Source organism: Gastrolobium bilobum, unplaced genomic scaffold (assembly GCF_033153095.1).
Source record: "Gastrolobium bilobum isolate Gb01-03AN ecotype WA unplaced genomic scaffold, APGP_CSIRO_Gbil_v1 utg15090, whole genome shotgun sequence".
NCBI classification, from domain to species: domain Eukaryota; kingdom Viridiplantae; phylum Streptophyta; class Magnoliopsida; order Fabales; family Fabaceae; genus Gastrolobium; species Gastrolobium bilobum.
In genome coordinates, this window is record NW_026898506.1 from 138,269 (window position 1) to 210,357 (window position 72,089).

The window sequence follows — 72,089 nt, forward strand, 5'->3', positions numbered from 1 at the left end:
TTTAAGCAAGAATAATAAATAAAATGCCTAACGGAGTGAAAAAGTATTTTGAGATCCTTCCAACACATTTATTTACGCAATCAATATTTTAGATTCAAATCAAAGAATATTCAGATTCCTCCAATTAAAATTCCTTACATCCACTTTACTCTAATTTTCTTCTTTTTACCCAAAATCACCTTCCACTTTCCCAAGAAAATAAAAAGTTTTTCTCTTCTATTTTCTCTTTACTTCTTCTTCCCTCGCAATTTCACAATGACTTTGCGCTTCAACAATTGAATGTTCTAACTCTTTCTTTGCCTATTCCTTCTATGGTTCTTTATCAAGTTGTCGTTGACCTTCGCTTAGGTCAGATCCCTCTCATTTAGTCTTTGCATTTTCTTGCATGAATCACGTTCATAATGTGTTTGATTTATATGTGTAGAACTCTGGTTCAGGCTATGGAGGAAGATTCTGGTGGATATACCGATCTTGGCAACAACAAAGTGAGCATTTGTCACCTCCTTTTGTGTTGTTCTTTGTCCTTTTTTTATTCAGTTGGATTCATTGAATTATTGAGAAAACTGAATCAAATACTTAGTTATTGTGTTTTTGTAAGTCGTGTTATTAGTACTTTTTGTGAAGAAATTGTATTGAATTATTTAATTGAATAAACCCCTGAAAAATTAACTTAAGCTATTGTTGTAGTTATGTTAGCCCAAGCGCTTTACTTTATTAGGGTACACATCATTGTGGCCTTATCAACTCCTTGATCTTTCCTCATTTGATGAGGTCTAAATTGAATCTCTTAAAGATGTACACATCATTGTGTCATATTGAAAGCCATATTATACATAAATATGTATATACCTAACACCTTCAATTCCTTTATAATATAAACAATTAGAAACCTATAACTTAAACACACACACACACACACACACACACACACACACATATAAGTCATTCATTCAAAGAAAGTCATATATATGTAAAGATCAAAATCAATTAAAGAAGCAAACATAAAGACAATGCATCCATGTTAAGTAAAATGCAAAGTCAGTTTTTAATATCTATATATAAACCAACTGCTCCTACACGCAAAAGATTACAAAACATCAAGATTACAAAACATCGACTAGTTGCATAAATAAATTATACAGTAAACAAATATATATCATGAAACCCTTTATAATTAGTCTTTGGTTCTCTAGTGCTTAAGTGTGCCCTTTTGAATGCTTAAGTGCTCAAATTATTTGATTTTTCTTAGGTATCATAAAACTTAGGTGTGTAGTTTGCATGCCTAGTCATCCTAGGCAGGAAACTTTTGGAAAATTTGCATGCGTAAACATTTGGTTATATACACTAGAGAGCTCAAGCCCACAAAATGCAAGAAATGTTGGATTCTTGTAGAACTAGCGATTTACAACCACATATATCAACAAATATACAATACTAGAGAAATTATAATACAAAACTAAAGATAGAACCATCAATATTCAAGATCTGTCTTAAGATTGTGTTAACTAAAGAGTGGTGGAAATGTATGCAAATCAAATCCCAACTCGATATTACAAATATAGATATTGTAACGGTAAATTAAACTCAAAAGTATGTACTACAACAATGATCAAGGAAAGTATAAATACAAACCAAATTAAGGATGTTAATGTGAGAATTCATGGCAATCAGTGATGAATAAGAAGTTGGAAATGGAAGAAATGAAGGGGATGAAGGAAGTGGGATTTAAGGAGTCCCACATAGGAGGGAGAAGGAGGAGGAAAACCCTCTATAAGGCCTAGCCTCACTCCCCTAAATTGTCCCTTGGGGCATCCTACTTTTGTGAAGAGATAATAACATAGGTAATATATGGTTCACCACACACGTTCGTGTCATGGAAAATAATTTCATTTAAAATTATTTCATTTTATGAATTCCAATGATTTTTCATTGTTCTCAAATCAACTGAATGCTAACGTTCACCAGCTTCGTTTCCAAACCAAACGAATGTGATTGTTTGCTGACGAATCGGTGCGTTTTTGACTATAGTCCGATGTCTATATATAGAACCAAGGGCTTCATAAAATCCACTCAAATTTCTAATCCCTATACCGTCATTTTGCTAAAAAAATTCTACATCATTCCTAGCGTTGTGCAATCATTTCCAAACATCCAATTGTGTCCGTCGGGGCTCCTGGTCGGTAGTGTCATCGTTCTTGAGGCTATTCTGTTGTACCCTAGGAGACAAGTGTCCACTATTCTTCGGCACCAGTGGAGAGGAAAAATTCACTTTAGGGGAATAACTTTGGTTGGGCTCAAAAATTTTGCGCACGTTTGTATTTACATTTTACAGTGTTGTTCGTTTCTATATTACATGTTCGTATTCTTTGGTGTTTCTATTTTTGAGTTCTTTAGCACAAGTTCTTAGTTTCTTCTTATTTCATTTATTAGTTTTCGCACACTTGCACTAATAATTAATTCAAGTCCAATGTAACCATTATTTCCTTAAGAAATATTATTTATTATAATTAACATAAAGATCTGTCGAAATCCTAAATAGCTTCGGTTCAAAAATAATTAAGCTGGTTGATTATAAATATACTCCCATAAAAAAATGACTGACAAATTGATTTCAAAATGCACAATTGGTCAAATATGGGAGTGTACCCCTAATAAATAATCTCGATTTCAAAAAAATAAAAATAAAAATAAAAAATAGTTGGTTGATAATATCTTTATCATAAAAAAAATTAAATATTAATGAATAATCGAAGAGTAATACTCATAATCACGAAATTGTTTTAACGAAATTGAGTTGAGAGTTACGGTGGCCGCGTAAAAGATTTTTATTTTCTTTTTATATATTTATTGCATTTTCGTTAAAGCACAATGTATTATGTTATTTGTGAACCATTTGGTGAGATTCGTACGATATAGCACTTTTCTTATGTAAACAATGTTACTTAATTATAACTTCAAATAATTAAGATACACTGAAAAAGGTTGTAGAAATTAAAATTACAATTGCTCCATGCAGAGCATTCAAGTTATACCACCAATATAAAAATTTACAGAAGTTGATGAGTCGCTTAAATTTTAAAGTGGAGATATGTTACTTAAAATAGAAATATACTCATGCATTTATAAACAAATTGTGAAAAAAAAAGAGAGTGTAAATGCAAATGGGTGACTAAATGAGATTCTATTTTTTTTTTTAAAAACTTTTGGTATCCTCTAGTCATAACTAAAATTAATCTCCAATCAAGCACCATTGGACTTTTTCCGAAGCGGCTTTTTCAAATCTTTTTTTTGTTTATTATCAGAATTCGAACTCAAAATTTTTGATTAAGGGACCGAGCACCTTATTATGTGTGCCAAAGGAATTTGGTACAATGGGATCGTATTTTAAGTATGTTACATTAACTTTTTATAAAAGGGGGAAAAAAGTTATACCAACAATGAAGAATAAACAGAAGATTAGAAATGGAACCAAAATTGGATTGTACTAACCTTTAGAGTTTGGACAGTCTCATCTTAATAATTATTACAAGGCAAGAATATTGTTTTGTCGAATAGTTGACTGGGTCCCTATGCTTTTGGATGGTACCGTAGCAGTGCCACCAACTTTATAACACCTTCATCAGAGACACCTTTAAGGGTCATTGTTCTCAGTTCAGTTCGTAAGAGTGATCATGGGAAGAGCTCCTTGTTGCGACAAAGCAAATGTTAAGAGAGGGCCATGGTCTCCCGAAGAAGATGCAACACTCAAGAGTTATGTAGAGACTCATGGCACTGGTGGAAATTGGATTGCATTGCCAAGAAAAGCTGGTCTTTCTTCTCACTTCCTATTACTACAGAATTACACTTTTCTGGGGCACCCATTTTCATTAATGAAATTTTGATGATCTTTATTCCTTATTTTTCTTCCCTTGAGAGGGAAAATAATGAATCTTTCTCTCTTTTTGTTTTTCCTCCCCTATAGCATCTCCAACTAACATGAATGTTTTTATTTTGTTTTACTCAACATGAAGAGGACTTGGACTTAATTTTGGTGTTATTTATAATTGTACATATTAATCTCAATTCTCCCTATTTACCATTAACTAATTGCTTTGATTTTTATTTTCTTTCTATCTTTGTTAAACAGAATATCATGTGTCAATGTTATATATTATATGCAGGCCTCAGGCGGTGTGGGAAGAGTTGCCGTCTACGGTGGCTCAATTATCTTAGACCAGACATCAAACATGGAGGCTTTACTGAAGAAGAGGACAACATCATTTTCACACTCTATGATCAAATGGGAAGCAGGCAAGTATTAATTTTCAAATTAATTTTAATTTACTACTTTATCTTAAAAATTAATGGGTTGTTAATTATTATGCTTATGCACTATTATTGTAAGTTCAAACTATGGTATATATTCTTATGAAATTTGTGTTCTTTGTCTAGATGGTCTGCCATAGCATCTCAACTTCCTGGAAGAACAGACAATGATGTGAAAAACTACTGGAACACGAAACTAAAGAAGAAGATTATTGCAGGAAAAGTTAGCCTCAAAACATTAACTGAAAATGACACTCTTCCTTCAACCTCATTACTAACCCAAAATGCTAAGACTCAAAATACAGATTTCCCTGCTTCACAAAATCTACATTCTCAATCCTCAACACTCCCAATCTTGGGTACTGATGCTGGTTCAGGATTCAACATTAATGAAAAAATCATGGGTTTTGACCGAATTCATCAATTGGACAGTCCAAGGGTCATGGATGTTGTTTCAGAAATTGGTGCAAGTTCAAGGAAGAATAGTCCCATTGTGTCAATGTCTCAAGAAGGTTCAAGAATTGTAGTGAATACCAAGAGTGTAACGCTGCAAGAAAATGCTGGTGATGAATCTAAGGAAATGTTGATGGATTTTGGTTTTGGATATCCTTATGATCTTGTCAATAGTTTTAACTGCCTTGACAGAGTAGGTGAATTTGCACCAAGTTGCTATCCTGAGTGGGTTGATTTTAGCTATGCTGACATTAAGCCACATTGACTGAATCAAATGTTGTCTAGTTCTAGTATGTAACCTTGGGATTCTGTAAAAAAGCATAATCATAATGGAAATTATGGATGCGGAACATGTGAAGGGAAGAGCTAGCATAACCATTTTAATTTAGTACTTGTTTTTTTGTCCATAGATAGGAACTAAATAGTTTAGGTCAAAGTTTGAATTTAAGTGAATAATAAACATTTAAGATTATGACAAGGTACTCTCTTCTTTGTTAAGGTTCATGCATGTTGTGGACAATGTTGTTGTGGGGTCCAGGAGACTTGGTTATTAATTTGCTTTTTGTTTGGGGGGTAAGAATTTATATATGCTGATGACATAAGCATGTTTGCCAGCTTCTTGTTGATCAGTGGTCACGAAAGTTGCATGGAGCTGTGGCCAATTCAAACCTTAGAATTGAATATTGCGTCCCTTTCATTCATTAACCATAAAAGATTCTCTATCTTTTTCTCTCTCTCTCCTCGCCCCTCTCGTGATTTGTATTTAGAAGTCATAGTAAATTATCATTCTGAATTCTGAAATATTCACTGTAAAGAAATAAAAATAAGAGTAAACACCATTTTTTATCCCTAACAAAAAAATACTGTCTCCACTTTAGTCCCTTACAAAAATAAATTAGTCAGTTAGTCCTTAACAAATTCAAAGTGGATCCATTTTAGTTCTTTTGAGAGACTAATATGGGTCTTTTTTCAATTTGTGAGGGACCACGATTTCAACTAAATGAGTCCACTTTGAATTTGTTAAGGACTAACTGACTAATTTATTTTTGTAAGGGACTAAAGTGAAGACCGTATTTTTTTGTTAGAGACCAAAAATGATATTTACTCTGAAAATAAAAAATCCTCCCAGTACAGTACATGTGCTCCCTCCCAAAAATAAGGTAGAGGTGGGTGTATATCTATCAGACTATCATCCATTATCAAAAAAAATTTATATATTACATTGAAAAAAATATTTCTTCTTTTTTTATAGAAATTTTTTCTTTGCCACACTTGTATAAAAATAAATGAATCCTATTTTGAAAAGAAAAAAACAATTAACAAGATTCACTCGCTTTTATGTGAATGAGGTAGAGAAAAGATTTCTATAGTAAAAGCAAAAATGTTAAACTCAAACATATAGTATATGGGAAAAATATGTGTCTTTTTAAAAGACATAAACTTAAATCCTTTTAAGAGAGATAGACGAAAAGATATGTGGGTTCCGCTGAAAAAAATAAAGACAAAATAAAAATAAAAATATGGATGTTATCTTTTATATTTATGTCTTTTTTTAAAAGTACATAGTTTATATTTTCTCATAGTATATAAGGGAGGGTTAGGGAATCATTAATTAGAACGAAGATGTCACTCAGGGCGGCACCCTCTGTGTGTGGGCATATATATAAAAATATATATCAACTTAGTCCAAATATAAGAATGTTACACTTATAATGTGATTGAATAATATATATTATATGAAATGTGATTTTATTATTTTAACTGTTAAAAACTATATAATAATAATGATTGTTATGCATACTAAATTTGAGATAAATCTGATATTGACAAAGTATTAAAATAAAGCAATGTAATGAAGGATTAATTAATTTTTAAATTTTATAAGATTTTACGTACAGAGGCTAGGGGCTTTATCTCATTGGTCAGAATTTTCAATTTTATAGTTTAGTTGATGAAAAACACTAATAAAGAGTTATTCATATTTCAATGGTCTTATTGAAATAAGTAATCCCATAACTCATGATTAATTCCTATTTCATAGCTAGCCAACAGCATTCGCATAATAGGGTCAATTTCTGCTAAGTACGTATTGGCTTACATTAGCATCCTACCATCGAGTTGTCGTATTTGCTTCGAGTCAAGACCATAGTTTGTGACTTTGATCACTATTAATTGTCACTACTTTGGGAAGGGCATGTTTGATTGTGTTTTGGTTTTTTTATTTTTAATACTGTTTTGTGGAATAATTATGAAAACAGTTATTTTTTTATGTTTTTTGTTTTTGTTTTGAAAGTTAAAAACTAAAAAAAAAAAACAAAAATAACTCATCCATGTTCTCTAAAGTTGATTTTAAAAACAAAAAAATAATTACAGTTTTTAAAATTATTTTTACAAAAAAAGTCTTACCAAACGAGTTTTTTTATTTTATTTTTCTGAAAACTAAAAAACTGTTTTTAAAAACAGTAATCAAACATAGCCAAAAAAATCACTACTAATAATACTGTTCATACCTGACCCTTCATACCTGACCATTTTGCTGATTGCTTTTATTACAGTACTCTATTGATCCCATTAGGGGTCTTATTGCAAATGAGAAAAATCAAAATTTGGAACTGGCTTGTTTAAATTATGGGCTGAACTATTCTTCCTGTATACAAAAATTGGGTGGCCTCCGAAGCTGGCCAAACAATTTGTTTGTTCTTATGTTTTCACGTATCACATTTAATACTTTGGTCGTACGTTATCCTTCATCTGCTTGCTAATGGCATTATATACATGGATGAATATTCCTCGACAAATAGCTTTGAAAAAGAGAGAAATATTGCCATAAACACAAAGGACCACCACCCGATATTGTTTTTCTAAACAGGGTTCTCTTTTACATTTGCGATCCAAACAGACTAGAATATGCTTGTATTTTCATATAATCAAATTAATAATCTTATTGTTCTCCATTTGAATCCTTTTCTCGTCTATAAAGGTTATCATCAGAACGAAACCTTTACTTCTCCGGAGCATATAATAGGAGACCACCACTAATAAATTAAGTTACATCAAATATAATAATAAGTGAATTCAATACTATATTTTAATTCAAAATCTTGAGACATTTGGTTTTAGTCTCACCTATATAATCTTCACTTGACCCATTATTCATGGATTTCCATTACAATTGAATATCCCAACACTAACTTCCACCCTTTAACTTGTTGCTGGGAGAAAGACTAACGCACGGGAAGATAAACAATTAATTTAATACATACGGGAATAAGAAATCAATTTACTAGACGTACCAAAATTAAAACAAACATTATTTGCTTCAATTGCATATATTCTTTTGCCACCGCATGCTATAATAAGACAAGGTCTTTATTTTTTCCCCCCCCACCATATGAATAAGACAAGCTGTTTCCTTTGCTTCAAAGAAAACGCATTGGAAAGTTTTTGTTTCTCTTTTCCTTTCACTTTTTTAGTATGCGGAAGTTCTAAGTTACTAACAATTTCCTTGGCTTGTACCTGCCAATGAGACGGAGCTAGTGAAATAACATTCATAATCAAACTCCCTTTGCTCAAGGTACCAATCGTTTGCAGCAAGATTCTCACGGTGGTTAATTTGGCAATTGGGGAAAAGATATCAAGATAATTGACGCCCTCAACCTGTGTATATCCCTTCATAACAAGTCTCACCTTATGTCTCTCAATGGTGCCATCGACATTATACTTTATTTTATAGACCCATTTGCATCTAATGGGTGTTTTTCCTTCGGGTAGGTCAACAAGCTTCCAAGTGTTGTTAAGTGCAAGAGCCTCCAACTCAGCATTCATGGCATCTTGCCAACATTTGTGCTTAACATCCTCAACATAGGTTTTAGGATCCACCTGCATTGAAACATTGAAACAATTTTTTTGAAATTTTGGTGAGTAATGTTTATAGGTAATAACATCATAGAGTGAATATCGAACAGAAGATGAAGATGTCTGGAGTGAATTGCAGTGAAAGTCACGAAGGTAGGAAGGTGGATTTCTCATTCTGGTTGAGCGGCAAAGTGGTGAGGTGTTTGTGGGATCATGAGGTTGTGGTTGAATGGTATCAGTTACGGTTAAGGGATGATTAAGTTGATCAGATGAAGGATGATCATAATCAAGTTGAGGATTATGGGTATTATATTAGAAGACTATGGTAATATGGTGAACTAAGATAATTGTTGGTTAGGGGACGAAGGCTGAGTGGAGAAAGGAAAAATGATTTCATATAGTATGGTATTTCGAGATATAAAAATCTGTTTGGAGGAGAGATCATATAGGATGTAGCCTTTAGTGTTTTCTGGTTATCCTAGGTAGACACATTTATAGGCTCTAGGGGATAAGTTGTGTCTTTGAGATGATAGGGTGGAGGCATAAGAGAGGCAACTAAAGACTCAAAGAATGATGAGGATGGGAGGTTTAGAATGTATGAGTTCACAAGGTGATTTCTGGTTTAGCAAGGGAGTAGGTAGGTTGTTAATGATGCTAATTGAATGAGCCACTGCACAACTCCAAAGGGAATGTGGTAAACAAGCTTGAAAAGCCAGGGCCCTTGTGACATTCATTATGTGTTGGTGTTTACGTTCCACCAACCCATTTTGTTGTGGGGTTTCTAGACAACTGGTCTGGTGAACTATGCTTTTTTGTGAGTAAATATATATCATCAAGAATTCCTTGTCGTTGTCTGTTTTGATACATTTCAATGATACATCAAATTGTTACTCTAAGGAAATGATAAAGTTCTGCAAAAGCTTACAAGTTTCACTCTTAAGCACCATGAATCTAACCTAAGTAAATCTTCAAAACTCGCCAACTAAGGTTAGAAAATATCTATAGCCTTCAATAACAAGGATTGAATATCAAAATATGTCCCCCAGATATTAGTATGCAGTTTCTCGAACAACTTACTAGCTTGTGAAGTACTAACAGGGAAAGGAAGCTTCTTTTGTCTACCAAAGTGACATATGTCACAAGGCTTGATGTGTACATTTGGTACGAAAGGAAATTGAGAAGCAACATGTTTTAATACATTTTCTGAAATATGTCCTAATCAAAGATGCCATAATAAGGAATAATCTTTATTACATTGAAATGAATTGCTGCAACTTTGAAACTTTGAAGTCGAATATGAACAATCAATAGCTACTACAAATAGCTCTCTTTGTCTTTCAGCTATACCAATCATATTCAAAGTAATGCTCTGCTTAATGAAACAACATGAAGAACGAAAGATCAGAAAACAGTCGTTGCTATCTAGCAGCCTTATCACATATATGAGGTTAACTTTGAATTCTGATACATATAAGACGTTCTTTAAAACAAGAGAGGAAGAAATACTGATATTACCAGAATATGATGCGATGACAGAAGATCCATTTGGAAATATAATAGATATAGGTGCAATCTTGTGAATAGACGAAAATATGGATCGAAGATGTGTGATATGATCTGTAGCTCTTGTATCTAAAAGCCATTGAATTGAATTTTTACCTATAGTAGGAGTAATTCCATCAGTTAACATTGTTTGTGCTATGTTGGTAGCATGTGTAGATTTCGATTGCTGCATGTGCTCACAAATTCCTCATATTTTTCTTTCGGAATTGAGACTTATAAATTCATAGCATCATCACACGTCGTGGGAGTAGTATTAATATCTTCAGTCTAGACTGCATTGCTAGTGCTCTGATAATTCCTTGATCTAGATCTGGACTGCATGGCCTTGGGGAAAGCCATGTTTGAAATAACACGTGTCAACCGTGTAATTTGTTTTCTTGCAGTGAATGCAGTATTTGTTTCCTGCATTTTTTCCTTTTCCACCACTAAATCTGCCTCTTCCCTTATAGGAAAAACTAGGACCACGAGAATTCCTTGATGAGCTTGCAAAGACCTTCACTTCACTTGCATTTTCTCCATGTACATCCAATTGGAGTTGCCTCTCTTGCTGCACAACTATAGAGAGGCCTTGTTTATATTTAGAAGAGGAGACATTAGCATTATCTGCGATCGGGCATGAGAAAATTGCTCGTTGAGGCCTTTTAAGAATCGTATCATTTGATCTGCGTCTCTATATTCTCTTATCTTAACCAAGCTTCGACAAGTGCAAGCATGAAGTGGTCTCAGATTATTAAATTTATCCCAAAGTGTCTTCAAGCTTGTGAAATAATCAGACACTGATCTATCTCCTTAATTTGTTTGATATAGATCTTGTTGCAGATCTGATATATGAAACATATAAGATTGTGAAAATTGATTTTGTAAATCACTCCATATATCGTAAGCTTTGTCAATCCAAAGAATGGACTGGACGATGGAATCTACAATGGAACTATGGAGCCAAGAAAATACCATCGTGTTATATCTCTCCCAAATTCTATGTCTTGCATTGTCTTTTGCAAGAGCTGTGATGGTGCCATTGATGAACACCAATTTGTTCTTCGAGGTCAAAGCTACCTTCACCGCTAGTGACTATGCGTGATAATTCTTCCCATCTATCAACGGAGAAACAAGGGTCAGAGAAGGCCACTCATTAGGGTGAAGATAGTAAGAATCTGAGAGTTGATTCTAAGCTGCTATAGCTACAAAGAAACTTGAACGTAAGAGAAAAGGTGTTTCCAAAAAATGGTGGATAGCCAAGAGCTTAGCGCTCTAATACCATCTTAGTTTTCTGGAAATTTCTCAATATGAAAAACTGAATGTACAAATAAGCTTTCACCATATATATCGAGGTGAGAAGTAAGAAAGACTTACACACTAAAGATGATACAATAACGAACTCAAGAAAATACATAAACAGAAAAGATAACAAATTCTCTAACAACAAAAACTAATTATAATCAAATGACGAAAAATGGTTGAGCTCTTTTGTCCATGTTTCCATTCATTTTATCCACATGTTTATCAGCACTAGCAACGTCAACTGCAGTATCAGTATTAGGGTATATTAACAATAATCGAACTCCCTTTCTGGGACAACGACCGTTTTGCCACAGTAATCCTAACTATTTTCCGAAATGGCACCCTAGAGTAAAATTTTGCCAAAATGTCACGTCACCTAACTTGCTACAACAAGTAGCGAGTTACGTCTGGACACGTAACAGGTTGTTTGAGGCCACGATGCTCTCTGCAGAGTGCAGTGAGTTAGGCCCAGTCAGCGTAACAAACTGTGTAGTCTGCAAAAGCTATCCACATGACATAACTCTCCACACTGTCCAGCGAGTTAGGCCCAATTTTTTAACACGTGTCCTTATCGTCCAGCCAGTCCATGCATGTGTGACACGTGTCATCATGTGAAGAAACGTGTTACACAGTGTGGAGAGTTATATTATGTGGACAATTTTTTCATGCTGCGTAGTCTGTAACGCTGACTGGGGCTAACTCATTGCACTGTGTCGATAGTATTGTGGCCTCAAACAATGTCCAGACGTAACTCGCTATGTGTTGTAGCGAGCTAAGTGACATAGTATTTTGGCAAATTTTTAATCTAGGGTGGTATTCCGGAGAATAGTTAGGACTACTGTGGCAAAAGGGTCATTGTCCCCACTTTGCTTGTTATTTTTAGTTCTTTTGAAGTTTTTTAGCTTACATTTGATTTACATGATAATGGTAAATTTAAACTATTTATAAATATAGATGATACCTCTTCATAATATTTAGGAACTTAACTTCAAAATAGCAAATCCATACATGAATAAATACTTAGAATCTAAAAACATATGAGTATATCAATATATAAGTGAACGTATCATGTTAATTAAATTTGCAATACGATATGAGAAGATTTTTGGTTTCTTAACTTGTTAATGTATTCTTATAAAACTCCAACTTATCTAACTCTCAACGACTAACAAAGAGGGTAGAGAGAAATAGAGAAATTAAGTAATTAGTTTTGTGTCTTCATTGTCTCCCAAAGGACTATTGAATAACTATCGAGGTTAATTAGAGCTAATGGAATGAAAATTCAATTACAACTAGATTAAAATGGACATTGACGTTGAGAAGACCACTTTGCCTTTCAAGTAATTTCGTAGTTTGGTAAATACATGGGTCACTTGATAGGAGACAACGACTATTTTGCTATGTTTGGACGAAATATATTTCAAAATATCATTCTTTAAAAACTATTTACCAATCTATCACGGTCAAAGTCTAGCTATTGGCCAGGCCTAGCCAGACACTTTTTACCACCTGGCGTAGCTGTTGTGCAATTTGTAATCAATTAAATCAACCACACAAATATGCAAGTGCACGTGTCACAAGTAATAAAGGGATGTGTGAGTCCAAGTATCGTTCCCACGGAGATAAGTTATAAATTGTGAGCTATTTAAGTAAAGAAATTAGGAAAAATGATTGAATTTGATGATTGGATTTATAAAATAAAAGATAATTAAAACTAAGAAAACAATAAACTAAATTCAAAGGTATTAAAATGATGGATGAGATATAGGTCAGGTTCAATTTCTCTGATACAGCAATACTGAAATGATGCTATAACAATGATATATCAATGTTTAATTAGTAACCGAACACTAAAGTATGTTGGGGCTTTTGGTCAACCTAACATATATACCCAATAACTAATTCTCACATCTCTATGGCCAAACTAATTACTGAATTGTTAAAGTTCAAGTTCAAAGGCTATCTGGTGTGAATGATCTCTCTACCCACAACTTAATCAAGTTAACTTTCTTAACCTAATTAATCCACACAATTCAACAAGGGTCTAGATTCGGAAACCTCTCGGCCCCAACCTCCTCAATATCACACATGTATCTCTCGACATGCATACATGAAAAAGAATAAGCGAATTCATTGAAAAACTAATTAAACTTTAATAAAAACAAAGTTTAGGCATACATCTCAATGTTACAACATAGGTACTTTATCACCTAACCTATAGAGCAAATTATCTCATAATGGAATTAAAGAAAATAGAGAAAAGGAAGAAAGAACACATGGAGAAACAAAAAAAAAGATGAAAGAAATGTTGTTGTAAAACTCTGTCACAGTCTTGCTCCAGCAACGCTCTAGCAGCTCTTCATCCTCCAAGAATCTCACTTTCTCTCTCTAAAATGTAGTATGGTGTTACCTTTCTGATCTCTCTCTACTTCTCGACTTCTCTCTTGACTTGCTTCCCAACTTGTGGAATCCGGGGGGACTCCTTTTTAAATAGGAAAAGTGGTTGGATAATTGGGCCTCACTTTGGGAGTGAAAATCCATGAATTTTGTTGTTGCAACCTTATCTTATCTCTATTTTCTTGGGCTGTTAGCACTTGATTGGATAAGATCTTGATCTTCTTGATTTTCTTGTGCCAATATTGTTGTTGACTATATAACAGTTTGTTGTCCTTGATCTTTGAGATTGAGATAAGAATGAATCTTCAAGAACGTCCTTTATCCTTGCTTGTTGTTGCTTTATCCATTTGTTGGGGAATAACTAACTTTTGAATTTTGAAATTTTAGTTGTTCCCCTGTCCTCGCTGTCATGCTGTACCGATTGCTATATCATTCTTCGTCAGCTTCTCTGCTACAGCATTCTGGCGTCAACTTTTCCTGCAGAGACAAGTACTCAACAAATCATCTATTCTTATACAAAATCAAGGAATATTGTCTCAATTTCCATACTTAGTCATCTCAAGGCACTTAATCATGAATATGCAATAATTAGCTCAATTATCATGCAAACAAGACAACTTATATGGAATTTATGCAGCAAATTCATCATAAAAATACCAAATTAACTCTTATTTGGGAGAGTTAACAGTAGTGTAGGAGTCACATTGTCAGATACAGCCGGACTTGTCCTGTTGTTGTCCTAGCAGGGCTGATGTTGCTCCTTAGGCTGTGAAATTTCTTCAAATGTCACTCAAATTTGCACACATTTTTCTCTCTCTCTTTCTTTCCTTTTTAGTTTCTTTCCTTTCTTATGTTAGTGTCCTCTCACCCTTATCTCTTCCATCTCAATCTCTCACACAATCCCCAACTCTATTGTTTCTCCCATTTCAGAAGAAATTCATTCTCTTCAACCTAATTTCTCAGTATTTTAGTTCTTAAACATAAAAACCCTACTCTATTTCTCTTTACTATCTTCCTCTTCTCCTTCATGATTCAAAATTTGCTCAAGATTTCTCAATTTTTTTATTCATGCTCCATTGCTATTTACAACACTCATTTTGTATAAGATTAGATTTTTATTTATTATTTGGTAAATAAAATCGGGGAAAATAATAAGGATTTAAATAAAAAATTCTCTTCTTATTTTCATACTCAGTGAGAGGAATAAAATCTAATCACATAATCAAGAGGAAAATGTAATATAGCCCCTTAAAATCTTAAACTTCTAAAAAGAAAAAAATGTGTAAAACCAAGATAACAAATTTATGAATAGAACTGTTAACTTGAGTAAAAGGAGAAAATTTGATTTTGAGATGAACACCTAGGTTTTACAACTCCTCATATTGCGCTTTATCCAATAATGCCAAATCCTCTTTATAAATAAAGGGTTAAATCCTATAAGTGTCCACTCCTGAAACCCTACCTTCTTTGCTGATATTGTACACATATACCACCCCCATTGTTTTTTGCTTATTACCTCTATTGTCAACAATGATCTACCACATTTTATAGTTGTCTCTTTCATAACTCCACTAGCTCTTAGAATTCATATTAATCATGATTCTCTCAGATATCGAATAATAGTTAATTGTTATTTGTTTATATGGATAGAGGCTTGAGAGGACCATGTACTCTATGGTAAAGTTGTAATATTTTCATAATGGTTGATAAAGTTATTGATATCTTTATAATCTCCTTTCCAAGTAAAGCAAAGACAACAGAGGGTACCCGTGACATCAGAGTGGCTACCTTCAACTGAAGCATACATATCATAGAGCAAGGAAATGATGAGACAATACCATGTTAGAAAGACAACACAATTATAGTTCAACAACAATGAATTAGGCCATTGTTCTAGATTATTTTTAAATCTTGTTACATAACATATATGTAGGGATCCCCTTCTAATTTTGATTGTAATATGTCTATGTAATTTTAAACAAGTCCAATGATGGCCACCCACTAAGGGTTTTCATCCTCAATATGACCCCTTATGGATGCTTGGAAAGGGTATCAACCATTGTAATGCCAGACTTATGTAATCATGTAGTTAAACCCTAATAATTTGGACAAAAATTATTGTTATTCAGGGTTTTGCACAATCTGATTCTTCATATTGTGTACACTCTTATGGTTTGTCCTATTAATAAAGAAAACCTCAACAAGTGTTGTCTCTATTTGACTATGGTTGAAGTAATTAAGAACATCTTTCTAATGTAAGGGAATTTTCACTATATGGTGGGTGCTAATTTGATGTTGGGGACTCGAAGATGTGGAATGTTACCTGGTAATTTTCACCATATAAACCATTTCCTAGCAGAGGCTGGTAACCTTGAAATGCAACATCATTTGCATTTGATCACACATTTAATCATGAACCAGATCGTCAATCTATAATAGTTACTATTGGATCACAACATTACAAATTTATGCTTGGCATCTTGGTTCTTTTTTCTCTTTATATTTTTATCATTTATTTTCCCCACTAGTCTTCTGGGACATCATGTCAGTGGCTGGGCAATCTAAATTTTGTACATATTCTTCTGTGTCGATCAAAAAAGAAAAGAGAAAAAGAAAGCAGTTGCAGTCTTCACATAGTTGTTACAGCAGTTATCAATCTTAGTACTTGTGAACTTTGTGCAACAAACAACCGAAAGGTTTAGATGAAGGGCAACCGTACTTTTTCTTTGGTTTTGATTTGAAGGATTGCAATCACCACCCCTTGTTTCTTGCTTATAAATAGAAGCATAGTTTTTATTATCCGGATATCAGTGTGAGAGTTAAATGCTTCTCTTCCCATAGTTTTCTTTGTGTACTCGATTTTGTGTAACATACCATGAGGATTATTGGGTGTATTAGGATTGAGGTTTGAGTTCTTGAGTTATTTTCATCTTTTGTAATCTACTTCATTTTACTGGATACTTTTGATTTGTCTTCGCCCGTGGAGTAGGCACATTGTCAAACCATGCAAATACTTGTTTCTTGTGTGTGTGCCATTTTATTTTTTCTCTATCTCAAACCGCTTTAATTCGGATACAATTTTATATATGTTGCTCTGCGCATAACAAACTGGTAAGAGAGCTTCAAAGATGTCAGCCAAATATTAGATTGAGAAATTTGATGACAAAACTAGCTTTAGCTTATGGCGCGTCAAGATGCATGCTATTTTGGTCTAACAAGGATTGCAAAAAGCCCTTTGGCTGAGACAAAAATTGGCTAATAAAAAAGAAGCTTATAGCAAAGTTACGATGTGAGCACAACGGGTACAACAACACTTGTAGTGCAATTATTCTTAATTTATCAGACAAGGTGTTATGTGAAGTTGTGGAGGTAGACACTTCACTTGGCGTGTGATAGAAGCTTGAAAGCCTATATGCGATAAAATCTCTCACCAACAGGTTGTACCTCAAACAAAGTATTTACACACTTCGAATGAAAGAATTTATGCCTATTAAGGAACACACATTGATGAATTTAATCATATAGTAATGGACCTTAGAAATGTTGAAGTTAAAATTGATGATGAAGATCAAGCCCTTATTTTACTATGCTCCATACCCCTTTCGTATGAGTATTTTGTTATTATTTTACTCTATAGTAAAGACTCCATTAATATGAAAGATGTTAATGCATCCTTAATTTTTCAAGAATTGAGAAAAAAATTATGGCAATAACACCGATTTAAACAGTGACGATTTTATTGCACAAGGAAGGAGTCAAAATAAGGGACCAGTAAATAGAGGCCGGTCAAAATTCAAATCAAAGAAAAATGTTGAGTGTTACTATTTGTCACAAGAAAGGGCACACTAAGCAGGGTGATACAGAATTAGCTGTTGAAGGTGGAACATTGAGATTAATCGAAGGTGCTCTAATTGTGATGAAAGGAAAAAGAAACAGTGATCTAGTATTTTTGTAGGGTGATATAGTTCATGTCTCTGCTTTGGTTTCCTTAACGGTTGATCCAAAATCAGACATTTCTCGATTGTGGCATATGCACTTGGGGCATATGAGCGAAAGGGGCGTGACCGAATTGAGCGAACATGGTTTGCTTTGTGGGCAGAAAATAGGTAAAATTGATTTATATGAGAATTGTGTTTTTGACAAACATAAAAAAGTTAAATTCAGTATTGGTGCATATAGAACCAAAGGAATTGATTATATTCATTCTGATCTTTGTGATCCTTCACAAGTTCGCTATCTCAGTGGTTCTAGGTATTTACTGACTATTATTGATGATTATTCTCGTAAAGTCTAGGTTTATACCTTGAAGAATAAAAATGATGTGTTCCAAAATTTTAAGAATGGAAGGCCTTGATAGAAAATCAGACCGGTAAAAAGGTGAAACGTTTACAGATTGATAATGGTTTAGAATTCAGTTCAGGAGAATTTAATGAGTTTTGCAGGAAAGAAGGCATCGTAAGACACCATACGGTCAAGGGTACTCCACAACAAAATGGAGTTGCAGAACGCATAAACATAACTCTTTTGGAGAGAGTATATTGCATGTTTTTTACCGCAAATCTGCCAAAGAAGCTTAGGGCTGAAGCAGTCAACAAAACTAGTTATTTGGTGAAAGATCTCCATTGACTGCTATTGAGTGTAAGAAACCTGAGAAACTATGGTTAGGTAAACCTACTGATTATTCTTGTTTAAGAATATTTGGTTGTCCAGCTTCTGCTCATGTAAATGAAGGAAAATTGAAACCTAAAGCCAAAAAGTGCGTTTTTCTTGGATATCAACAGGGGGTGAAAGAATATAGGTTATGGTGTCCTGATCCTAAGTCACCCAAGTTTCTAATCATTAGGATGTCACTTTAATGAATCTTTTATGCTTCATCAGAAAAAGATTCAATTGATACAAATGCAGGTTGTAGTGAAAGTGACAAATATCAGGTGGAGTTACAATTTGATGCTTCAGAGACAATACTTGAAGCAACTACAGATTAGCCCACATAGGAGGATGTGCAATATGAAGAAGCACCACCACCATAATAGAACATTATTGCTGCTCGGAGACAATGCAGGCATATCAAGTCACCCCAGACATATGCTTATGCAGATCTAGTTTCTTATTCTTTAACTATGGCACAATATTTCAAAGAGAAGGAGCCTTCCACTTACTGTGCTACCATTACAAGAAAATAATCTAATAAATGGACTGTTGTTATAACTGAAGAGGTTGACTATCTTCATAGGAATCAGACATAGGAGCTAGTTAAAACCGCAAAAGGGCCAGAAAATTATTGGCTGCGAATATGTCTTCAAAAGAAAAGAAAGAATTCCTGGAGTTGAAGATGCTAAGTGCATGGCACATTTGCTAGTAAAAGGCTATAGTCAAAGAGAAGGAATAGATTTCAATGAAGTCTTCTCAATGGTGGTAAAGCATACTTCAATTTGTGTTTTACTTGCATTAGTTGTCTTGCATGATTAGGAGCTTGAATAACTTCTTGTTAAAACTGTTTTTCTTCATGGTGAGCTAGAAGAATAGATTTACATACATCAACCTGAAGGTTATGTTGTTCAGGGAAAAGAAGATCATGTTTGCTTGTTAAATAAATCATTGTATGGGTTAAAGCAATCCCCACGATAGTGGTATAAGCGGTTTGATTCTTTTATGATTGATCATAGTTATTCTAGAAGTAGCTATGACAGTTGTGTGTATTTTAGAAAGCTCTTTGATGGCTATAAGACTCCGTTCTAGACCGATTTGTTATTATTACGTATAGGATTAAGCTCATTAATAAACAACGAACGTAAGTTGGAATTACGAATAAATTTTTTCTTTTCTTAATATAAATAAACTCTGTATTCAATTCTAATACCATACTCAATTAATACTCACGCATCATCCTTACTCTAGATAATTTCATACATGCCCTTAAATACTTCTATACATTATAAAGTATAGCATTATCAAGTCTTAAGTAATGGGTAACTATATAAGCTAATTTTCTTTTGAAAAATGCCGCTTTGCTTATGTTCACCCAGGATATCTGAATATTTATCGAGGCCATATTCAAATACTGATATTCGGATATTGAACTTCCAATATTTGGATATTTCAAGACAGGGTCGAAAATGAAAATATCCAGCTTTGGGTTGGGGGTTTAAAAATCAACCCCTTACCCCACAAACTCTCCAATTTGAACATAATTGATATTTTATACAACATATGCATATACTTAGCTATTCATAAGCTTAAACATGCAATTCATCCATTGATTTCTTGAGTAAGGCTTTATGCCATATTTAACATCAAAATGAAGTATCTTACATGATTCTCCATAGGGAATAACATAAGTCCCATATGCATAATTGTCTCGTTGAACATTAATAACACAAATGTTCATATTACATAATCCATCTACATAATCATTGTCTCTTGTACATCTTCAATATCTTTCAAAATCACATAATCTTTATACATTGTTCTCTAAACAATTATACATCATTGAAATTATGCAAAATACACATAGCTAACATCTAGGCCTCAAAATATACATCATTGGTAAACCTTTAGTTTATCTTGTTTTATAGACTAAATTTACATGCATTATCAAGTCAAATAGGTGAAAACTAGGTTTTATTGATATAAAAATATGAACTATGTGAAGTATGAATTAAATGATTGATATTTGTTTATTTTGAAGGTAATTGATATTAAATGGAAGCAAATATGAAGTTTGGAGATGTAAAGATCAAGAACTTGAAGATATGAAGATCTCAAATGCAAAAATGGAAAAAATCATGGTTCTTGAAGAGGAGGCTTAAGCTTCTATTTTGGAGCTTAAGCCCCCAAAATCTCTAATTGTCTCTACTTAAGAGAGCTTAAGCCCCCAACTCAGGGCTTAAGCGCGCCTGAAGTAAAAGAATTCCTCTTCGAACAGCGTGCTTAAGCCCCCTACGTTAATTTGCATGGATGTCCATGGACACTTAAGCTCCCATCACCGCGCTTAAGTGCCCATCAAGGCCCAATTGAAGCATCCACTTAGGGCACAGGTTCTTTACCCATAAAAAGACAAATTGGGGCATAATTCATTATTATTGAATATTCACGATTCAACTATGGAGTAGAAGCAGAGGAAATACCCAGTTCATGTTCGTGAAGGTCGGAGACGGATCGGGATCGTCTGTACTGAAATTATTGAATATTCACGATTCAACTATGGAGTTTGGGGGAGATTTCTTAATTTCTTTCTCTCTTGATTTTAATATGTCCGACTAATTCTTTTAAAGTAGTTAGGGTTAGATGGAACTTAATTTAATTATTATGTTTGAATAATTCTTTATGTTAATTTTCCTTTTTATCATGAATGAAATTGTCTTTTCTTAATGCTTTCTATGAGCTTGAATCTTATAGATTGATCTTAGGTAAATGCATGACAATAGGAATGTTGGTGTATGATTCATATCTGATAATTTCATCGTAATCTTTATGATTCTAAGGATAGACATAGGGTTTTATGCAATCTTGAGATTCTTGAACGTAATGCTTATTTTCTTGAAGAATAACCGAGGAACTAGGGTTCTTACAAGATTATAAAGATTTAGGATGTCAAGGGATTTAATCCTAATAAAATTAAAAAGAATCGATTGAATTGATATTAAGGACGATTAATTTAAACAGTGAACTCAAATATAATAGAGAGGTTGAGGGAAATCGAAACCCTAGCTACGTTCTTTTCTGTCAAGTAATCAATATTTTTACATTCTTTTTTAATTAATTTTAATATTTTTATTTTAAATCAAATCTTGTTATAAATCCAAAATTGATTGTCCAACTTAAGTAGAAATAGTGAACTAGTGATTGAATTATAATCCTCATGGGAACGATCTCTTACTTAATACATTATATTACTTGTACGACCGGTGCACTTGCTAAGTCCGCAACAATCCTCATATGAATACTCAAAATAAATCTATTTACATGGCATATCTACATAAAACAGAAATCCATATATTATTTGGTATGCTCTACACTGGTCTCTTGCCAAGTGAAACTCCCTCTCTATCTGTGGAGGTACATGAAATGTATTTCCCATAACACGGGATGAGATGAAAATCTCAACAAACTAAGGGTCCTTGGAAGGTCACTCCTCCCTATAGTTCACTTACTGTGCATACATAATATCTTAACATAGCATAAATACATTATATTTGATATGATGGAACTTCCAAGAGACTTCTGCTATGTCTCTTAGGAATCCCAATGAAGTCCATAAAGGTTGTGTCCAAGGGACGTTACTACAATTTCTGGTATTTTTCTGTCATGAAACTTTTGCTACGTATCATGTCTCTGGTATGGTCTTTTCATGAAACTTTTGCTAAGTTTCATAGGGTCAAATCCCAAGGAGGTCCCCATCGGGCTATGTCCAAGGAAAGTTAAATCTACTGCCCAGAGATACATCTCATACATACGATCATATTATATGTCTTTTATCTTAAAATGCACTCTACTATGCCATGATACTACCATGCACATTTATCAATCTATTATTACTCCAATGGAGCATGGTGCAACACACAAGAGGACTAACCCCAAGGTCCAGAAGTTTACCCCTCGTAGACTTTCGTATTTTGCTCTTTTTTGCTTTAAGAGCCTCAATCACAATAAGCCACAACAAAGCAATCTATGACAAAATATGGGAATATGATTATTACATCATACAACGCATGAAACATTGAGCATTTGGCGAGATTCTATCCTCAAACATCAATTTCATGACTTACCTTCTTTGGTAGAAATTCAAGAAGCTTGATCTTGAATAAACATTAATTCCAATGGTTATTCTTCAACCAAAGTACCACTTGGACCAACATTATATCATCACAGCACAAAACCAATCATCAATACACCATTTTCAAGCCTTCAAGACATAAAACTCAACACTTATTCATGATCAAATTTCAAAGTGATCCAAATGGTGATTTCATAATCTTTTCTTTATCAAGAACCAATTCCTAACACGTTTAACAAAGGAAACCATATCCAAATCAACCTCTAACTACTCATACCATAAATTTTTGCAATGCACTATTCATGTAACCTAGTTTTGTCAAAAATCCATGGAAACTTGAAAAGAGTAGTGTTTTCTTACTACAAATCCTACTAGAATGCTTAGAGGAAGATTTACCAACCTCCAATGAGCTCAAACACCCTCCAAAACTCAAATTTCAAGAATTTTCCTAACACCTTGAGAGAAGACATCTTTCTCTATGAAACTCCAAATTCGAAAATGAGAGATGATTTTTGTTCTTGGGAAGATTCTAAGCACTTTTGGTGTTGGAACTTTTGGATTTATTGACTTCTAGCTCAAATGGTGATTTTCTTAAGCTTTCTCTCTTCCAACTATGGCTTCCTCGGTTCTTTTGAGAGAGACAATCGATGGTGAGCTTTTTTTAAGTGTGAAAATATGAGTGTTTTAAGTGATTTAATCACTTTTGACTTTGGTCAAATATGGACACTCGATCATTTACTCATATAACCTTGTTTCTTATCCTTTTCTAGCCAATCTCAATATTTCTACACATGCGATTTTTATCTCATAAATATCATAAATTAGCCTTTCATTAATTTATCTACAACATTCAGGTAAATTTTGCATATTCGCATTTTTACCCCAAAACTCTATGTAATTGAACTTTTATATGAAAAGTGATTTATTTCTAATAATTAGATTTCTAATCTAGTTAATATACATTAAATCGTGGAAAATTCCTAATTTCTCATTTTACTAGTTCGAGTTATTATAATGTCTTACCTTTGTACTTGCTATTATATGTTAATGATATATTGATAGCTGCTAATAACATGTCAGAAATTTCTAAGTTGAAATCTCAACTCAACTCAGAGTTCGAGATGAAAGACTTAGGTGCAGCTTAGAAAATTTTGGGCATGGAGATTCATCAAGATTGTGAAGCAGGAAAACTTTGTTTATCTTAGAAAAATTATATCGAGAAAGTGCTTGAGCTATTCAGGATGGAAATTTCAAAGCCAGTTTATACACTATTGCTACACATTTTCGCTTATCAGCAAAGTTGTTACCATAGATTGATAAGGGGAAAGAACAAATGTCGCGCATTCTTTATGCTAGTGCTGTTGGCAATTTTATGTTTATAATGATATGTACTCACCATGATATTTCACATGTTGCTAGTGTTGTCGACAAGTATATGGAGAACCCGAGAAAAGAACATTGGCATGCTATGAAATGAATATTACAACATTTGCGGGGTACTTCAAATGTTGGTTTGGTATTTGAAAGTAGTAGTATTAACACTTTTGAGAGTGTTGCTGATTTTATGGACTTGGATTATACAGGCAATTCAGATAAGAGATCTTTGACATGTTATATTTTCACTCTCTCAATATGTGTTGTTGGCTGGAAAGCAACTTTATAGTCAACGGTTGTTCTTCCAACTATTGAGGCAGAATATATAGCGCTAACTGAGGCAGTGAAAGAATCCATCTGGCTTAGATGATTGATTTCAGATTTGGGCTTAGAACAAAGCCATTAAGTTGTCTACTATGATAACCAAAGTGATATACACTTGACTAAAAAAACAAATGTATCATGAACAGACCAAGCATATTGATGTCATGTTTCACTTCATCAGAAACATTATATCTGAGAAATTTATCAGAGTTGAAAAGATTGTTATTGTAGACAATCCAGCAGATATTATGACAAAGCCTATTACAATAACCAAGTTCAACCACTGCTCGAACTTGGTTTGTGTTTTCAAGACATAATTCTTTATCAGGATTTCTTGGAGAAGACTGCATCATAAGTTCTTAAGGTGGAATTTATTTTGCTGTTTTATCCCCCATATCTGATGGAGGGGGAGATTTGTTGTGTTGGTCAAAGAAGAATAAGAAAAAGAAAGCAGTTGCAGTCTTCACATGTTTGTTGCAACACCTATCAATCTCAGTACTTATGAACTTTGTGTAGTAAACAACCGCGAGGTTTAGATGAAGGGCAACTATAATTTTTCTTTGGATTTTGATTCCTTCACGTTGAAGGATTGTAATCATTTCCCCTTGTTTCTTGCTTACAAATAAAAGCGTAGTTTTTATTGTTTGGACATTAATGTGAGAGTTAAATACTTCTTTTCACATAGTTTTCTTTGTGTACCCAATTTTGTGTAACATCTCGTGAGGATTATTAAGTATATTGGGATTAGGGTTTGAGTGCTTGAGTTATTTTCACCTTTTTGTACCATACTTCATTTCAATAGATACCTTTTTATATGTCTTCGCCTGTGGATTAGGTACATTGTTGAACCACGTAAATACTTGTGTCTTGTGTGTGTTATTTTATTTTCCCTCTTATTTTATTTATCTCATACTACTTTAATTCTGATCCAATTTTATATTTATTGCTCTACGCGTAACATATTCTATCAAAAATAGATGCTCTTCATGTTGATGTTGAACTCTTCATAACAGTGTTTTAAAAATCGATTCGGAACGGCCGGGTCGACCCGGGTCTTGATGACCTAGTGGATTCCCCGGTCCAAGCGGCCATTTGAATCGGTTCTACTGTAAGCTCGATTTAGACCGATTGACCCGACCGAGACTCGTTGACCCGGTTTAGACCAGTTGACACTCTCTCTCTTTTGGTAATTTTTTTTTTTTGGTAAATCTTTTTTTGTTGTTGTTGTTGCTGAGAACTCTTGAATTAAATCATGCTCATATTTTGTTGTAAATATGATTAGAAGGTAAGGTGAAAATAAAAATGTATTTTGGATTAGTGCAGTTCTTTTGTGTAATTTAGTTGCATCTTATAATGATCTCAAGAAGTTAAATGGGGATAAACATTGATGGTCTCGTCTCAACGTTGGACATTTTCTCCTTAGTGTATATTTCATGCCTATCATTTGTTATCATGATTTAGTTTATCTGTGTTATGTCAAGACGCAAAATGTGCATTTAGCTTACATTGTAATTTTAATCCAATGTTAGGATATAGTCTATAGTTAGGAGTGTATAATATTTGCTATCATTGAGAACCAATTTATTTTTTAAGCCTGTTGATAATTTTCTTATGTGAATTTTTTATATTAATAATATATTTATAACCTTTTATGAATCCGATTAAACCAATAACTCAATACTTCGATCGAGTCAATAATTGGTCCGAATTTTAAAACACTACTTCATAGCATCCTAAGTTGGTAATAAAGCCACGAGATATGTGTAAGTTATTATGCACCATTTACACATGCAAAGGCCTTCAAAGACAAAAGAAAACTTCCAAAATAGTTAAAATTTTGTCTCTAATGAACACTTTCGTAGGTTATGCAGTTTGTCATTTTGTTTTCCTTCAAGAAAACTAAAGATAGATACTTAAATTAAGCACAAGTGTACTGAATCTGAGGTCGCCATAATTTTTCACGTAGATTGTATAGAGATATGTAGTTACATTTGAATGATAAATTAGCATATGCTAGCACCATAGAACTTGCTACTACAACAATGGTAGTACCACGAGGTGGTAATATTGGTGGAACAGTGATCAAAGTGCCACTCTTGGCAAAAAAATTTATCAAATTGCCACGTCAACAGTAAATTTTGCCAAAATGCCACGTGGCATATTTCGCTACACTGTGTGGCAAAATATGTATGCAAATAATTCACTACACAGTTTAGCGAAATATGCCATGTCAGAACCAAAAATGCCATGTGTCAAAATTGGAGAAATTCGCTACACTGTGTGGCAAAATATGTATGCAAATAATTCGCTACACAGTTTAGCGAAATATGCCATGTCAGAACCAAATATGCCATGTAGCGAATTTCTCCAATTTTGACACATGATATTTTTGGTTCTGAGCATTCTGACGTGGCATATTTCGCTACACTGTGTAGCGAATTATTTGCACACATATTTCGCTACACAGTATAGCGAAATATGTCACGTGGCATTTTGGCAAAATTTACTGTTTGTGTGGCAGTATGATAATTTTTTTTGTCTAACAATAACAAAATGATCACTGTTCCAGTATTGGTAGTAGCGACCCATCACGAAGAGTCCAGGGATCGCCCGAAGAAAATCTGGGAAAGTCCAGGCAGAGTAAGTGTGAATGAGGTAGGTCTTATTCTTCTATAACGGGACTGGCTGCAAGAATGCCAATTAGATGCTAGAGACTCGTAGATGTGAAATGTTCCTTGATAATTTTCACCCCTAATATATTTCTCCTGGATAAAAATATCGCCACAATGCAATATTTCAAATTGCATTCCAATTGAGGCAACCTTCATCGCAACAAAATTATTAGATATATGTGCCTACCAATTCATCATAATTCAAAGATATTTCATTGAATCATTGTCCTATGCCTCAAGCATATTCTTACTAAACAAACAATTAATCCCTATCGCCTCATCTGAATATAAAATTGATTATCGTTTGATCATACATCCACCGCCCAGGAGTGTCAATCAATCAACTAACGAAAGTGCCACAATCATTATGGAAGTTAATAAATAGCTGAGAAGATTCCAATTCGCCGATCGTAAAATAAATAAATAAAAATTAAAAAATTATACCTTAATTTGAGCATGTCTGCACTTCGGACACTAATTTCAAAGAACCACCCATAATATATAGTTATAGGGTTCGTTTTCTACATACACTGTAAATAAGTTATCTGCAGTAAGTCTAACATGACGTCGTTTTGAGACGGAAATTATGGTATTTTGTAATTTTAATTTATTTCAGGGTTATAATAGTATTTATATTTATAATTTTTTAAGATTTCAATACCAAAACGATTTTGTTTTGGAAATAAATGCAGATAACTTATCTGCATTAACTGCAAAAATATTTTCTATATTGATTTTTTTTTCAGTGCTACTGTAGTATACAGTGTCGGAGCAGTATATTATTATAATTATCTATTACTTTAATTGATAGCGGCGTCCACTTTGCGAAACCCATTTTTTATTCATCGGAAGAAAATTAAAAGGGTTTCAAGTATATAATTTATGGGAGTTTAATATTTTTTATGTTGTAAAAGATAAAATTAACTTTAATACACATAAAAATATGTGAGACTATACAAAGAAAAGAGAAAAAAAATAAACCACAAATATTTTTATATATACAAAAAATAATTTTATTTTTTACAACATAAATCTCATTGACTTATTTGATTGGAGTATTTTATTATAAGTATTTGATAGGGATTCATAAGAAATATGTTTTTTTTTTTTGGATATTATAAGAAATATGTTTTAATTTCGTTAATAGTCAACGATAAGACAAATTGTCGGTAAAATAGCATATCACGAAGTGCAACTACAACAGATCACCATCATATTACAACCGAAATAAAAATAGTGTAGTGATATTAATGGATCAGCCGAGTTGAGTTTTGATCTTAAAAAGTTAAGTTTGTATTTAAATATATCAGTCTGACTAAGCCTGTTATCTGTTATGAATAAAATTATCGGCCGGTGGCATGACTTATTCTCAAAAAATAAAAGTCTGGTTTAATCTGTTTAAAAAAATTAAGGCAATAAAAATTTATCCAAACAGAATATACAATCACAGTACTAGTAATTCCATAAATATTCATAAATTCAATATATATCCAAACAACATAATATAGAATAAAATCATTCAAAAAGTCTGTTTAACCAATAAAATGAGAGAAATGGATTAAGGAGAAAGAGAGTAGGCTATTACAAGTACTATAAAAAATATAAAATATAAATAAAAATTAATATACTAGGCCAGCCTGAGAGACTTCAAGATCGAGCTTTTGAATTAGAGCCTGACACCTTTTTATTAAACGAACTTTTATACAAGTCTAAGTCTGACTCCAACAATCAATTTTAGACATGTAAGCTCAGGTCAAAGACCCTTGGTCCTTAGTATACATAATGAGTGAGAAGAAATAGTGAAGGCGTTGGCTTTGCTACCATTATTCACATTTAAATGTAGAGGAAGGTTATACTTACAACCTATTTTTGTTTATAACCTTTTACAACCACATCTTAACCGTTGATTTCCATCAATCAACGGTTATTATTTTCACAAATTAAATTCATTAATAATTATTAATTCGCAATAAATGATAACCATTAATTGGCGAAAATCAATGATTAAGATATGGTTGTAAAATATTATAAATAAAAATATGTTGTAAGTATAACCTTCCTCTTAAATGTAATAAAAAAGGTATTTTCAATATTTAAAATATGCATGCTTGTGTTTTTTTTTTTCTTAAACAATAATGGCACAAAAACATATATTTTTGAGTTTTTTTATAAAAATATATATATTATCAATCGTTATCATTATCTTACTCTTAATTAATTCTACATTTGTGGTGCTCTTAATACTATTATGTTGTGAATCTTAATAAAAAATGTTAACAAAATACTTTTTAACAATCTTTTCAATATATATATATATATATATATATATATATATATATATATATATATATATTGGTATAACCTGGAAGTATCCCCATTCAACCTTCTTCGGTCACCTTGTCTTCGGGGTACGACCTTGTAGGCTAGCCCCTCATTAGAACAGCAGGTGCATTGAACTTCGTTACGGAGGAAGGATGAGACTAATCCTCTCGTTCGAGAAAAGAGGCACATTTTCTGTTCTCCAAAAATTTTCTAAGAATTTGCCTCACACAAGATTTGATTCAATATATTTTAATATTATTAGGTGAAATCACCCGTTAACTCCCCTGGATAACCTCATCCCATTGTCTATTAATAGGTGAGTCAGCATGAAATTTCTTTTAATAACAGAATCAAAGAGTGTAGTGCTAATATTTTTCTAATTTAATTCATCGCAGTCTCTATTAATACTTGATCCGCATGATGATTGTCATATTTCATTGAACAAAACATTTTGAGAATGTCTTCAATCATCAACAACAACGAGGGTGGTTAGGTTTTGGTGATCAGTAATTAGCATTAGTGGCCAAAGTCACCAGCCATCGTTAATCATCAACAAGAGTATAAGGTAGCCAGATTTCAGGGACCATTTGCCACCTTTATCACCAACAATAAAAATTTCTTCAATTATTTATGAGGTTATCAATTAAAAGTGGAAAAGTTTTGATTCCATAATATGGGTTTGTCACAATCTACCATCATCTCCAAATATTCGGCCCAGCTAATCATATCTAATTGGCATAGGTCAATTGACAATTGATTGTTTGATTCATAGGAGCCCAAAATAGAAAAATTATCATACACACATCAATGTGTCTAACGCAAAAAATCAGTAACAATCTCAACTCAAAAATATTAAGGTGTCTTTTAATCATTTCTCCTATATGTTTCATGTTTATCTAATTTTTTACTGATGCGAGATTTTATTATTTAAACTTGAATTAATTCCCACCCTGTCGTTGGTAGAGGCAAAAGGTGATTAAATTTGGCAAACAACAGTGGAAATAGAAATGTAGACATATTTAGGCTGCGTTTGTATGGACTTTTTAATAAAGTCCTTTTTATCACTTCTTTATTTTAAAAGTACTTTCTATAAAAGTTACAGCTATTTATATTTTGAAAAAAATATTTGAATTTTGAAAAAAAAATATTTGGCTTTTGACTTCTGCTTTTTTAAAAGTTAAAATTTTTAACTTTTGAAAAAAGTAAGTTTTTAGCTTTTTTATGACTTCTGTTTTTTTTAAAAGCAGACATCCAAACAGACTTTTTTCGAAAAGGACTTTTTTTTCTTAAAAAAGCAGCTTTTGAATAAAAAAAAGTCCATCCAAACGGGCTCATCCTGGGACCCGCTCCGAATCGAATTAGTCGCGAAACGATGAATCAATTGGAATATCTCCAAAAGAATCAAAAGGGTATAAGAAAAATTAAAACAAAAGTATTTACTATTATTTTAAATTGAATAAGTAAATATAACAAGCTATTCAGATTCGAATTTTACTTATCATTTAGATTTAAAAAAAGTTAAAAGTTCTCCAGCCCACCTTTTACAGGTTTGTTAATTTAGCAATCTGTGGTTATTTAATATTGTATTATTTTTATGTTATTTAGAATGTATGTGGACGATTTGTGATTATTCAATATAATATTTATTTCCCCCCTTTAAAAATCAAAGATATTTTTGAAACTATGGATATTATTGTGATTTTTTGTTATCTGAATTTTAATGTCAAAGATTGGACATCAATTGTGATTTTAAAATAATGATATAATCAAATAATCAAATTTTTAAGAAATATATATAACTCTTTGAATACCTGCTTAATTACTAATAGACGCTGATGAGATAAAAATAAAATAAGGAATAATATCAATAGTATCTCCATTTTGTTACTTGTTTGCCAAGTATCCTAATACTATATAAGACACTCTACCAATCCTGTATAATGATATTAACACCCTCCACCAATCCTGTTTTCTTTTTTCTTGTGTTTTCCTTTCAAACGCTCTTCAATGGCTGAACCCCAAAAGTCACGTGTGATTAAGCTTTACTTGAATGGTGCAAAACGTTCAAGAACGGTCCAAGAAGACTGCCTACAGACGGAGATCATCGCTCATTATCGTTACAAGAAAATGAGAAAAGATGCTTCTGAAATTTCTCCGCCATTGAGAATGAACAGAACGACTACTGAACATGAACACCGACCAACAAAGTGCAGAGTGCAGAGTGCAAGAGAAGGAAGGTGCTTCGGACCGGAAAACTCCAAAATAATGTCAAGAGCAGCTTCCCAAGTTTGTGAGTTGAAGAAGGAAGGTGCAGAGTGCAAGAAAGAGAAGAAACAAAGCATGGACAGAAACAAAAAAATGCAATATTGGGTGATCTTGAAAAGGTTGAAGGAAGGAAGAGATGCTTGGGCTTTCAAACAAGCTCTTGATGTTAAGGTCTTAGAGTTTAATGATAACCCTGAATCTGTATCAAAGCCAATAGGTTTGAAGGATATTGAGGTCAAATTGAACCACTATCTATATTACAAACCTAAGGAATTTGCAGATGATATGAGGCTTGCATTTTCTTATGCATTGCTATACCCTTTGAGGAGTGAGATTCACATGATTGCAAGGAGGGTTAGTGAGAAATTTGAGACCGATTGGAAATCTTTAAAGAAAAAGTGGATTCTTGAGGAAAGAAAAAGAAAGAAAAGTATGTGCAAATCTTGATAGAGAAGCTCAAGGTTGCTGGATTCTGTTTAGTGTAGTGTTTGTACAAACTTGATTCTTGAATTACTAGGTTATTGATTTTGTTTCCTTTTGAGTTTTATTAAAACGTAGATCCTGTTTTTTCTGTTTTTTCGTTAATAAGAAATCCTGTTTTATTAAAATGTCGTGTTTTTCTCGTATGAATTTGTTGCTCCCTCTGGAATCAGGTTATCTCCTCCACGTTCTCTCTTCCTCAATATTCGCTTCTACCTATTTTTCTTTTTTCTGAAATGTTTTTTCTATGTATATATTTTTTCTCGTTCTTCAGCTTCCTGCCCTTGTTTTCAATCGAAGTTTTAGGTTTTTTTAGTTCGTTTCGTTTAAAAATCACAGCATCTTGGTCCTATGCACTTCTGGTTGTTGAATTTGTTGGCAGATCTAGGACTTCGCGCTGTTTCTCAGTTTTTGTTTTGTAACGTTTGGCCGAAGCTTGTTAAGTTTAGTTTTATGTGTTTGTTATTTGATCCGAGTTCCTTCATTGTCGTGAACTCTGATCTATGGCTTTTTTTTATCCAATCAATTCAATTAATTGTTTTCCGTAATTTTAGCTAATCAATCTAAGTAATTGATTTCCTTAATTTTCTCTATTGTCATCACATTTAATTTCATGATTATATTTAAATTCAAATTTTAAACTCAAAATTCAAAATTAGAATACAAATTAATTTTAGTAATTTGTGTGTGACCCATATAATTTTTTTTAAAAACTTGCTTAAGATAGAAATTTTACACTTTTCTAAAGAATCCAAATCATTGTATAAATTACATGTGGCAAATTTTTTATAGAAAGACTCTGAATTATAATATAGTAAATATTAGAATCAAAACGGTATATTACCAAATGATGGTAGATAAGCTGGTAGCACGATGGAATTGAGCAGGTGAGAGTAAGAGCATGTGTTTGATTCTCCTAGAACCGTCTTTGGGAGGAATTTAAAGCCTTAGGCTGCGTTTGTATAGACTTTTTAATAAAGTCTTTTTTATCTTCCTTATTTTAAAAGTACTTTCTATAAAAGTTACAGCTATTTAGATTTTTAAAAAATATTTGATTTTTGAAAAAAATATTTGGCTTTTGACTTCTGCTTTCTTTAAAAGTTAAAATTTTTAGCTTTTGAAAAAAGTAAGTTTTTAGCTTTTTTATGACTTCTGTTTTTTTTAAAAACAGGCATCCAAACAGACTTTTTTCTTAAAAAAAGCAGCTTTTGAATAAAAAAAGCCCATCCAAACGGGCTCTTAAAACATTTCACATGTTAAAAATGTTTTTATGCCATAGGAATGGACCACAGCTACCTCCTCGCATGGGAATAAAAGTATAGAAATATTAGTAAACAATTGTAACACCCATAGCTAGCTTTGGAGTATTTCGTGTACAAAGTTTATAAGCAAAATGAAAGTTTCAATCATAGCAGGTCGTTTAAAACACAACATAAAATGTGATAACATTATCAACAAAGTCTTGTACAGTTGATAGATAGTTCGATTGTGTCCCTTAATCATACTGACATGAGTTTGATTTGTATATGAAAAATGCTTTGTAGTAGTAGTAAAACCCACTTTAATAATCTCAACGCCTCAAGAGAATTAATCTTTAACTATCGGATGAATATCCTGTTTTATACTAAAAAAGCGGTGATAACATTACATTAGTATTAAGCTTTACGAAGACCCATGTTAATATATACTGGTTGATAATTGATATAATTGGTTACGCATCAAAGTTTATCTATTATGTCACTTGCTTACATTCGGCCTAACTGCACATCAAAGATTACATATATGATGTTTTGTAACTGTTAACATTTTTTTTACGAGTTTTTATGATTTTCTCTTAAAAACATAGAAAGTAATATCTATTTTCTATATTTTAAATGATAATGATTTTTAAATTATTATTCAAAACACTGTTAGTTTAGTGGATGGAAAACACTTTTAGTATGTCATTTTAAGTAAGCAAAACACTATTAGTCTAGAGTAAGACTTAGAAGGCTTTTTTTCTTTCAATTTCAACCGTTAATAGATAGAAATCAATGATTATCATTTATGGTATAATTAATAATTAATTAATTATTATGACTTTATAAATTATAATTATTAAATAAACAAAATTAATAATTAAGATGAAAAATAAGACTTGTAAGTCTTACTCTGAAATTAAAATATTCCTCAAACATATATATAAGTAGATGATTACTTAAGAAAAAATCACATCGCATGATGTAAGTAATTTATATATTTATAATCCTATAATAATTTAGTATTTTAACATTTTTTTCATTAAATTAAAACTAATATTTAAAATGAATACTGTGGGGAGAAACCTTAACATTTTTTTGGCTTTTAATATTAATGATCATGTTAAATATTCAATTTATATATAATTAATTTGATCATGTTAAATTAATCTGATCATGTTAAATATGCTCTGTCCAAAACTAATGTGAGGTCGTACTTCCCACGACGTATATTGTAAGAGATTTTAATCATATTATATATTAGGGTTTTTAAATGAATAAGTTATGTTATTTTAGAAAAAAAAGATAAATACAAAGAATGAAAATCACGATAAAGAAAGTGGGTGATTTTTTTTTAAATTTAAATTTTAAATAAAAAAATATTATTTTATGTCTATCTCTCTTAAAATGACATAATTTTATATCATTTAAAATGACAAACATTTTTTTTATATATTATTAATATTTTCTTTTTCAATGCACACTTTTATAAATAAATAGTTATTTATAATTAATTTATTTTTACGTTTTTATTTTTAAGATTTCATTTATTTTATAATTTATATATAAATCCACATTTTGAAAAAGCTATGGATATAACCCTAAACAAAAATAAAAAGATAAACTAAAATATTAAAGCTTGAAAGAGAAACTGAAATTTATTAAAAGAATTATGTCACTTCAATAAAAGAAGGGGTTTGCATTTATCATTTCACGTGATATAAAAAAGTTTCCTACACACACAATATTTTGTGGGGTCCACACTTTTTAAAGCAAAAAAAAAAAAAAAATTACGGCGCACAAAACGAATCTCTGTAACATTACAGAATCACTTTTTCTACAATATAACTCTTATAAAACTCATAAAAGAAACATAGCATAACAAGTTGGTTCATTCTATCAAAAAGTAGTTAAGTTTAATATACCAAGGCTGATAAATTGAACTGTAATGTTTTTTTTTTTTTCATACACTAAATAAAAGAGAAAATGCAAACTACAAAAAAAAAAAAAAAAAAAAATAGAGAGAAAAAAGAAAAAGATAAAAAAGGGGATAAATGTAGAGAGAAAAAAAAAAAATCCGATATTATATCTCAAATCGTTGCTACTGGAACCAAAGCCATCGAATTTGCTGCAATCATTGTTACACCTTTATAACCTTTCTCTTCAGATTAGATCAGATCTACAACATCTCGTTTTGCAGATCCACCATGGATTTCATGAAGGTCTTAGATCAAACCGTTCGAGAAATGTGAGCATTGCAATTTTCATTTTTCCTTTATGAAAAAAAAAAAGGAATCAAAATCAAAATCTATTTCAATCTTCTCCTTCGAATGTTATTCCACCTTGTTCTTACGATTATGATTGCTTCTGTGAAAACAGAAAGAGAGAGGTGAATCTGAAGGTGCTCAAGGTTCCTGAAATCGAACAGAAGGTAAAATTATAGTTGTTGCTAGTTTGCTGTTATTTGTGCGGATTTCATTGAAAATCTTACAATCCCTGCTTTATTTTTTTGTTTCTAAGAAATCCTGGTATATTGATATGAATATCCATTGTTAGTGTATGAGAATTACACCTATTAACAATATATTTTTCTCAATATTTGTCGAGGCGTACGTACATTTCTAAGGATTGCTGCGTTTCTCTAGATTAATTTGAATTTAATACGTCTTAGAATTGATTGCAGCATGGTACTTCCCTATCTACCCCTTATTTCGTAATTTTCGAGAAATTTGTTGGTCCAACTGCCTGATTCCATATAGTCACAAACTTTAACAATCTTCTGTTCAGTTTGAGGAAACATTTTCTATTTTGATTTGCTATTTTTCATTTCAGGTTTTCAAATTTTAACAAACATGTCTACAAACAATGGATCAACATATTTTTTGTTTTCGTTTCATATTTTCAAATCATAATTACAAAATCGCCACTGCATTTTCATCTTCCCTAACAAAGGTCAAAGGTACTTGTTTTCTTCTTGTTAAAGATATAAATCATTCTTCGCATCTGGAGTTCATCGAATAATTTAAGCTTTTGGTGGGAGTTGGTCATTGACATGGTTGTAGGATTATAAATCATTTTTGGGCCTTCATCAAATTACTTTATGTTTTTGGTAGAGTTGGTCCTTACAAAAATTTTGTAGTCTCAAGAAAAAAGGAAAAAAGATGCCTTGATGTATGTGCTTTTCCATTTTAGATGTCCCATGCCAGCATCTCGAGATTGTTTGTTGGAAATTTGTCAGCGTTGAGCCCCATTCCTGTGCACATACAAAGTAATTAACAGTCACCGATGAATAAGGCAGATTTCTGATAATAATAATAGAAGAAACATCTTGTTCGACATAATATTCTTAGATATAGATATGGATTGTTGTGATTATAGTTGTTCTTCCACTTTTTTTATCTGGCTTCAATTTTGAAGTTTTCAAATTAAGGTTTTGTCGTTTTTTTCCTCTTTAATGTGGTGAATTACTATAGAATGAATCTTATGTTGTGGCCCTCCTTCTCTGCAAACATAGACTGTAGAATGCATGTATGTCCAAACTTCATAGTATATCTATACTACTTAGTAAAGGGGATTGCCCACTTTAATTGCTGAATTTGGTCACAATTTTTTTTACCCATTTTGTTATTATGATTTGTTTATATTTGCATTTACCAACAAATAACTACCTCACATGATTAAAAATTGCTCCTTATTTGATTGAAAAATGTAAACTTCTCCCATCTCTTGTCCCTCTTTTTGTTCTTTTAATTTTTAGAATATTAAAATGTTTTAAATATTTTCTTTTCATTTATTATAGCAATATTAATTATTTATAACTATATGAATGAAAAATGAAAAATGTGGATTGACTTGCATGTTAGTATCTGTCAATCTGCAACCCAGTGGTATTATTTTATTAAATTTTTTACCATTATTTATAATTTAGGTGTTGGATGCAACTGATAATGAACCTTGGGGTCCTCATGGTTCTGCACTGGCTGAGATCGCACAGGCTACCAAAAAATTGTAAACAGCTATCTTTCTTTGCTCTAGTTATATTACTTTAACTTTTTTTTATCTGTTTTTCATTTTCGTATTTAGAGAAAATTTCTGGTATTTTTCTAATTAGTTGATTGCTTCTGCTATACTTTCTAGTACTGAATGTCAAATGGTCATGAATGCCCTTTGGACAAGACTGAGTGAAACTGGAAAGGATTGGCGTTATGTATACAAGGTAACACTTGCCTATGAATTTATGGTAAAAGGAGAAGGCTTTTTTGCATTCTCTATGTTAATAGATTCAAATTGCCTTTCTTTCAATAACTTAAAAGTACTTTCATGTCAGGCGTTAGCTGTTATAGAGTATTTGGTAGCACATGGATCTGAACGTGCAGTTGATGACATTATAGAACATACTTTTCAGATCTCAGTAAGGGCCAACCTCTTGTATTTAGCTAATTTTTTCTTGCAATTCTCATCAGTGCTGATAATAAGAATAAAAGAGCAATTTTTCACATAATTGTCATTTACTTTGGATTGGTAAAGGCACTTTCTAGTTTTGAATATGTTGAGCCTAATGGGAAGGATGTGGGACTCAATGTGAGGAAGAAGGCAGAAAACATTGTGGCCCTTTTGAATGATAAAGATAAGATACAAGAAGCCAGAAATAAAGCTGCTACAAACCGTGACAAGTAGGTCAAATTTGTCAATATTTAGATCCCAGAATTGTAAGGTTAACTAAGCTACTATAGATTGTGTTGTCAGCAAATAATTTTCCTGTTTTTCTTTTGGGTCCTTATTTTAGGTACGTTGGAGTTTCTTCTAGTGGAATCACCTACAAGTCTGGGTCAGCATCATATAGTAGTGGTGGCTTCTATCAGAGCAATGATAAATATGGAGGCTTTGGTTCAAGAGATGGTGATAAGTTTAGTGATAGCTATAGAGACAAGGGGCACTACGAAGAAGAAAAAGTTGAGAAAGATTACCCTGGGAAATCACGCCATGGAATCACAAGTGACAATCAAGAAAACTCCTTCAAGAAGGGTTCTACACGCTCCGTCAGGTAGGGCATATCTAACCACTATTATGGTCTGCATATAATGTTGAATGTATTTTATGCTTGTTCCATGCTATAATTGGAGTATATTGCCATAAGCTTAGGTAAGTTTGAATTTGGAGCAGCTAGTGACTACTTTAGAACTAAAGACATGAATTTAGTTGTTATTGCATCTATTAAAATATCAGGGAAGAGTACATAATAAAGAACTCTGATTGATACAAAGATTTATAAAAGTTGAAAGGAAGTTAATTTTTTTGCGCCAAGTCAAGACATGCTTACCTGTGCATGATTCATACTCATTGCAATACACATGTCCAGATTCAAGCCTTTAGTCCCTACTCTTCCTTGCCTAGTTCAACAAGCTTGTTTTGACTTTTGAGAACACTTTTAAGTGGGAAACTTAGTTAATGATTGAGAACTTGAGATGCTTATCTCAGTTTCTACCTATTACTTGTACTGGCTTCAGTTTTTATGCACATGCTTTTGCCTCTCCTTACTGCAATGATTGTATTATATTGCCTCTATTCTTATTCCAGAATTTCTGTCTTGCAGCAAAAGTCAGGAGAACATGTCATCTAGAGTATCAAAGTCATCTACTAATGCAAAAGCCTATGATAATTATAATTCAGTTCCTTCTCAAAGTTCAAGTGTACCTGCAAACAATACCGACGATGACTTCGATGATTTTGATCCAAGAGGAACTTCTACTAGTAAGTATTCTGAACAGCCTCCACCATTGCAATTGCTGATTCCATTCATTTAAGAGAAAAATTAAGCAATTAATTCGAGTATAAATTACTGCAGTTTTCACATTTTACTGTGATATATGCGATGTACATGCAACTTGCACATACACAAGCCTTCCGAGTTCAATGTATTGTCTGGTAGTGGCAATTACCTCTGTAGACTTGGTTTTTCAGATTTGTCACCATTTAGTTGGCTGCAAATTATTGTTAATCACCTTTCTCGCCTTTCTGCGATTGTGACCTGCTTTGTTTATTCTTGTACTGACAAACTAAGGCCATGTGCTCCTGAAACAACCAATGAACAAGGAATTGAGTAATTGACTATAGATACTTGGTGGCAGGATTATTTTACCTTTTAAATGATGATGTATCATTTTTATTTTTTTTCAACAGAGACTTCAGCTGGAATCTCTAACCAGGTCGATCTCTTTGGACAAGACTTAATCAGTGACCTCATGGATGCTCCTACATCTGTTTCTGTAGAAAAGCCAGCAACGAGTAATGTGCCAGAGGTTGATCTCTTTGCAGACGCGGCATTTGTCTCAGCAGCACCTCATGCGGACAAAGGAGCTAGTTCTCAACCACAGGTTAGATTTCATCACCTCTAATCATAGTGTTGCAATTGTTTTTTCCGTGTCAGCTGCCGACTACCTACTGTTGGTTGCATGAACCTCTACTAATAAGTAACGTTCAAAGCTCAAAACCTCCTTCTTCCACTATCATTGTAGCCCCAAAAAATGAGAAAGTTGCCAATATTCCTCAAAATAGGATTGCTTGACTGCATTGTACTTCATTAAAGTAAATATTATTGGCCTACTATTTATTATGATTTGTAATATCAGTTTCATTTCCTAAATTATGTTTTTGAGATTGTAATTCTGGTAAACTGTAGAAGCTAGCATGCTGAAATGGGTGGTGGAGCAAGGCTTGCCATTTATAACATATTAGTTATGTACAATTTTTCACATGATTCTAAATGTGTTTAATCACGTGAGAAAAATTTTGTTCATCTTTAAGGTTCTAAATTGTGATTGTGAAATACTCATGAAAGAGAATATTGCTTACCTGCTTACCTTCTTTCTCCACAGTTTCCTTACACAGTGCTAAGATTCCATTTGTTTGTATCTTGTTGATTGCGTGTACAGAATGAAGTGGATCTATTTTCTTCGCAACCAGCTATTCCTTCAGTTACACCAACAGTTGACCTGTTTTCCATTCCTGAACCAGTTTTGCAGCCAGAGAGCAAGTCAGAAAATTCTGGTCCTATGAATAATAGCACTATTGATCCCTTTGCTGCTGTTCCTCTTAATAATTTTGATGGATCTGATATTTTTGGTGATTTTACTTCTCAATCTGATTCTGTATCTTCACAGCCCTCAAATAATGCCGTCAGTGATGGCAGCCATGATATGAATGGTAAATCTTTAGCGGACTCTAATGTTACACCTAAAAAGGATACTTTCCAGGTGAAGTCTGGCATTTGGGCTGATTCACTAAGCCGTGGATTGATTGATCTCAATATATCTGCTCGTAAGTTTATTATCTTGACTACTTTGACAGCTTTGCCACAGATTAATACATTGTGTGATAAGTTACTAATTTATTCCCTATATCTCCATATTTTAAATGATCTATAGTTGTATGATTCTTTTCCTCCAAGAGTACATACAAGCACAATTTATTCCTCAGAGTTTTAGCCTTTTAGGACACCATTTTCCGCTTCTCACAGTGATTAATGCATTGCATTGTGGTATATGATATCTTAAATATGCACAAGTCCCTTGCTTAAAGAGTACGTACATGAATTGGGTATTAGGATCTTGGTAAACTACTAGTATGTTCATCCACTTCCTCCCTTGCTTCTCTCTGCATCAGCACTACCATGAATCAACGAGTTGAATGATGCGCTCATGAAGTAAATGCTCTTCAAAGAGCAATTTGTTTTCTTTATTTGTCCGTTTATGTTAGATTGTACTTAAGTTTACTTTACAAGCTCATTTTGCTTTCCCCCCCCCCCCCCCTAATATGCCAATTATTTGAGTAGCTTCTGTAATTTTCTTTTATTGTTTTGCAGCCAAAAAAGTATCCCTTGTGGATGTGGGAGTTGTGGGTGGATTGAGTGATGGATCAGATGAAAGGGAGAAAGGCCCTGCACCGTCATTTTACATGGGCAGAGCTATGGGTTCAGGATCTGGTCTTGGTATGTCTGGATTCACTCCTTCACATCCAGCAACTGGGGACGACATATTCTCTAACCTTGGCAGCCAACAATATCAATTTGGTGGGTTCCAGAAGTAAAATTCTCAGATTTTATACTCATCCTATTACATTTTCACTCATTCTTTGTGGGTCGGCATTGTCGAGACTGTTGAGCTCTTTGGCGTGGTGGATCTTGTTTATATATATATATATATATATATATATTTCTCACACTACTGTGATTTTATTATTTCAAAAGTAACTCACAATTGCGTCTAAACGCTGTTTACGTCTGATCGATTGCAACATCGTGCAGACTGCAGGCCCCAAACTTTGGGTGGCACTGCGTTGAGTTGTAAAATACCCCTTTTCTCCTTTAATGTTGCTGGTGAAATGTTATCATTACTTATAGATCAACCTGTCAAAGCTTTTTTTTAGTTTTTTCTTGTTTGTTCCGTGGTGCCAAACTTCAACAGATAACCTCTTTTATTGCTTTCTTACTGCTGGTGTTCATGTTAGTTAAAGAAATGTGGACGTTGCCTAAGCAGTACTGAAGCGCATGCTTTCATCTAAAATAATCTAGAAATTTTTCCTCCAGCATTGCTATAGTGGACAAGCGTGGCTGCAGCTGCAAATTCACGACATATTTGTGAGGCAAATTTAAAGGGTTTCACTTTTGATTACCTGCACAATATTCGTTGAAGTTAATTCATTCCAATCATTTTTTTTATTTTATTTATGGAAAAGTTCATAAATCTCTCTCGGTTTACATTACACTTTTATCACTTACATCCTTAATTTTTTTTTTCTTATCAATTATCCCGTGGGTTTTTTTCATCCAATTTTACCTTTAACATTGTTAGTAATTAAATTAACTTGTCCATTTTACCTTTCATACAATTACATGAATCAAATTCATTTTACATAATTCACTAAATTTAGTTGAAACAAAACAATGTTGTGTGCAGTTGCGAAAGCATTATTGCTCGAAACTCATGATTTCTTGGAAAGTAGAAGTTAACGCAAACTAAGCCATCCTAGGCAATAACAATAATTGTTGGAATAAAGTTACAGCAGAAAGGAATATGCACAAGTAGGTGAGTTTTCACCATAAATCTGATGCAAGAGATCAATTTTTATACAATGTAGAACTTTGGCACACTAAAATTGACAAAATATGTCACGCTAACCACCAGAAACATCAATTTGGGAGGGAGCAAAATAAATTTAGACAAATGAAAGCAGGAATTCCTGAATTTGCTATTATTACAACCAACGAACATATGCTACCCTTAATAGTAATCTACATACTTTTAGCATCTGCTTTTGTTGAAGGAAGTGTTCCAAAAACTTTATCCCATAGTGATGAAGTGATGCCAAAGCCTTTATCTTGGATCCGAAAGTGATGAGTCAAGTTTGTAGGGTAAGATGATTTGGCTTGTATGGATTACAAGATGGAGATAATTGCTAGTATATATGATACAGACACAGAAAGATGCTACAAAAAAAATGTGGATACGAGAAAATGAACAATACGTGGCAAACACTTGCAATTAAATCTACCCTTTACAACTGATTTAAATCCCTTACTTTTCCATATAAAGAAAGACACAAACAACCATCCAGGATGTGTAGGCCTTAACACACAAAATGGAAGACTCAGCACGATCTATGAAAATAAAACTCTCTTGTTCCTAATCCCTTGACAAGAATTTTATAAAAAGGAATTCACCGTATCCCAGTTTGATGTCCTTCAATTTCTACTGAAATTAAATACACAAAAGCTAAAATACCAACTTTGATCGGTTAACATCTGGTAAATTATACAACTGTTTTCTTTTTCTGTGATTTATACTAGAACATGATGCTTTTGCTTAGCAGCGTTTTAGTTCGATTTTTAGCAATCAACATGGCCCTGCCAACAACAATGGCAGCTATCCACACCGTTGGAGACACAGCAGGTTGGACAATAGGTGCTGATTACAGCACATAGCCATAGGCTATTAACTTGACCTTTGTAGTTTTGTCATAACCTTGGTAAGGTCTTTTTAATTTATGAACAATGCTATGCTATTATTTTGACATCAATATCGCTTTGCCTTTTCTCTCTTTGGAACCAATTTTTTGTTTCTCTCTTTTTATTGTATCTGTAGGAAAAAATTTCTTTTTTCCTGTAATACGAGAGATATAAATCCCTTGAAAAAATAGAAATAAAATAGAGAAGTTAGTTTTATCAACTTTTCTCTTTTATTCATGAATAGATTGAAACTCACTAAAGATATCATGTCAATCATTCCGAATAATAGAGAAATGTTACCAAGACAATATTTATAATAGTCCCTATTATTATATAAAATCTCGTATGGGTCTACTGATACAGAAAGAGATCAGATTATGTAGTGAGATCTATACAGGATTTTATTAAAAAAAATAGTATCAAATAATGCGTAAATAACCTTCTCTTTCTAAATATTGATGATGCGATATTACTGTTTTCCTCTATTATCCACCCGAAGGTGAGTGAAATACTTCAACAGCAAATGTTATAAGAAAAAAAAAATAGAAGATGTAAATTTTACTTGTAAAAACGTCATGGCAAATATAATAATGGGAAGAAAATACTTAACATCATGGCGTTATAGACTTGAAAGACTTTTTATATATATATATTATATATCGGTTCATTGATTATTCGATTAGTCCGATTCGAGTTGAGTAGGATCACATGAACCGTAAAGTTCTTCTTATCAAGTTTTAACATAGCTGCATTTCGATAAAGTTAAACTCGAAACCATTGATTAAAAAAAAAAATTCTTTAACACATACCATAAAAAAAAGGTGGAATAAATTATAATTATGCCAAAATAATCATTCACCTTTTTTATCCTTTGAATAACGGGTTGGCAATTTTTAAGCCACACCTTTTGGTTATGCTTTTGATTAAATGATTAACCATTCACCTAATTTAATTAAGGGAAAATATTTTTGTTTTTGCTGCAGAAATTTTTTCTCTACCACATGTAAATGGACCCTATTTTAAAAAGAAAAGAGAAAAAAATTAATAAAATCCACTCAATTTTATGTTAGTATGGTAGAAAAAAAATCTCTACAATAAAAGCAGAAGTGTAAAACCTTTTAATAAAATAGCTTATTTACAATTAATAAAAATTATCTAGAAGTAAATCAATTTGTTAATCGAGCTTACAAACCAAAACGTTCGACCTAAAGAACACACCAAACGAATAAGCCATTTTTTCCATGGTTTTGTTTTTTGGATACAATTGCGACTAAAATTTGAACTTATAACTTCATGCAAATTATTCAAACTTACGATTTTATTTTTAGTCGGCTAACACATGCAATGCTTGTTTTAGGTTTTCAATCCTCTAAAATCATTCTCACAAGTCCAAATCACTAATTATAATTTATTCAGTTAAGTTTTAAAAATTGACTCCTATGGTAAAATTAATTTTAACAAGTAAATTTCAATAATTTTTCATTTTAAAAGAATTTACACTTTGATACCCAAAATAAAAATTCTAAAATGGATAATTTCAACGTCAATTCTTCAACAGTCAAAATTAAAGGGAACCAAATCACTATTTTTTCCAAGGGTAGACAAATCGGTCTCTTTCATGTAAAAATTAATTATTTTTAAACCATTAACCAACGGTCTATCATTGAGTTAATATATTATGTCCAAAAATCTAATTCAATATTTATAACATCAGGGATTCAGTGCTATAAAGTGACTCGATTCACTGCCAAAACGGGCAACCCATCCGCATGTTAATAAAATCAGGATGAAAAATCTAACCCGCCCCATTTTATACTAAGTTGACAGATCAACCTGCCAAAATTCCCCAATTGCAGAAAAAATCTTAAACGCCCCCGAATTGCAAGCGTATACTCTTTCAAAGAGATGAATAGGAGAGAAGATGAGGTACAGAAACACAGAGATTCATTTTTGTCTCATTTGCCAGAGGTATAAAAGGTTTAATTTACACCCAACGTGGAAAAGGATTGACACCAAGTTGACAAGGGAAAAATGGCTTTCCCTCATTTGTGATTTGGCTGATGATGGATGTCTTGCTAAAAAAACTGACAGGCGAACCCACCTCGCAGCAAATTCAACCTCTTTTGATATACACTTACAACAGGAGGAGTTGGTGGGTTGGGATTTATACCCCAACCCACACATCGTTTCTGTTTTGCAAGCACTAAAATTCACGGCAATCCATTTGGCCAGGGTCTACTGTCTACGTCAACTAGCATAAAAATAATAATAATAAAAAAAAAAAGCCCGCGCTATCTCCCAGCAAAATATTGGTGCCGCCTAAGCAAGAGAATTGAAATAGTTTATTCAGTTTTGTTATAGAAAACTTGACAATTTCTTCCTTTCTTTTTCTTTTTTCCGGTGAATGCAAGCGGGGAAAAAAGGAATCACAAGTATTGAACAACTCCTTCCCCCTAACTCATTCCAAGTATCAGAGGCACCAAGTCACTATAGGCTCAGAAAACTGATTTATTGCATAAGTTTGGTTGAAAGAGAAGTAAACCGTTTTCCTTACTACATATCCAAGATTCTACCCCTTAACATGGCCTCAGCTTTCTTCACCTGCTTCACTGGTCCCATGATGAAGACCTACATAAAAACATGAACACTTCAGACAGACAGTTAAATAGCAGTGTTTTCACATGCAAATTGTGTTTGAAATCAAAAAATGAAAAATGGTGACTGTAATAACACATTAGAAGATAACAGATTCAAATTGACCAAGTGAAAAAAGTTTCCAGGGATCATAGGGATTCTCAATCAAAACCATCATAACAAGATCTGTTGCAAGTCCAAGACACCCCAACAGGTATATAACCCCAAAATTTGAACATCATATAGACCTCTTTCAGCAAATATAATCATTCAGATTACTGGTATAGAATGTACCAAAGACTCAACAAAAGGTAATAGGATAGATAATTAAAAAATCAATAACAAACCACCAACCCACGAACTTAAAAAACTCGAGCAGCTAAGAAGCTGGAGCTCATCAATCACATGCACAGCATGCTGATATACCAACCTTGTCAGGCGGTCCCTTGGAACCTCCAATGAGAATTTCCGCACTGAACAATAAAACAATGGATCAAAGTATTTACTAATTACCAAAAAAGAAGAAGAGAAAAACATGTATTCACTAAACCAAAGGAATGGAAAGGAGAGAAATGAATAATTACTTGCAAGACTCCTTAATTGACAAAATGGTAGCCCCTTTTTTCCCAATAACAAGTCCCATCTTTCCTTGGGGAATATCAAGAACTGAAAGAATTTCTTCTTCAGGACCATTTCCATCGGCTTTCAACTTATCTACAAGAAAAGAAGCGCATTCTTTAAATAGTCAATAGCATGAAACAATCAATCAAGCATTCCTCATACATATGTATCACTGTATCAGTATACAAGATTAACATAGAAAGCTAAAAACAATACTTCTTGCCAGTTGTAATGTAATCTAATGAACAAAGCGGACCAAGCTTCACTAAACTATAATATATTTTCACGAACCTGGAAGAGGAGTTACAACATAAAAAAAGGGAAGAACCCTCCCACCAGGAAGTTGTAGTTCATAGTTCATGTAAATTTCTCTCTTTATGTGTTTACCTAGGAGTTGCATATATTCACTTTTGTATGGTGATTTTCAACTGCTAAATTATGCCATCACCTTTAAGTCATATTATGAATGACATCATACTATTTCAATTTCAAATTAAACTCTGTTGGTGGAAAGTAAAGTATAGGAGGATTTAAAGGCAACTAGCAATGTAATATGTCCATATAATTTCATGATATAGAAATCAAATAAGAGAATATAGTTTATATATGAGATTCTCATTCACATTTAAGACCTGGAATAGGAGGTAGAGATGGCCAATCAGCATAATCATTATTGTTTACACAAAAACATCGGCAATACAAGGCACCACGAACGGCAAGATACCACAAAGACCGCTCATTTAATTTCTCCATCATTTGGTGATAGATGTAGAGAAGAAAACGGACATCATCAGCAGCAGCACGGACCATTTGTTCAGATAAAGGTCTGTGTGTCCAAAACTTGGGGTCCTGACAGAACATTTAGAAATAACATCACTAGATAAAATAGCTAAGTTGGATAATGTAGATTATATAAATATTTCATATTTATGCTTTGATAGCCCATGCAAATTATTCTTATTGACCTGAACATACAAATCAATATCAACAAATGGATAAATAAAATTCTTAAATTATGATATGTAAAAATGAAAATTATATGACATAAAAATTAATGATGTTTTACGGTTTCTTTCATTTGGAACTCTCTATAGTTACATGTTTTTTAGTGTTTGTTATCAGTCAAACCTTGAACGTAACATCATATGATGAAATCAATCAAGCATGCTGGAACCAAGTAAGATTATTCAAATACCAACCTGTCGAAGGAGGACGCGAACTTCTTCCTTCTCAAGATATGAGATACCTACATGCAAACCCTCAAAAGTGAATATGGAGGAAGGAACCAAGTGACTCAAAGGAATTTATTAGGAATTATTAATCATCTCCAACCAGAATAATTTGGTCAAGAATATAAAGAAACCATGACCAACAAGAACATTTTAATGGATACCACGACACGTATAATACCACAATAACGTGGATCTGCAAGGAGGCCAACAAATGAAATGTAGTCATCTGGCAATCTCTTTCGCCCTTCTTGCTCCTCTATCAGTGAATAAGCAATCTGAACCAAAACAAGGGATATGATTAATCATTCAAAAAAGAACAAGGATCGAGACTTATAAACATTTATTGTACTAGTGTTAAGAATCCTATGGAATTATTAATGATACTCATCAACATCAACAACACCTTTATCCCAAACCAGTTGGGATCGATGGTCAATAAACACAGAAAAAAAAAGATTGAGAAAAAATAAATAATAAATAAATAATAATAGTAGTAGATTAAAAAATGAAAATTAAATAAAATGAAAAATACGTTTACATAGCCTGTCCCGAACCAAGGTAAAAGAGGACGGTTGCCATCAGGAGTAGTGAGCCGGCCGTAGAAAAAAAAAACAACTATTCTTATGAGATGAACCCATTAGTGATACTAAGAAGAAAAAAAATTGCTAAGGGAACTTATTTGTTAATCAATTTCCACCTCTCTCCAACCTTGACATTTCTTAAATTCAAATGGATCGCTTAGGAGGAACAATAAAAGAAGTCCAACTAAGAATGGCTCTTTTATGATTATAGAGATAAGTTTAAAAGTAACCAACTGATGTCTTTACTATAAAAAGGTTTAGGAGGAAAAATGTTTGTTTACAGTTAGTAGAAGCTTTTTGATCTAATAAAGTCGTTGAAACAGAGTGTGAGACTAATTATGAGCAAAGGCTTGCACACTGATATATTATAGTTAGACAATTTTGGAGATAATCATTACTATCAATCAAGGAGGTAATCACTAGATAATTTTCAGCAATCAAATGAATTTAGTTGACGGAATGCTAATATTCTAAACAAATATATTACACTCCCCCTGAAATTGAGGCTTATTAGACTCTGAAATTGTTAAAAAATAAGCACTCTTAAAATAACAGAAACATAATGTGGGGTCTATAAACCATATCTGGAAAGACAACTCATCAAAATGAAGCATCCCAAACACTAATGAAGAGATGCTTTAGATGCAGTGTGCAAAATGAGCACTGCAGGAACAATAACTCAGCAAGATGGTTGGAATGTCGCACAACCAACGAGGAAGAAACACTGATGGAAAGATGTGCAATAAAAATTTCCTATCAAGAATTCATAAAAAGCAAGGCCCCCAAACCTCTCCACGTTAATCAAAAACTATGTATGGATCTTAGAAAGAATGACCTCAAATTGACCTAAATATTCTTGGAATTGAATCTGGCTCTAAGTCCCTCAAAAACAGCCAGTGGCTAGAAGAGAACATGGCCAAGCAGAGGGAAGAAGAGCCAACAGCCAATCCTAACATGTCAGCTGGAGTAAAGCATAGCCAAACATGATGGTTTACAGTGATGCTGGAGTGGAGTGAAGCTAAAAACTAGAAACTGGGGCTGGAGTGAATTGCAGTCACTAGAGATCACCGTCAGTATGGTTCTCAGTGGGTACAGTATAGATCTTTGGGACACTGATGGCAGTCCACTAAGGGTTGGGGTAAATCCAGCCGAGAGGTTACCATTAATATGATTATCCTTTTTTTTTGCACGAAACTATTTGTCAACCAAAACAAAATTAACACACAACCTGCATGCTACAAAGGCTGCATTTCAGCAACAAATTGCATCTAAGATATTAACCTGAAACTTGAAAAAAAAATCACCAGTCACAGCAGAAGTAAGAGACAGTGAATACTGGGAAGAGTAGGAACAACATGACTCCATATCAAATAGGCCAGCAACAGTATGAGGGCTTCAGGGGATTGTTTGTAAGGAATTCTAGACTCTTGAGATCCACCCAATACTAGAAATTGTCTCATGCGTAAAAATAGTTAAGGGAGATAATTAAGGTGTTCCAGAAACAGCTCCACTAGTGACCCAACCTGTTTTAGTAGTCTCTAGCTACCTACAGGAACTTCTGCCTCTTCAGGGATTAGAATAATACAAGTAATATACTGCGCGAGTTATTGCAAGCTGCCTGAACACAACAACTAACTGTAATCTATGTCCAGTTGCCACTGCTCTGCCAATGTACATAATTTGTTCAATAGTATGCTGAAGATTATTACCAGCAACTAAATGTAAAGCATCCTAATCAAAACTATAAATATGTAGACACATTTGTAGTTGTAACATCTATAGCAGATGCACTATTGTTTGCTGTCTTAGTTTGTCCCTGAGGTTTAGGTGCAAGCATGGAATTGACATTGATACAATTGTAGGTGGATTGCTAGCAGGTTAAGCAGATGAAGCCCCAACAGAACCCACAGTTGTACTGTTGCTAAGGGGGAGGAAATGGTTTGAGCAAAAGTTGAATGGCAGATTTGGAGTGGCATGTGCATAGATCGGCCAGAGAGGAGCTCTCACACACTGCAAAAGCTGAACTGTGAAAAAAATCTGACTGGGGACTGATCAGAAAAGGGGAGACATGCCAATCTGGGCTGATGACTGGCAAAGGTGGAGTTTGACATGCTGGCGTGTGGCTAGAAGGCCACCAAAGATGGGTGGCATATGGAAGGGAGTTTTCTGGTGACGCTTGGGGTCTTAACAGATGGGCATTCTCAAATTCCAATGATGGGGTCAGTTCGTCAATTGAGGATTGGGGAAGGTGGTGAACCAGAGATGGCCGCGGAAGAGCAGAAAAGTAAATGGATGCACTAATGTTGGCTGGAAAGGTGCATCGCAGCCATGGATAGGAAGAAAAAGTAGTACTCCAGCCAGGAGTTAGTGCAAGGCCATAGGAAGTGATGCCGAACGCACACAAAAAATTGGCCAAATAGAAAATTAGGATTAGGAGAGAACCCTTGTTCTCGAAAAATTATAATCAAATATTCAAAAAATCCACAACCAATATAACAAGGGTCTCAAACTCCCTTTATTAGGCTAATTACAAACCAATCAGAATTTATTAAGGAATCTTTTAAAGATAAAGATAAGGAAAACTATCTCCTTAAAATAAGGAAAGTTTCTAAAGATAAAAATAAAAATAACTAATTACAATTAAATAAATCTATTATCTGATAAGCTCAAGTTCAAAACACATTCCAAATCTTATCCCTTGAAATAAGTCAAATTTCTTGAAAATATGGGTCATGCTTAATGGGCCATAAATTTGATTGAGATTAGATTTCTTGAATCATCCCATTGAATACTCCCTTGAGTTTCTCTGCCCGAGCTCCCAAATCCCTCGATGTTGTGCCCTTATTTGCATCAGGAAGTGACATAGTCAAAGGTCAGAAACACCATACAAGAGCAGTTCCAAATTTTTCTAGGAGAGTAGCAGCAGAATAGTGACAGCATAAGATCACAAAGGATGGTACTGCCTTTCATAACATGTTGAAACAGCCTGTTTGAGAGAAACTGTATATATAGGCTTGCACACTGATCTCTTATTACAAAAAAGCAAAAAAAAACACTCTCCGTTAAACCCGACTAGCGAGTGTGGGGTGGAGGAAATCCTTGTACGCAGTCTTACCCTTGCATAATTGCAAAGAGGCTGTTTCCTGGATTCGAACCCATGACCTTTCAGTCATGAAGGAACTGATCTCTTATTACAGTATCAATAAAATCAACTAAGGAGATAATTACTATCAATCAAGGAGAAAATTACCAGCCAATTTAGAGCAATAAAATAAGTATGACTAAATGCTACTATTCTAAGCATAAATGTCAATATTCTAACAAAAGTAAACACGTTACACAAAAGGAGAGCGATTTAATCATGAACTAAATGAGTAATTTGCAATAAATTTGTCAGGAAACTAATCTAAGATTGATGGGCACATGCTCTATTACTGAAGATAGACAATAAACTCAAGGCAAAACCATGTAAACCTCATACACTTCGCCAAAATAATAATCATATCATTGTTAAAAGGATCAATACAACAAGGGATAAGTAGTTAAATTTAGATTTATGAGCATATTCAAGTGATACACAAATGACAAAAACATATCTAGGCAGCAAATTATAAAACCAGAGCATATTAGTCACTGTTTTTACTACAGCGACCAGCTGAGATACAATATCTCATTCCATTGCCAACAACCATTGCTCAAGGAAAATAATTTTGAGTCCATATAATATGTAATATGTGCTATTGTGGAAGTGGAAGTAATTTATTCTGCCATCTTAACAAGACCTTTAAGAATGGGAAAGGAGAACGGTGGAGGCAGTGGGAAGGCTGCCTATTAATAAGAAAGCTCACCTGGGTATCCACCACGTTGTTCAACTTGATGCCAAATTGAAAGTACAAAGCCTAGAAAACAACAATATGTTTATGAACGCTTTAAATTATCAGGTAAAGTTGATAAATACTGAGATGACACGTCAAGTCTCTCAAACAGTTTTTTTTCTTTGATAAAATGTTTCTTAAACTTCAACAAAATACAAAACGGGGGTGGGGGGAGTGGAGAAAAAGTAATCAAATAAATCAGAGACCTCACTATCCCGTTTGCAATCATGAATGACTTTTGTGATGTAATTAGACTCAAGTGCAGGCTTACAGGCTTTGATAAGCATATCTCCCCCTTGAATTGCATCAACCAGGTATACAGCATCAGGAAATGCAAGCTGCAGAAACATGAAACTTAATTCTATACCAAGAATGAACAAAATAATCCTCAAGCATGCGATTACAAATAAATTATTACATGCTTATCTCAAAAAAAAACAGGAAAATAGAAAATAAAAAACGGCAGAACGACTATCCAAAAATCATAAGAGGCAATTAAAGAATAACACAACAGAGCAGCAACAGGTTTAGGTTTCCATTATATGCATATATGTTGGTTTTATTTATTTATATATAGCAAAGAGCCACTGACATTAACTGAAATTAACATCCAACTATATACACATACATATATATATACTCTATAAATTATCATCATGTTTTTAATTATAGAATTTGCGGAAAATTGCGACTAATGCAGTTGCGGAGACTACCAAAACGGAAATTTAAATCCATGAAATTGTGATATATGAGTGTGAAAGCAAAGGAAGTTGACCTGCATTATACAGAGAGTGCCATTGCGACACAAGTCAACACCCTCGCAGTCAAAACCAATGACGAGTTGAGTTTGAGGTGAGGGTTCCAGGAATTCAACAGGAAGTTGAGACGCAGTGGTCACAACATGAATTGGAACGCGTGATTCATCATCATCCACACCTTTCTCACCTGATTCCAAATTCAATTCATCAAATCCTAGTAACTGATCTCCAAGGAGAACACACTTAATCAAACTTTAGAGTTACTAATAAAAAAAAAACGATCATATTATCAAACAGTTGAAATTGAAGAAAGCGAATCCCTAAATCAATCGCCATGTATGAACCTGAATGAGAGGGTGAAGACAGAGGAAGAGGAAGGTGTGTGAGATAGGAAGAAGAGGGAGTGGAAGGAGAAGAAGCCATGTGATCGGAACCTCAATATCCAACTACATCACAAGTTTCTCTCACTGCTCTGCACTCTCTGCATACACATTCTCTTTTTCCTCTATGTTTTCCTTTTATATTTGTTTATGGCAAAAAAAAAATCTAAAGGGAAAAATGTTGGTACGTAGAGTTTTAAAGAGAGAAATAAATTAATATTTTTTATTTAAATTTTAAATTAAAAAAATTCACTCATTTTATCTTTCCATGATTTTTATTACTTGTGTCTTTTTTTTAAAATTCATACAACTCTATGTCCTTAAAAGTACAAACATGAAACCCAAAATTTAATATTATTATTCAAATAAAAAATAATAAAAGCGTAATATTTTGGAACCAATTTATAGATCTATAGCAATGAGTAGCCCCAAAATTGGGGTGAATCGTGCTACCCAATTAGGCACAACTAGTGTTCGGGACGCGACTCACTGGACAACGAGGATCATCGACCAAAATGCTATTGTTTGACAAGTTTTTTACTCAAATGCCACACGAACAAATGCGATGTAATTCGCTACAACTAATAGCGAATTACGTTCGCCAATAATTTTGTGACACGTGGCACATTTTCGCAGAAAAAAGCTGACCGGACAAAATTCGCTACTAGTGATAGCGAATTTGATACGCAATGTGGCCACGTGTCACGAAATCATAGGCGACGAAGTTCGCTACCTGTCATAGAGAATTACGTCGCGTGGCAGTTTGGTAAAAAATACTGTTTGTGTGACATTTAAGTAACAAATTTGCCAAACAGTGACACTTTAGTCACTGTTCCAGATAACGACACATGGCATATAATAGTTAATAGTTTGACCGTAAAACTTTGAAAAACTCTAACTTTTGACTCAGGTGTCTGAATCATGTTTTTTTATTCCACATAATTTATCAAGATTTAAGCAATAATATCTCATTGAAAGAGATTTGATAAAAAAAGATTCCATTTTGTTTTTGAATTTTTCGAGTTGATGCCACCACAAGAGCATTTTATCTCCTAAACTTTTTCAAAAAAAAAAGGGGGGGACAACATGCGTTTATTTGGTTTTTTAACCCTTTTTAAAACAAAAATTAACAGGTTCCTATTTGTCTGTTGACTTGATGATATAATCAATTACATGAGTTCAAGTTTACAATAAAAGTTCAAAAAGCTATAACTTTTAGCTTGGGAGTCTGAATCAGGTGATCTTTTTATTCCACGTAACGATTTGAGATTTACGCGCTGACAAATTCTCGAAGGATTATTTTTTAGTGTTGGAAAAAAAACTAAATAACATCATTTACAAAGATAAAATATGTCAAACGGGGCACAAAGAAGCATCTTTTTGGGAAATTTGTTTGACCAATTCCTTTACGTGAAATAAAAAAAAAACTGCAACTTCTATCTAGTTTCATATTGTCTATCAACAATCTGACTAGTTTGACCACCAAACTCGCTCAAGCAACGTTCCGCTTGGCAAACCATACTCACTGTGACTCAAAAAATTCGACAAATTTTTTGGAATTTATTTTTACCAAATCCCCTTTAATGAGATGTTATTACATAGATATTGAAAAGTTATGTGTATTAAAAAAATTACTTGATTCGAACACCGAAGTCAAAAGTTATGACATTCCAACTATTAAAGTTTTTTGCATATGTTATGGGACCAGAGGTGGCAAAGCGGGCTGCCCGTCCCAGCCCGCTAAAAGCCCGCCAAAAAGCAGGCTGGCCCGCCCCGCCCCGCCATTGAAGGTGGGCTAGATATCTCAGTCTGCCCTGCCCCGTTTGGGCGAGCGGGGCGGGCTGCCCGCCAAACCCGTCACATTTTACACTAAAAAAAAAAAAATCAGCCCGGGCGGGCTGGCGGGCAGCGGGTTTAGAAAACTCAGCCCGCCCCGCCCCGCCCCGTTTGGCGGGCGAGGCGGGGTGGGCCGGGGCGGCCCATTTTGCCAGCTCTATAAGGGACTGCTCGAACATTAAAATTTTGTGGTGTCAAATTCTTTCTCCTATCTTGTCACCGTCATTTTTTGATTTACAGCTGCATGACTGGATGTTATTTAATTTAAATAAGAAATCGCTAAGGTTGTTTGGCGTTCTTTGGGAGACTATTTTTGGTGTCACTTGCTGGATGACTTGGTGGTGGAGGAATGAAATAGTTCATAGTTCAGGTATGGCTAAAAGTAGATATAATCTTGACGTAATTAGGCTCAAAATTGCTGGAAATTTGGGATGCTATCTCTGATATGAATGGAGGTAGAATGGATAGGGGATATAGTGAGGTTCTAGTCAAATGGGTCCCGCCAGATACTGATTGGATTAAGCTAAATACAGATGGTGCTTCAAAGGGTAATCTTGGTAGGGCTGCTTGTGGGGGACTGATTCGCGGGTCAGATGGGAGATGGTTAGATGTTTTTTCTTACAGGATGGGTTTTTGCAATGCTTTAACTGCTGAATTATGGGGGATATTTAAAGGGCTAGAACTTGCTTGGAATGGTGGTTAGAGGAAAGTTATAATAGAAAGTGATTCATCTACTGTTGATTCTCTTCGACAAGTATACCGATCGCACAAGTAATATAATGAATAAGTAGAGTATCGTCTCCACAGGAATTGTAAACCAAGTACTACAATAACCAGTGCCCTTAAGTTGGAAAACTCGGATGTTTTTGGAAATGAATTGATGGTAAAATAAAGACAAAAATTTAAAATATAATTTTCAATTCAAATAGCAATGGTAAAGTTTGGATTTTTGAGAGAATAATAAAAAGTATTGTAGCTAAGGTACACGCACCATATGATCCCCACTTTAAACTTTGGATTGATTGACAACGTTCATTTAATTTAATAACTCAGACAAATTATCATCTAAAATAATTAGTTAAATCTCAATCCCTTGGCAATCTAACCCTTTAATTCAACTGGAATCCTAATCCCTTAGCAACCCCGCATGAAATTAAGCATTAATCACGATAAATCAAACGATTGCAACTTACACAAGTCTATCCCTAGAGCGTGCATAAATTGTTACCTTACCCCCTTTCAGAATCAAAAACCCCAATATTCCTATTGCGAGCCCTAATTCCCAAATTATTATCTCCTATTAGGTTGATCAAGTCTAACAGAAATAATATCAATACGCACAGAGTAAAAATAAAATATATTAAAATAAACGAGCGAAAATAATCAATCCATCGCAAAAAGGGTTCACATAGGGTTTGTGACCCTAACTACAATAAAAAGAACTAGCTAACCATTATCATGGCTAAATATTCAATATTCATAAACGTGGTAAATTAAAAGAAGAAGAAGAAGATGAAATAGAACCCTCTCTGAGCACCGACGTCGTCTCTCTTCAATAGAATAGGATTCGATCCCTAATTCTATAAAAGACATCCTATTTATATGCCTCTTTTCCTTCTTCCAAAAATGCCCTCGGACAACACGGCGTATTTTTTCCCGCAAACCGGCGCCGGTGTGGCGCCACTTAGCGCCGCACTTCTGCCAAATTGTAAAAGTCAGACCAAATTCCTCGGAAACTGGCGCTAGTTGGCGCCGTTTTGGCGCCACTAGGCGCCATGCCACTGCCAAAAAAATGTCATTCTCAAGAAACTGGCGCCAGTTGGCGCCACTTGCAAATCTCCGTTGTGCAGTTCGTAAATTGGCGCGAGTTTGCGCCAGTGTGGCGCCATTTTGCTGGAATTTGTACTGTGCTACACCCGTGTAGAGTCGCGTCAACAGGCTCTTTATAATTTTGTAATTTTCGCTTCTTTTACCTGTATAAGCACAATCAATAGGTGAGAATTATCATTGACATAGAAAGAATCAATATAATTAGCAAATATGTATTTAAATTGCTCTTTTATGACTCAATTCTTATCAATTTCAACTTGAAAAACCACACTTGTCAGAGGCACATCAAACCATTCCCAGATTTAAACGTTGATGTCCCCAGCAATGTACAAGACTCAATCCAGGAAATATTCAATTAATCCAACATAACAATCCATAGACACTCTCAGACACAATATGCCATGCATGCCTGACCCAATATCATAAATTTCCAACAGTGTCATCAGCTTCTTAAAGATACAAGTCTACATTGATTACCCCTCACACAGATAAATAATGTCCACTCATCACTCAGTGTTTAAGGGTATCATGAGCACTCAATCAATCACAGCTATAATACTACCATAGGCTTGATCATATTCTCAAAAATTCTTTAAAATGAAGAATCAAACACATGCATCAATTGATCAAAAGGACTTCACAGGTTGTAACTTGGCCGGGTTAAAGGGTAGGAATATATGGATAGTAGCTCAAACAACAATGAGATTGAAAACTGATATTATTTCTCTTTAACACATTCAACTTAATGGTTTTGCTCCACTAACATTCCCACAGAATTTCGGGAATTAATTCCTTTCAGCCACCTTTTATGCACATTCACCATTTTTTTTTTCTTTCTTTTTCAAAGTTTTTTATAAGGTCACAGATGAAATTTGCATCCCCTAATTACTTGACCTCTGTGGAGCTTACCTCAATTTCTTTGTTTTATTTTCAACACATCAGTAATTCAATCTCAATCAAGGTAAGTCACATGGATATAGGCTAAGCCATCAATCAAACCACAGGTCATTCATCAACAAAAAAGTTCAGGCTCAAGGGGCTAACAATGGAAAAAATCATACAGGTGGGTTATTTTGGCCAATAGTTAACAAGAACAAAATGCATTTATCATATCAACCAATGCATGCATAACAGAGAAACAGATCAAGTTTTAGAGTGTTACAACAGTGAGGTCTCTCAAAAAGAAAATTCAATGTTTAAGCTCAAACCTCACAGCTATGGTATCAATATAGACTTCAAGAAAATTGACCTCAGACATTATCAGAATTTCACAACATCAGTTCAGACAAACGAACAATCATATAATCCAATTATATCTATGCAATGTCATGTCAGAATGTCATACAACATACTTCTAAAAATTCAGTCAAGCACATTAACTAGATAAGCACATTTAAACCTGAGAATTGCTTGAAAAACAGATTAATAATTTTTTTTTTAGAAAAAAATAAAGAGCACACAAAATCCTAACTAAAATAAAATAAAGACAATAAAAGAGTTTAGAATATCTCCCCTGATAAAAGAAGTGCAGTTCCAAGGTGCTTTCCAACAGCCCACCATTCCTAGATTTAAAGAATTGTTGTCCCCAGCAATAGTCAAACCAAAAGATGGATGATAAACCTGCACCATGGAACAAACTGTGGCATATAGGATAAACTATAATGCACACAATAAAGCATCAGACTGTTTGGGAAATATACAAACTTAAAACAGCAAAGTACTAGAAAGAAAAATAAACTAATAAACACTAAATCTCCGTCAGCAAGGAGATTTAATCAATCCTCCATGTCATCCCCCTCAGCAGTATGAGATGACTCAGCAAATGGCGGATCTGGTGGTACTGGGTGCCTTGGTGCATGAGACCACAATTCCCAAATTTGGTTCAAACCATGAAGCCATGTAAAGAACTCTTTGAAGTATTGTTTTCTTTGAAAGACAGAGTCTTGGTGTCTCTTCTCACAGAATCTCCTTTTGGCGGCCTTCATACTCCGGTAATCCATATACATATTCCAACTAGTATCAAAGAGTTTCACTGCTTCCTTTCTCATTGCCTTCTTCTTTGTAGGATTACGCCTCCTTTGAGGCTTCCTCACATGTTTGAATCATCTTTCTTTTCAAGAACCTCAAATGCCACATTCTTTTCTTCCTTAAAAGGAATAATATAATGCGCCTCAAGTTCTTCACCAAGCTCTTGACTAGAAGATTTTTATATTTTCCCTACTTCCTTTAAAACATCAAGACTAAAACAATCGCCTTTGTCAGAAGAATGTTTCATAGAGTCAAAGACGTTGATGGTAATGGTCTCATCGTTCATCCTTAACTCAAGCTTCCCATTTTCAACATCAATCATTGTACGAGATGTAGCTAAGAAAGGTCTACCCAGCAAAAGAGGCATCTCAGTTCCCCCTTCCATGTCCAACACTACAAAATCTGCCGAAAAGATGAACTTGTCCACTTTCACAAGAACATCTTCAATTATACCACTAGGTTTCCTTAAAGATTTGTCAACGAGTTGCAAGGAAACCATAGTAGGTTTAAGCTCAGATATCCCCAACGATTTATACACGGAAAAAGGCATCAGATTTATACTTTCCCCAAGATCACACAAGGCTTTGCCGACATCAGTATTACCAATAGCAATTGGAATGTTGAAGCTCCCTGGATCACTAAACTTGGGTGGAAACTTCTTCTGTATTATGGCACTACACTCCTCAGTGAGTGTTACTGTCTAGCATTCCTGCAGCTTGTGTTTTCTCGATAACAAGTCCTTCATAAACTTGGCATAATTAGGCATATTAGCCAAGGCTTCAGCAAAAGGTATATTTATATGCAACTTCCTGAAGATATTAAGAAATCTTGCATATTGCTGCTTCTGAGCATCTTTCTTGAATCTTTCTGGATAAGGTGCCATAGCTCTCACATATTCAGGATTCAACTCAAATTTCTTCTTTTCAGCAACAATAGGTGGCTCTTCTTCAATTTCATTCTCAACAGGCCTCACTACTTCAGCAGGTTTTCCACTTTCTTTTTCAGGTTTTCCTGCAGGATCCAGCTTCTCTTCAACCTCCGAAGATGACAGTACTTTACCACTTCTGGTTGTGATGACCATACAATCTTCCCTCGGATTAGTAACTGTGTTACTAGGGAAGGAACCTGGAGTTCTATCAGCAATTTACTTAGCCAGTTGGCCAATCTGATTCTCTAAATTTCTGATAGAAACATTCATTTTTTTGGTATTGGCCCTAGTCTCTTCCATGAAAGCATTTGTATTTTTGGTATTGGCTCTAGTCTCCTCCATGAAAGCATTAGAATAGGAGGAGGTTGCAGAAAGTTGTTGGAACTATAGTCAAGACCACCTCCTTGACCTCTCCTCTGAAAATTACTTCCAGAAGGAAAATTCTGATTTCTTGAAAAAATTTGTTAGGGCTTCTGCTCATACCAAACCCCATTTACTTGCAACTGTTGTGGATTATCACCTATTAGAGTAGGGCACTCATTAGACTCGTGAGCCTCTCTACAGTATTCACACACCACAGAAGTTGATTGAACCTTGGACACTTGCAGTTTCTCAAACTTTTCATTCAGACTATCAAGCTTCTTGGACAACAGCTTTTGTTCAGCAAGCATAGCATCATTGATCTCCAACTTTATCACTCATTTTCTTGCTTAAACTGGGAAGCTCTCATTCTCATTTCTCGCCAGTTTCTTTATCAAGTCCACAGCTTGCTCAGATGTACTCTGCCGAATAGAACCTCCAGCTGCACTATTAATCACCAACCTTAACAGGAGAGATGCCATTAAAGAAGATCGCCACCTTTCTATCATCGTCTCCCTCATAGTGCGGACATTTTCTGATAAGTTCTTGGAATCTATTCCAGGTTGCACACAATGATTCTCCTTCAAGCTGGCAGAAGTTTGTGATCTCATTCACGAGTTGGTTGTACTTCTCCATAGAAATGAACTCGGCAAAGAACTTTGTTGACAAGTCTTCCCATGTCGTGATACTATTAGCTGACTGCCTTTCTATCCATTTGAGAGCCCTTCCCTTAACAGCAAAAGGGAATAATCGAAGCCTGATAACATCGGCAGACACTCCATTGTGCTTAGTAGTATCACAGATCATCAGAAATTGATCTATGAACTCATGAGGGTCTTCATCCTCAGCACCAGAAAACTGAGCCCTCTCCACCAAAGTAATTAAAGATGGCTTCAGCTCAAAATTATTTGCCTCCACCGTCGACCTGAGTATACTTGAATTTGGCCTATTGAACACCGGAGTCAGAATGGTGTCCAACAATCTTGGAGGTGGGTTATTTGCATTGTGGCCTTTGCCACCAGCATTGTTGTTTTCTGCCATCTCTTGTATTGGTTGTACAGGTACGTTCTTGAATTTTTCCCAAATTATCTGCTTGGCAACTTTCCTCAGTCTCCTCTCAGTCCTTCCAATTTCAGGATCAATCACAAAGTCTGTAGGAGCAAGTCTACCTTGCATAAACTCAGAAAAAAGTGGTTAGTAGCACCTGCAAAACACAGAACAAGATAGAACAAAAATAAAAATAAAAATTCAATCTCAAAGATCAACGGTTATTTATAATATTGGAATTAACAATCCCCGGCAACGGCGCCAAAAACTTGATGCTCTCCGGCAAGTATACCGATCACACAAGTAATATAATAAATAAGTAGAGTATCGTCTCCACAGGGATTGTAAACCAAGTACTATAATAACCAGTCCCCTTAAGTTGAAAAACTCGGTTGTTTTTGGAAAATTATGAATTGATGGTAAAATAAAGACAGAAATTTAAAATATAATTTTCAATTCAAATAGCAATGGTAAAGTTTGGATTTTTGAGAGAATAATAAAAAGCATTGCAGCTAAGGTACACGCACCATATGATCCCCACTTTAAACTTTGGATTGATTGACAACGTTCATTTAATTTAATAACTCAGACAAATTATCATCTAAAATAATTAGTTAAATCCCAATCCCTTGGCAATCTAACCCTTTAATTCAATTGGAATCCTAATCCCTTAGCAACCCCGCATGAAATTAAGCATTAATCACGATAAATCAAACGACTGCAACTCACACAAGTCTATCCCTAAAGCATGCATAAATTAGCAATTTGTACTGTGCTACACCTGTATAGAGTCGCGTCAACAGGCTTTTTATAATTTTGTAATTTTCACTTCTTTTACCTGTATAAACACAATCAATAGGTGAGAATTATCATTTACGTAGAAAGAATCAATATAATTAGCAAATATGTATTTAAATTGCTCTTTTATGACTCAATTCTTATCAATTTCAACTTGAAAAACCACACTTGCCAGAGGCACAGCAACTGCTATCACTCTGCTCACCAAATTTGGTGATGCATCCCGTGAGTCTCTACTTGTGACTCGGATACGGGAATGACTATCAAATAACTGGACAGTTCAATTGATGCATACATATAGAGAAAGTAATTCTTGCGCGAATTGGCTGGAAATTTTTTTGCTGGAAAGGACGGAACAAGAGGACTATTTGACTTTCCAATCTCTTCCTCCTGATATTAAGTGGTTGTATTTTTCTGATTTTAGTTCTGTTCATAGGACTAGAGTTTCTCGTTTGTAGTTTGTTTGCTTTTTTTGTTTCAGGCTATGTCCTTATTTCAACCAAAAAAAATAAAATAATAATAATACAAAACAATTGAACATCCTTGTAGGCCGGTTGTAGCTTAAGCAATATCTTTAATAATTAAGCCAAATTCATTATTTACAACTTTAAGAAAATGAAATTTATAAATTTCAAGATCATACAATAATAAAGTAAAATTATTATTTTGGTTCTTAAATTATGATGATATCATATTTGTTTTTATAAAAGACAAGTAATATCAATTTAACTTTTGAAAGATGGAGAATGATATTAATTTTTTTTAGAATGATATTAATTTAGTGTTCTGAATAAATTGACATTAATTTAATTCATCAATAATAATAAATAATATCCAGTAAGTTCCTCAATCAGGTGAAAACATTTTACTTTTCTTTTTATACATATTACTTTGGGTTCGCTTTTTCTTCAGTTAATGCAGATAAGTTATCTGCAGTAAGCTCAATACGACGTCGTTTTGGACGAAAATCATGGTGTTTTTATAATTTTAATTTATTTCAAGGTTATAATAATCTTTATATTTATAATTTTTTAAGATTTTAATACAAAAACGACGTTGTTTTGAGAATAAATGCAGATAATTTATCTGCATTAACTGCGGAAACATTTTTTCCTATTACTTTTATGATTAAGTGTCTAATTTAATATCAGCTATCTCTTAGATAAGATAATGTTATATATATATATCAAGAAGGTGCTATCAGACAAGGAAAACAGAAAGGCAAACAATAAATATTGGATGTTAACTTTTTAGAGACGAAAGATAGATGTTTTATTTATAATAATACTTAACGACACCAATGTATATTTCGTCATATTTGTTTTTATTGCAGCCTAGGTACTTTTATTACATGCACACAGTCAAACAAAAATTAAGTAACATCCTAAAGTTAGTTAATCAAATACATGAGTATAGCTTTTTTATTTTCATTAATATCTTGATTAGATGTCCCTAAAAGAAGTGTTTATTTTTTTATGACAATATTTAAAAAAATAAAATATTAAAAATCCACTTAAATAAATAGTATACATATAACCATTTTGTTGTAAGAAAACAGTGATATTTTTACGTGACATCAGAATGTCTTAAAAGCAAGTTTCCTTGACGAGTTTGACAACTCATGTGTCTTTCAACTCATTAAATAATATGACAATATATCATTAAATGGTAATATTATTTTTTTATATTGATAATCTGTATAAATTAAATTATATATATTTATTTACCAAAAAAAAAATTATATATATTTAAAAAAATTACATATATTTAATTTAATTTAAATTGTATTATTTAACTCATAAGTATATAAATATAAAAGCTTAAGCTTACTTCGATTAACAAATAATCAAAAAGTTTTTGCTTAAATTACACTTTGATCGGATTAAAGTGACGACTTAGAATAGAATCATATCGAATCTTGCTTTTCTTGGTGCTCTTTCTCCACTCTTTTTGAAGTTGGAACTTCAAGAAGAAATGAATGACAACGCAACAATCACAGCTCAGCGCACTAGGCAAGCAAATGCCCCACAGTTCTACGGTGGTCAAAAAGCCACTTTCTTTAACTTCTAGATATGTTATACTTATGAATGGATTATTATTTCTCCTAAGTTAATTTTATCTAAAGTACATGAGATTTATATGATTATATAAGTTTAATACACTTTATATATATATATATATATATATATATATATATATATATATATACATACACGATATCAAATTATCTTATATAATATGAGAAATTTTAATTTTAATTATTAATTACATTCATTAAATTAAAGATGTAATTAATTTAATTAAATAGAAACTTATTCATCTAAACATATGTTCTCTTATATAAGTCATTTATTTGGCTAACCAATGATAAAGATCCAGCATTGAGACACTATCACCTCAACTACGAATTGGTTTCAAATTCAGGTGTCCATTCTGCTAATTGTTAAAATTGAGATTTTAAGTAAGATCAGAAATGAATTAAATCATCATAAAATGTAAAATTATAATGTCAAAAAATCGTAAAAAATCATAAAAACATAAAAGAATTTGAAATATTTATAAAATTATTTTGATAAAAAAATATCGTAAAATCTAGTGATAAATCGAAATTTTAACAACTATGGTACTAACAATAATTTTCAATAGCCTATAGCAAAATTATTCCCTAATCTAACTTTCTTCTTTTTGACCTAAATTTATTTGGTACAACTTTTTGGCCTGATTTTGTTCATACTCAGATAGAATAATAATAAAAAAACAATTTTTATTTATATTTATTTTTAACAGAATAGTTTAGCATGATTTATTATTTGTTAACTTCGATGGATTAAATAATTTCTATTATTTTTCCATTTAACAATCATTTTAAATCTAAGCTTAATTCAATTAAATTTTCAATAATTTTATAGACTATATAACATTTTTTAACCCCCAAGGGTAGCTCAATCGAGAAAGTTGAGTGCCAATGTTGTTTGATCTAGAATTCGATTCTTGACCCAAGCAATTCTAAAATTCTTTGAGGGCCAGAGGGATTAGTCTTATCTTTCCTTTGATGAGAGTAGTCAATGACCCATTGTTTCAATAAGGGAATAATTTTTGGGCCGTACTCCAAAAACAATGTATCGAAAGATATTGAATGGGAATATAGGTTTCTACAAAAAAAGAAAAACATTTTCTTATAAAGAAATATTAAACACTATTTAATTAGAAGGATTATTTTATTGCATGTATATATTAAACATTGTATAAGACTAAATAAGATCGCAAAATTAATATTTATTTATTCAATTAAATTTTCTTATTTATTCTTTTAAATAAATTTATTGAGAATAAAGATATTTTGACTGCAACGATTGAATGAAGCACAATAATCACACATTAAAAAACTTTAACACCAACAACAATTGAGCATACTATAAAATGAGCGGCACTCGTAAGAAAAAAAAAATTAAAAATTAGAATATTGAAAAAAAATTAGTAACTTGTGAAGCGAAACAATAATGCACGAGGAGATAAAAAACCCTTAACGATTAGAATTTTGTTGTAAATGGACATTAATAGATTTTACTATATGTTATTAGAGATTAAATATATTTTAACAGTAGAATATAGAAGAAAATCTTGTTTAGATTATAATTCTATGAGTTATTGGTTAGCTTGCAATCAAAGAAGAGAAAGGCACCGAAATTTTTCAAAATTTGGTAGCCTCGGTGAGAAAGTTTCTTCAGTATTCTCACAATATTATTGGTATTGGGAGAGCCCCTTTCTAAGTTTCAACAATATTCAAACTGGAGTAGTTCTAAAGATGAAGCAATCGAGTAGAGTCAACTTTATTTATTTTATCCAAACAATATGTATGGTTAATATCAGATTAATCTCACTTATTTGTCATTTCATTAGGTAATAATGAAAATTTACCGTAGTTGGATGAGAACACTCACCAAAATGTTATTTTTTGGCAAGAATTATATTCAAATATCATACGAATAATATTTTTTATCACACTGTCATGTGTCATAATTCGTTACAATTGGTAGTGAATTACTTTTGCCAATAATTTTGTGGCACACTTTTACAGAAAAAAACTGACATGTTATAATTTACTATAGTGATAGCGAATTTGGTCTACAATGACCACATGTCACGCAATCATTGACGAATGTAATTTATTACTAGTGATAACAAATTAAGACTTGTGACAGTATGGTAAAAAATATTTTTGATTGGCATTTGAATACAAATTTTATCAAAAAATAACAGTTTGATCGGTGTTAGTGTTGGATGATTCTCCTAAAATTAAGTTAAAATAAAATAAATAAAAAGTGTTTTTATTTTAACAGTAAAGTGAAGAAAACGTCAATCTGGACAAGACAATGTGATTGTGATCTAGTTAACCAATCTTATTGTCGAAGGGGGGAACCCACAAGACCGCACTTTTTCTTCTCTTTCCCTTATCATTCCGAGGAATCCCTAAACAGGCTGTTCAGTTTTCCTTATTTTTCTCCTGTTGTCGGTCTTCACGCCAGTTACTTCATATCCTTCATCTGGATTTCTATTAGCTTTAGCTTCGAGAGTAGATTGACGATTATACCCTCTCTCTCTCTCTCTCTCTCTCTCTCTGCGTGTTCGCAATTTAAGATATACGAAGGAAGAGTATAATGATGAAGAGAGGGAAAGATGATGAGAAGTTGGTGGGGCCAATGTTCCCAAGGCTCCATGTTAATGATACAGAGAAGGGAGGTCCAAGAGCACCACCAAGGAATAAGATGGCCCTCTATGAACAATTTACTATTCCCTCTCAAAGGGTCAATCCAATTACTTCTTCAACCTCCCAGGTATGTTTTGGATTTCCTCACTTTATGTTTCAATTTTATTTTTTTAAGTTTGAAATATCTGTGCTTGTTTAGTTGCTTTTAGCATAAGAGAAATTCATAGTTGTATTTTTCAATTAAGGGGTTTCTTAACCTTTTTATGTTTTACCTAGGAGTTTGTAGCACCAACTCACTCAAGAGCCCTTTTGGGCTTGCATATGCCCAACTTGTGCTGAAATCTAACTTTGATTTAAAAGAATTGGCCGCAATAATTAGACTCTCACCATTTGGTTGAAGGTGTATACAAGTCCATTTTTTTTTTTAGTTTTATCTTGTGCTTATTTAATTCCACATGATTAAATTCGTAATCCTATAGTTACCGAGGCTTTGAAATTTGGTTATAGAAGTTGTGATACCATATTAAGAATTAACTCTCCTAAAAGTGTAAGGTGTTAGATCTTAGGTTGAAGGTTTATGAATAACTTTATGTATGTCTCTAACGTGAGTTAACATATATATTTGCAGGGGATTGAACGTGAGAGAAGTTATATTGTACCGGTTCATTTGCCTTCACAAACACGCTCTCGTCGTGCTGAAAGTTATATTTCTCACCAATCTGATGGATCAAACCCGGACACTTCGTTTGCACAAATTGAACAGAGGGAAAAAGTAGATGAAGGTGACTTTAGGGTTAGTGTATATGTTCACTCGACGATTGGTCAACCTAATGATCAAACACTGGAGAGTTTCAGTGGGAAAAAACTCACTCCTATGGGCACTATGAGTCTTGGTTGTTCAGTAGCAGCGCAAAATGGTGGTGACAACGATCCCGCACAATTTGGATTGCCGCTTACTGATATGAGAAAAGATTTGCGGAGTGAGAGTGAAGGGCTTCTGCAAGTAAGCCGAAGAAGACAGCGACCTGTAATGTCTGTCAAAAACATATCAACTGGCGAAATTGTTGACAGTTTAGTGAAGCAAGCCAAGGTGATTCCAAATCAAGAGGATCAAGAATGTCCTGTGTTAAATATAAGCAGATTACAACATGCTGATGTATGCTTACAGCTAGAGGGTATAGCTGGGTCAAAATCCAATGACATTGAACATGGTGATGGTCTCCTTGGCTCTACTAGGGATTTGGATAATGGAAACACCCTTGTACCAAGAGGCTGCTTTCGTTCTAAAGTGAACCAAACCAGTCCACATGAGGCTACCAATGACACTGAATATCATGGTACCAGGACTGGTGGCCAAATACAGAATGGAAATCTAGATGAAAGTGATGATGTTTCCAAGATCTCCAGTGAAGAAAATTTGTCAAGCCTGAAAGTTTCTCCTGATGATGTTGTAGGGATAATAGGTCAAAAACATTTCTGGAAAGCAAGACGGGAAATTGCCAAGTAAGTCTTGTTGATTGTCAGTAGCATCTGTTTCTGTGGTGGTCTGTCTTGTTGATTGTCAGAAGCATATGTTTTTGTGGTGGTCTCAAACTTGAATTATTTCCTTGTGAACCCTTTACTGATTTATGATAAGTGGATTATCTTTCATGCTTCAGCCTGACAGTTTTTATGTAAATTTTTAGTTTCTTAAATACTACAAATTTATGATTTTGGCATGAAAAGAAGTCATAATTTGTTTTCTATGTACGTATGCTCGGAAATTTAAAATAAAATAAAAAATAACAGAAAAAAGAGTAAGTTTGATTTGGTGGAAGTTTGGTTTATTCACGGACTGCTGATTTGATTTAACTGATATTTTGATGTAATGATGAGACTTCTGCTTTTGCATGCATATTTGATTCGTATATGAGGTCTGGTTTGAGAATATGTGAAATTTTTGCCCGTTGCTACTTACTGCTGGTATTTTTCTTCTCTCCTATTGTTACAAATGTATAGCTGCAGTAGTTTCTTCTATGCATTGTTAACTATGCTAGGCATGTGGCCTGGATAGTTAACATCTCAATTAAGGGGTTGTAAATGTGGCTTTGAAGAAAGGAAATTTGATAGTCTTGGGGTCCCTTCTAAATTGGTTTTGAATATTTTCAAAGTCCCGAATAATGCTTTAATGGTGGGTAATGGATCATCTTACAACAGGGTGGTGAGCAGTCTTAAAATATTGTACTATGTTGGATGGGCATCCTTGTGACAGCAGATCATCTCATGATTCACTATTTGGATATATTCCTGTCTTGGTTTCCTCTTACTTGGTTCTCCATGTGACGACTGGGGCAAGTTTCCCTTACTGCACTGCTTGCCCTTACTGCACTGAAGGACTTGGACTAAGAAGGGGACCAAGTAATGCAGGATGATCCCAGCAGAGTATGGTAGGAACACTTGGAGAGTATATGATGACTTAATGAGTCCTTAATAGGTGTTATCGCAATAAGATGACTTTTTCTTTTCTCCTTCCCCTACTTATCTAGTGTCTTGGTTTTCTTTGTTCTAGACATTTTGGGATTGAGATTGGGATTTTTCTTTACAATAATACACTGTAGATAGCTATGGTGTTGTGCGATCTGTGTTCATATAGAGTAGATATCTTTGGTATTATTTGATGTATATTTGCTTGCCCCCATAAAAGATGATAAACACAAAGCTTTACAAATAAAAGGTTGGTTGATTTTATCGGGAATGCTATATGTACCCACATTTGATTGTATGCTTGATGCTTCCTGGTCGAGTCTGATCTTTATTTGAAGTTTGAAGCAGCAACAATGAAGTTGCACACATATTTCCTCTGAATTATATATTTTGTTTTTCTCCTATAAAATATAATTTATTTAGCATTCTATATGAGAAAGCTTGTTGCATTGTAGAAATATATGACCAGAATAGGCATGTTATCTTTGTAAAACGGGCATGGTTATAAGATTTGTGTCTCAATAATACATTTCAGTCCTCCTGGAAGAGCTTTGTTAAGATTTCCGCTAAGATATGATATTTATGAGTTATAGAATGATAAAATATTTGGCTTATTTGACCAGTTATCTGGTGTGACTGGAGATCCTTGGTTTTTGCTGGTTATTGGTTTATATATTTGTCCTTTCAACATGATCATATCTAGCTCCAAATATGTCATTTTCCTTTTCATTTCAATTTTGTGTGTCTCAAGTCCCACATTGTGCAATTTTCTTGATCGAACTCCCATTCCTTCTCTACAGTCAGCAGAGACTGTTTGCTGTCCAAGTATTTGAATTGCACAGACTGATAAAGGTAAAATGATCTTCTACACTAAGTGCTTGTGCTAGTTCAAAACGGGAAGCAGTGTTAGCTTTTCTGCACACACCCATGCACATGGACTCATAGATTCATCCTTCAAGTCTGTTCATACAAAATTAATTCTTTTAATTTAAACAGGTCCAACAGCTGATTGCTGAATCACCAGATTTTTTGCTGGAAGATGATGCTTTATTGGGAAAATTTCCTCTGAAGGGATCTACTCCTAAAAGTCTCTCATTGGAAGTTGTTATTGAACCTCAGCAACAAAAACTCAAGCGGCAAGATGGTTCTGAAAAGCTAAACCATAAAATAGAACGTTCCGCTGAGAATGCAGTTGGGAAAACATCTTTTTCATCCTTGAAAAATGCTAGCCACCTTTCAGATTACACCCACTCTCCCAAAAATCCACACCAGACAAATTTAGCTCCTGATAATAAAACAGGTCCCTGGTGTTTCAATCAGTCACCTGGACATCAGTGGTTAGTTCCTGTCATGTCTCCTTCTGAAGGGCTTGTCTACAAGCCATATCCTGTTCCTGGATTTTCAGGAACAACGTATCCTCTGGGTGGTACTTTCATGAATCATCATGCCTATGGAATCCCTTCTTCTCATCAAGTAATTGTGTCGCCACCTTACATTCCTCCAAGCAGTCATGCGTACTTTCCTCCATACAGCGTGCCGGTAATGAATCAATCAGTATCAGGACCAGCTGTTGAGAAGGTGAACCAGTTTGCTGCACAAGGTTCTCATGGTCAAAATGGTCACTCATATGTAGAGGGAGCTAGTTTTAACACTCATAATCAAAGCTCATCAAATTTGCCAGTTCAGAGAAATGGAGCTATATTACATGTCAAGAAATTTAAAGGGTCTAAAAAGGGTGAGTTACAAGGGAGTAGAGCAAGTAGTCCTGGTGAAATGTCACAAGGAACCAGAGCAGGGAAAATTGCTGAAGGAAGAGATGATCATTCTCTTTCCCTTATGACTCCTTTAGTATCAGAAGGAGTCCTTCAGTCTCTAGAAAACAGACAGCAATCGCAAGTAATCAAAGTAGTGCCACATAACCCGAGATCTGCAACGGAATCAGCTGCTAGAATTTTTCAATCGATTCAAGAAGAGAGAAAACAGTATGATTTAGTCTAGTTCTGTTTATGGAGTGGAACCTTTTGAGTTGAGTTGGTATTCTTGTTGCCTGACATCATGTATCGGGTTAATTTGTTTTACATTTCCTTTTGGTGTTGTCCTAATTACAACATATTTTGTATTAGATATTATCTGTGGAATGTGAAAATTAGTCAAATGTACTATTAGTGTATGCTGTCTCCATACACATACTTTCATTTTGCTATTGGAATTGATTTACTCGGAATCCTCCCTACGTGTGAGGAGATGGGGGTTTGGAAACTACAATTTAACACAGTATGAATACATTGAACATGAATATCAAATGAATTTGAAAATGAGTTAAAAGTTTTAACCCGAATATAATATATTTATTTTATGGATTGATACGACACGAATAATTTGAATATCAAATTTTTCATTAATGTCATGTTAAAATTGATATAAATAATTTAACGTCAATCAATTTCGTATTTGCGGATCAATTTAGACTTTGGCAACACAAATATTATATGAATTTGAAAATGGATTAATTCAAATATAAATTTCACTAATTTAAAAGGGGAAAGTTATATGAATTTGAAAATGGATTAACTCGTACTAATTTAAAAGGAGAAAGTTATATTTATAAATTTGTTATTTACAAACTACATTATGTCTGACCGGGTTAGACATAATGTAATTTGTAAAAAAAAAAATTGCCACTATAATCCTATTCAATTTAA

At 33.5% G+C, this 72,089-nt stretch overlaps 4 protein-coding genes and 1 pseudogene across 4 annotated transcripts; 4 read left to right on the forward strand and 1 right to left on the reverse strand.

Moving 5' to 3' along the window:
• The first annotated feature begins 3,664 nt into the window (after window positions 1-3,664).
• LOC133316953 (transcription factor MYB36-like) lies at window positions 3,665-5,056 on the forward strand (annotated as a pseudogene).
• A 26,273-nt stretch (window positions 5,057-31,329) lies between these two features.
• LOC133316954 (transcription factor GTE12-like) lies at window positions 31,330-32,034 on the forward strand. The gene is made up of 2 exons (XM_061518755.1): window positions 31,330-31,559; window positions 31,707-32,034. Exons 1-2 carry the CDS (start codon window positions 31,330-31,332, stop codon window positions 32,032-32,034), a joined length of 558 nt encoding a protein of 185 aa, XP_061374739.1.
• Window positions 32,035-35,425: 3,391 nt separating this feature from the next.
• LOC133316938 (clathrin interactor EPSIN 1) lies at window positions 35,426-41,762 on the forward strand. The gene is made up of 11 exons (XM_061518734.1): window positions 35,426-35,553; window positions 35,685-35,736; window positions 37,234-37,313; window positions 37,443-37,521; window positions 37,633-37,716; window positions 37,833-37,978; window positions 38,092-38,349; window positions 38,899-39,056; window positions 39,486-39,679; window positions 40,238-40,622; window positions 41,167-41,762. Exons 1-11 carry the CDS (start codon window positions 35,513-35,515, stop codon window positions 41,388-41,390), a joined length of 1,701 nt encoding a protein of 566 aa, XP_061374718.1. The 5' UTR covers window positions 35,426-35,512; the 3' UTR covers window positions 41,391-41,762.
• Window positions 41,763-45,681: 3,919 nt separating this feature from the next.
• On the reverse strand, window positions 45,682-53,509 carry LOC133316944 (uncharacterized). The gene is made up of 10 exons (XM_061518744.1): window positions 53,354-53,509; window positions 53,027-53,196; window positions 52,458-52,589; window positions 52,225-52,275; window positions 47,974-48,070; window positions 47,763-47,809; window positions 47,196-47,412; window positions 46,527-46,656; window positions 46,373-46,415; window positions 45,682-45,936 (listed from the first exon to the last, which is right to left on the reverse strand). The coding sequence occupies exons 1-10, from the start codon at window positions 53,430-53,432 to the stop codon at window positions 45,862-45,864; spliced, it is 1,041 nt and encodes a 346-aa protein (XP_061374728.1). The 5' UTR covers window positions 53,433-53,509; the 3' UTR covers window positions 45,682-45,861.
• A 13,126-nt stretch (window positions 53,510-66,635) lies between these two features.
• On the forward strand, window positions 66,636-71,549 carry LOC133316942 (protein EARLY FLOWERING 3-like). Its single transcript, XM_061518742.1, has 4 exons — window positions 66,636-67,051; window positions 67,553-68,427; window positions 70,188-70,239; window positions 70,384-71,549. The coding sequence occupies exons 1-4, from the start codon at window positions 66,875-66,877 to the stop codon at window positions 71,383-71,385; spliced, it is 2,106 nt and encodes a 701-aa protein (XP_061374726.1). The 5' UTR covers window positions 66,636-66,874; the 3' UTR covers window positions 71,386-71,549.
• Window positions 71,550-72,089: the final 540 nt, after the last annotated feature.

Coding starts and splice junctions, on each gene's coding strand:
- LOC133316938 (XM_061518734.1), top strand. CDS start 35,513: ATGGATTTCATGAAGGTCTTAGATCAAACCGTTCGAGAAAT. Junction 37,717..37,832: donor AACATACTTTTCAGATCTCA/GTAAGGGCCAAC, acceptor GGATTGGTAAAG/GCACTTTCTAGTTTTGAATA. Junction 39,057..39,485: donor TCCAAGAGGAACTTCTACTA/GTAAGTATTCTG, acceptor TTTTTTCAACAG/AGACTTCAGCTGGAATCTCT.
- LOC133316954 (XM_061518755.1), top strand. CDS start 31,330: ATGGCTGAACCCCAAAAGTCACGTGTGATTAAGCTTTACTTGAATGGT. Junction 31,560..31,706: donor CAGAGTGCAAGAGAAGGAAG/GTGCTTCGGACC, acceptor GATCTTGAAAAG/GTTGAAGGAAGGAAGAGATG.
- LOC133316944 (XM_061518744.1), bottom strand. CDS start 53,432: ATGGCTTCTTCTCCTTCCACTCCCTCTTCTTCCTATCTCACACACCTT. Junction 52,276..52,457: donor ATTGCAAACGGGATAGTGAG/GTCTCTGATTTA, acceptor GTTGTTTTCTAG/GCTTTGTACTTTCAATTTGG. Junction 48,071..52,224: donor ACAACGTGGTGGATACCCAG/GTGAGCTTTCTT, acceptor GTTTTGGTTCAG/ATTGCTTATTCACTGATAGA.
- LOC133316942 (XM_061518742.1), top strand. CDS start 66,875: ATGATGAAGAGAGGGAAAGATGATGAGAAGTTGGTGGGGCCAATGTTC. Junction 67,052..67,552: donor TTACTTCTTCAACCTCCCAG/GTATGTTTTGGA, acceptor ATATATTTGCAG/GGGATTGAACGTGAGAGAAG. Junction 68,428..70,187: donor GCAAGACGGGAAATTGCCAA/GTAAGTCTTGTT, acceptor CCTTCTCTACAG/TCAGCAGAGACTGTTTGCTG.